At 30.5% G+C, this 72,089-nt stretch overlaps 5 protein-coding genes across 5 annotated transcripts; 2 read left to right on the top strand and 3 right to left on the bottom strand.

The window, feature by feature from the left end:
- The first annotated feature begins 5,459 nt into the window (after positions 1-5,459).
- On the top strand, positions 5,460-18,178 carry LOC123213465 (MADS-box protein SVP-like). The gene is made up of 9 exons (XM_044632901.1): positions 5,460-5,651; positions 6,340-6,543; positions 14,416-14,497; positions 16,689-16,750; positions 16,851-16,950; positions 17,057-17,098; positions 17,537-17,578; positions 17,710-17,798; positions 17,988-18,178. Exons 2-9 carry the CDS (start codon positions 6,362-6,364, stop codon positions 18,004-18,006), a joined length of 618 nt encoding a protein of 205 aa, XP_044488836.1. The 5' UTR covers positions 5,460-5,651; positions 6,340-6,361; the 3' UTR covers positions 18,007-18,178.
- Positions 18,179-27,168: 8,990 nt separating this feature from the next.
- LOC123214255 lies at positions 27,169-27,621 on the bottom strand. The gene has a single exon (XM_044634031.1). The coding sequence runs from the start codon at positions 27,619-27,621 to the stop codon at positions 27,169-27,171; it is 453 nt and encodes a 150-aa protein (XP_044489966.1).
- Positions 27,622-38,674: 11,053 nt separating this feature from the next.
- LOC123214256 (protein PELPK1) lies at positions 38,675-39,037 on the bottom strand. Its single transcript, XM_044634032.1, has one exon. The coding sequence runs from the start codon at positions 39,035-39,037 to the stop codon at positions 38,675-38,677; it is 363 nt and encodes a 120-aa protein (XP_044489967.1).
- A 19,714-nt stretch (positions 39,038-58,751) lies between these two features.
- Positions 58,752-59,926, bottom strand: LOC123212889 (protein PELPK1). Its single transcript, XM_044632115.1, has one exon. The coding sequence runs from the start codon at positions 59,836-59,838 to the stop codon at positions 59,008-59,010; it is 831 nt and encodes a 276-aa protein (XP_044488050.1). The 5' UTR covers positions 59,839-59,926; the 3' UTR covers positions 58,752-59,007.
- Positions 59,927-71,314: 11,388 nt separating this feature from the next.
- On the top strand, positions 71,315-71,665 carry LOC123214258 (RNA-binding protein 12-like). The gene has a single exon (XM_044634033.1). The coding sequence runs from the start codon at positions 71,315-71,317 to the stop codon at positions 71,663-71,665; it is 351 nt and encodes a 116-aa protein (XP_044489968.1).
- Positions 71,666-72,089: the final 424 nt, after the last annotated feature.

Consider the following 72,089-nt stretch of genomic DNA (forward strand, 5'->3'; position numbering starts at 1 on the left):
TTACAATGCTCTATGGGCAAAAACCCTGGTCTTTATCAGAGATCCCCTCAATAGGATCTATGAGAAGTTTGGGCCATTGAAAGTTTGATCCAAATGCGAGAGCCTCTCCGACCTTTAGTGGTAGATATCCCTTCTATGGTTAGTAGACGTCAAAATTATACATAATGCAAAAAAGCATCGTTATTAAAATTGAAATGTGAGAGCATGCCATTCAAGGCAAAAAATGGGTGGGACATATTGATTCTCCAAAAAATAAATAATTAATAAAAGCTTTTCTCTTAATAATAATCTAAAACATTATTAATTTGCACTAATGACAAATAATCCTTTTATTTTACATTTTATCTTTATTTTATTTTATATGAATTTTGATTGGAAATAAATACATCTACCAAGTTAACATTATTTATTTTAGCATAGAATTTGATATAATTTAGAAATTAGTAAAATTTTCTAAGAAGAATATTGTTCAATAAATGTACATACACTCGTATTATAAATTTTTCTGTTTTTATTGGTGGGCTAGATCAACACAGCAAGTTGATACTAATTATGTATTGCCACAACAATGGCGTTAAGTAGCTTAGTTATTTGTCCTAAAAAAAAACATTTCGTATACTCCGGAGAATTCCATGTCACTCCTAAAGAATAGATCCATTCCTATGAAGGACACCTGTTTCAAAAATAGAATAGTGGTCCTTTAACTTAATAAGACTATTAGTTAATTTGAAATTTTACATAAAATGATGAAAATAAGCATACCGCCTAGAGGCCAAACAAGTCATTGATTAAAATTAATTAAAACATATACATTATACTTACTAATTGCAATAAATGAATAATTTACACATTAGTGAATCAAAATTAGATAAATATGGTGAATTTGTGGTTTATGAGGTATGTATTTATTTCAAATTTGTAGTGTGTAATGTGTTTTTTATTTTATTTTACCGTTCTTTAACTAAAATTTTTTATTTTTGCAAGGTTGTTTTTGTCATTTTAATTTAAATTTGCAGTCAATTAATTTTTTATTAATTCAAGATAAACAGTAAAAATTAAAAAAAAATCAACATTATAATATTTGAAACAATCAGACTATAAATAGTAAACTAAGTCAATTATAATATATTTTACTCAAAAAGAAAAAACCCAATAAACCCTAACGAAATTGTAACCAATTAGAGGTATATATAATTTGATTCAAATTATAAAATCATAATAAATTACTTAAAAATTACAGTTTTATTTGATTTAGTTTGTAAAATAATTTAATTTAGGTTGATAAATTTTGGACAAACAATTTTTAGTTTTGGTTACAGTTTAAACAAATTTCAAACTGAATCAAACCATAAAATATATTTTAATATATATAGATTTATATCAAATTATTTTTGACTAAATTTTTCAATAAACAACTAAGTATACAATGTGTTTTTTATATTTATTTTGTGATTTTCCTTACATATATATTTTATATATATTTCATATTTATTTTATATGTTTATATTATATTCTAAAAAATTATAATTTTATTAATTTTATTAAACAATATGTATTTAGAAATAAATGATAATAAGTTTAAATTTTAATTAAAACTAAATCAAATTATATTTTTTTTAGTTTTGTTTAATTTGAAAATTAAAATAGTTTAGTTTACTTTTAAATAATTTTTTTTATTTTGATATAAAAAAGGCCAAAGGACTTATTCCACCTAAAGTATCCTTTAATATCAAGTTTTCACATTTTAACTATAAAAATTTCAAACACCTACCTATAGAGGGTTAAGTCTGTTAGTTTCAAAAATAAAATTGTCATTTTATTTATAATATTAAAAATAAATTAAAATGCAATCTCTTTTTTTCCCAAAAATCTTAAAAATTAACAATTTTTTCTATATACTAAGTTTTAAAAAATCACATTTCTCCCTGCAGTTTAGTTTTTCAAACTCTAACGCTATTGCCTGCGACCTCTCCTTCCCTAAAGCTTTCTCTCCCTTTAGCGATATCTCTCCTCTCAGTTAGACTCTTGACCAATATTGAATCAAGTCGTCTTCATCTCGTCTTCCCAGACATCTTCTTTTGAGAAGATAATCATCTTCCTAGATATTCGTCTTCGTCTCTCTAACTTGATTTGATATCGATTGGGTATCCAACTGAGAAAAGAGAGATTGTTAAAGGGAAAAAAAAGCTTCGGGAGGGGAAGACCACCATCAATAGTTTTGGTTAATTTTAACGGTTTATAAATAAATAAATGAAATTTTTAAAATTATGAGGTGAAAATTTGAGAATAAAAGATACTTTGGACGGAAAATAGTCTTTTGGCCTATAAAAAAAAGTCCATTGTGCACGCTCGTGTCCAATGTGCTTAACAGTATTGCTAGCTAGATGCCCCACTGAATTGGGCAGGTGACCCGTTTCCTTTTCCTTTTTATAGTTTCCTTAATTAATCAAAGTAACACTAATTCTAATATTTATTTACGTATTCAATATTTTATACCGTTCTTTATGTTTGAAATCCATTAATAGTATATTATTTTTTCAAATTACTTCATCAAGCACTTTTCCAAAGTATAAAATTTGCGAAACCAAAGCTCACCTGTTGTTTATATTATTATTTTCATTTTCTATCATAATATTTATAGTAACAAGACAGAAAGGTTTCAAAATCGCCAGCTATAAATTTGCCCATCTGATCAGTACTTACTTAGGTATTTATTTAGACGTTGAATTTAATAATAATTACCGTTGCACTTAGAAAATAGGGAAAGGGTGCATACATATATTAATAAAAAGTGTGGTGAGTTGTATTACGACAGCAATGATCTTCGCAGCTTACGTAAGAAACAACAAAAATAATTATTTCTACCATGTTAAAAGCACCTTTTTTAATATATAAATATATTATTATATAATAAATATTATTTTATTATTAATTTAAAACTATTTAACATATAATAATATATTTATATTCATATATCTAAACTATAATTTTATTATTTTAAATACTATAATTTTAATAACATAATCAACTGTTAATTTAGTTGAATAAAATTGTATTAACTTAAAAAAAAAATGTCTATAAAAATAGTAAAAATGCATTGCACAAATAATAATAATAACGTAAATTCAAACTATTTTCTTTCAATTTAACAATTACACATTGGTTCATGTATTTTTCATTATTTTTTAAGGATATTTTATTTTTTCCAATAGAATTTATAGAAAGCATATTAAATAACCCATTTTTTAAGTGAGTTGACAAATATCTTATTTGTAAAAGTTTCTTAGAAATTAGTCTTAATTAAGAATTTCAATAACGGTTAGGCCAAATAATCGTTTTTTAATTAAAATTTCATCCACCTGTGGCCTCTGTTAGTTTTTAATTATATAAAAATGGAATGAGTAACTTTAATGAAATGACAATTTTTCATTTTTTAAATTAAAATTTTTTTTTTCACCTACCATTTATTTTATTAATAGAAACCGATATATGAAATGATAAAAAGGTTCATTTTACATGAATATTTCTATTTTCTCTTTTCTCTTACTATTTTTTCTTATGCTTTCTATTTTTCCTTTTCCTGTTACACTTTTTATTTTCTCTATTCCTTTCTCTTTTTGTCCCTTCTTACCACCAGTAATAAAGTTAATCTGTTTCTCATATATAGCACGATTCAACTTTAACTGGTTATCTAAATGTTAGATATAACTTACAACAACATTGGTACGATCTATATAAGCTTTGAGAGATTATATCTACTCTCTACAACACTCTAATGATAAATCTCACATTTTTGTTGACAATGATTATATCGATATCTCTGTTATTATTTCTGGTTTCCCTCTTCTCACCATGATTGTGCCTTGTCTCTCTCATTTTGTCTTTTTTTTTTTTCTGTCATCTTAACCGTGCTTTCCCTTTCTATCACAACTCCTTTGTCTCTACCAACATTGCCTCTAACGTTGCCACTCTCTCTCGGAAGTTGCAATGGATGATGAAGATTAAAAGTATGTTTATAATTTAATAAAAAAATTAAATAGATTTGTAACTGATATTTGTATTAAAACTTCAAGATAATTTTGTAATTTTGCTTAAAAAAGGGTAATTCATACTAAACTAAAAAAAATTTATTAATTAAAGTGAATGATAAAAAAATAAATAAAAGTTTCAAAAAAAAAGGGAAAACTGTTGTTTAATCAAAGTTTGGATGGAAAATAGTTAGTTGGCCATAGTTGAAGTCGCAAATAAAAAATAATCCCTACGGTAGAAGTTCTATATCATAGTTGAGTTTTTAACCCAAAAAAAAAAAATGTAAGTGCTGGGAATTTTGAAATAAAGCTATTTATATTTATATTTTTAGAAACTATATAATATATATATATATATATATATATATATATATATATATATTATCCAATTGAATCTTAAAAAGAAAATTGGTTAATTAATATAATTTTCCAGAAATAATCAAATCGGGCGACAAAAACGTTTCTCTCATTCTACACGCAACTATTTAATTGGTACAGCAGTATGACCATGCCATGGCTATCATCACGTTTTAATATCACGAGAAATTGAATAGTGGGGACACGTTTGGTACGAGGGTACGAAGGTCTCATCATTTCTCACCAGTTGTGGAGCCTGCCGTTTGTACGGAAACCATGTCTAACCATATATAAATAGAAAACTATTTTATCGTTTCGAAGACGGAAGATTCCATTTCTATACTGACAAAACTTCGTATTCCCTCCTCCTTTCTCTAATTTACATGAAATATAAATTAACTTAAAAAAAAAAATTCATAATCAATTTGTATAATAAATACCATTTTATCTTAATTTTATTTATCATAGGATTTGATTAGTTAATTTATTTATTACATCATTTTATAATTAAAAAGATATAATATAAATATTTATATTAATATTATAATTCTTAATAATGATATATAATTTATAATATAATATAATATAATACGATATAAATAAAAAATAATACATATGATAAGATATATTTGATTAATATGATAAAGTAAATATATTATAAAATATGATATAATATATATTATTAAAATGAATTAATATGATTTTTTAAAGAAAATGATAATATAATAAAAATGTATATAAAAGAATTAAAATTTTAAAGATATTTGTGATATTTTTTAAAATAATAAAATATTTATTATAATTTTTTATTATTTCTTTTAAAAAATAAATTATATAATATATAATACAAAAAATTAAATTTTTAACATACACAATTATATATTAATAAATTACTATAATTAATACTAATACTTTTTCTTATCTTTTATTGTTGATGGGAAATGATGCTGTTTTATTTTTTTTTAATGGATGAATTTTGTAGAATAAAGTTTAGATGTGATTTTTTGACCTTTTTGAACTTCGTTAACCCTATGCATAAATGTGAGCATATAAATAAATTTTGGAAAATTTTGAAGAGACAAATGCAGTAAAGACTTGCAGAGACAGGCGAGAGAGAGAGCTTACCGTTTCCTTTCCTTTCCCTAAATAACTTCATCTCTCACTTTCTCCAGTCCGTCGCTTCTCTCTTCCACATCCATTGGTAGCTTTTACCTCTGGTGCTGTGTCAGGTATCAACTCCTCCATCACCGAACAGCACTAAACAAGGTAAGATATTACATGATATGAGAACCGAAATCAAATCAAAATATCTCTCACTCTGCCTGGCTCAACCCTTTCCGAATTTAAGATCTTGATGTTTTCTTTTCGTCGTACTTCCTTTCCTTCTCTTCACTCTCTTAGGGTTTGTTTCAGATTCTTTCTTGAATTATTCTTGCTTCCTCTTGGCTTATGGTAAATCTTTTTTTTCTCTTTTGCAGACACCCATTTCATATTTTCACATAACAGATTTTTCTATACTTTCCTTTTAAAGTACACACTCTCCAACTGCTTTACCTTACTCTCGTTTATGCCATTCCTCGATTGATTCGAGTGGTGAACAGTTAGGATTTCCTTTTTCCTTTAAATGGGTTTATTTATTGTTAAATTTCTCTACTCAATAATGAAAAGGAAAAAAGCCATCTTTTTTCGGTTTTGCTATTCTTACGGTTATACCCACTTGGATTTAAAATTTGTCTAGGATTAATTGTTCTAAATTTTACAGTTTAATGTCTCGAACTGTCTAGCTATCTGACCCATCTCTTTGCTTTTCGATTTATATGTATCTACTCATGTTGCAAACTCAAATCATTGATTTCTATGCAAATTTAGCATCTTTTCTCTTTAATTTTCCATGCACAAGACCTCATAATAACGTTTGGCTTTTTCCTAATTTGGCTGATATTATTGTCTGAAGGGGAGGTTAATTTTCCTGGAAAATGACGCGGCAGAAAATTGAGATCAAGAAGATTGTTAATCCATCGGCAAGGCAGGTCACTTTCTCAAAGAGAAGAAGAGGGCTGTTCAAGAAGGCCCAGGAACTCTCCACTCTCTGTGATGCTGAAATAGCAGTCATAGTCTTTTCAACAACAGGAAAGCTCTTTGAATACTGTAACTCCAGGTTCCTCTCTCATTTGTCTCATCTTATTGATTTATGATTCGTACGTCAAGTGTTCATTAATTCATAGTTATGCTAGTATTCTTCATCTTTTCTTATTTTGATTGCCCACTTCAGTCAAAGAAATACATTTTTTCCCCTCCATTGGATGTTTCTCAAGGATTCATACATACGTACATAACATTAAATTAATAGATTTAGCGATGCTACTTTCACTTGCTCTACTAACTAGCATAGTGCAGGGTGAGTCATTATTTTATAGCCTTGATAAATACCATTAGAGAGTTTGAATTGTGCTTGTTACTACCTAATTTTAAAACATAAAATATGTTACAGCTATCTATATAGTTGAATTTGGGAGTTCTTTAAAGGTCTTCTTTAGGCTGTTGTACCAACTCACGGTGTTTTTATATAATATTTTCATGTTTTCAATCCGATTATCCATTCCACGAAAAGGTATTTGTATATTTTGTTCGTCAAAATGAAATCCCATGCTTGGAATTTGTTTTGAATCAACCTAGCAACCAAGAATTACATGTTTCTGACCATTTCTTCATAAAATAATATATTAGGTTTGGAAATGAAGGTGGCAACTTAAATATTTATGAAAACCTTTGGTCAAAACATAATTAAGCTTATATATACAAATGAATCTAGAGAGAAAAAATGATAAGGTAGTATATCTGTATACGTTAGGATAGGAGCATTGCAGGAGTGTTAAATTTCTGCAATTTATCAAATTTAACTTAGAAATTAGAAGCTTGACTTTCTTACAAGATAAAGAAAGAATCGATTTGCTCTAATATAATATGAGATTGTTATTTCATATTGTATAATATATAAGAAAACACAACCAGAAAAGTAATAAACTGAAATTCACTGAAAAATTTACAATAAATTTTTTTTTTTTGGAAATAAAAGTATCTGGAGGTCTAAGATTATGTAATTAATCTCATGGGTATGCAGGATGATATGTCTCAGGAAAAAGTGTCAATCTCTAAGGAAAAATTTTCCTTGATGGACTTGTGTTAAAATTATGATATTATTTTGAAAGCTAATATTTTGGAATATAACAGCATATAGACCCTAAGTTTTGCATGCATTTGTGGAAAGAATAATTAAAATATTTCACGTGGGAAGTAAATATAGTTGGTAGCGTTTATTCTTTCTTTCTCTGGTGCAAGTCAGTATCATATCAGAAGTTACCTTGCATAATTGAACTCAAGTAATAGCTCTAGAAATACCCAAGATTGAGAGGATGAAAGTAAAGAGAATCAAATCTGGGAAGAAACTAGCTGCTTATAGATTCACCATGAAATGGGTTTGGGTAAATTAGTGTATGTAAGTAATTTGATTGATGGATGAGGATCTTCAAGTTTTCTGATAGGAGTTTCAAACAAAGTTGACCAGTTAATTTATTGCTGGCAAACTAAATCTTATTTTGTCTTAGGATCTTTAATCCTCGTAGGATTTTATTATCGAAATCTTCATAAATTTATTGATTGAACCTCGCTCCACGTCAGATAGTTGAACCTTCACAAAACTGTTGGTCCAACCAACAAAAAGCTTCCTGCCCATATTTTCACCTTTAGGCCACCGACTGCGAGATTGCCATATTCTCATATTTCAAGCTTTGAGTGAGGCTCTTGCAATTTAGATTTCCAAATATTCCTAAGGATTCACAAGATTAAAAAAAATAAAAGGGATTCAGTCATGTTAATGATTTTCATACTTAGCTAAGTACCATGACAGAATGCCTGGTCTCACAAAGTATGCTGCTGCATGAGATCAACGTCCACAAGGATCAGCGATGAATTATGGAGTGTAACTAATGAAAATTGGGAATTAAAGTTTAAACAAATATCTATATATCTATATGCATATGGCTAAAAACGTTTGACAGCTTATCGTTATCTTCTTTGCCACCTTCCTTTAGGCCTGGATATAATCATTTAAACAGAAGGCAAGAAGCCGAAAGGCTCCTTTCACAGCAAAAAGAAAAAATGATTCTGTTTTAGCCCCTTAAAATATTTACATAGAATAAATTTCTAGATTCTAACAATCATAGGTTTTAGAATATATCTCTTTAGAATAAATTCTTGCCCTTATTTACTTTCATAATCCTTTCAGTGATGATAGTTGATACTGACGTTTTGTAATAAATACTCACGTGAATGATAATTGACACTTAGGGTTTGTGATAATTAAATACCGCAAATGATTTCTGGTGTTTAATAAAAAATGTTAAGAGCAACAAAAATAAATTGTCAAATTTATAACATTATTCTAAAAGAATTATCCTACGAAATATACTTCGATATCTCACCATTATTAATTACTAATCTCACAAATTATTGCAAAGAATAGTCTATCAAAATAGGTCTCTAAAGAAATCTCAACCAAAACGTCTTTGTGCATGCTTTGCATGTAAAATATGAGAACATACACATATCATATAGGGTTATCTCGGTTGGTTCATTGATTACTAATGTATAGAGTTAGAAAAAAAGGGGTAACAATGAATTATTTGACACATCTCTTTACGAACACATGTTTAGAGAACATCAAAAAATTGAAAATGAATTATGTATAGTGAAACAGCTAAATCTCATTGTAGTTTTTGACAGCTAAATGTCAAAAACTCCAGGGAAGCTATGCTATCTCAAATTCTAGAAATTTTTTGAGATGTCAGGAACCACCTTTCTTTTAGTGGCAAAAAGGTTTTTGACAATTCTCTCTAGTGAGAGGCCTTATTTTGTGATACAATTGTTGAACTAAGTTTAATATGATAAGTAAGTTTCTCATTCTTACAAAGCTATTTTAATTCTGACTAGGAGAAATAAAGGTAGAATATCTTAAAGCTTTTCAAATTTTCTTTAATTTAATACTTTATATCTCAAAAAATGTTTTCATATTTTGAATAATTTACAGCTTCTTTTTCTGTCAGTTTTCATGTATGGTAATTGTTTTTCATCTAGTTAAAATTATAAAACATTAATGTTTGATATATAAATAAAAAAGAAGATGAGCAATGAGGAGGATCTTTGTCATTTGTTAGAAATTAGGATTTCTAAGAAAATACAAGTGGTATAATTTGTTCTAGTGGGATTCCTTGTGCAAATTCTATGTTTAGTCAAAGATAATAATTTCAGGTTCGTTAAGATATAAATAATAATCAAGAAAAGAAAAGAAAAGAAATTTAAAAATTTGAATTATGATTGGGAACAAATTCATGAAGTTAAGTTTATTGAATAAATTTATATCAAATAAAAAAATTAATAAAATTAATAAAATTATAAATGAACAAAAGAATAGATAAACCCACATTAATATATAATACTTAAAAGGCTGAAATTAAAAGAAAGACTATCTAATGAACTTAATTTTGTTGAAGGGGCACATTTGTGTTTAGATATGAATACTTAGGGTTCCAAATCTTAAATCCGCCAGTTCAGTATGCTGACTTGGATAAGAAAAGTGAATAGGACAAGTATATTTCCTTCATTTGATTTAAGGTATTGTTACTTAGAGAGCATTTGTTTTATAAATTAACACAAAAACATCACAAGTTCTAAAACCAGGAAAAAATGGTCGATTAAAAGACCAAAACTAATATTTTTCAATTATCATAGAGTATTTAGATAAATCAAATATATTTAAGAAAGGATGTTGGAAAATTTTACAATAGATATCCGCAAAGTTCGGTCTTTGCTCTGAATTTCTTTAAATTTTCTTCGCCATCCCAATTTTTTAATCTTTCCGTGACATTGTCTTGATATTTTAGTGATAACTTTCCATCAAAATTATGTTATTTTTGAGGCATCTAAGCTAATATAAAGTCGCATAGTTTTTTGAACCCAGAATCCCAATATAAGATTTATTTAAAAAATAATTCTTCAAAAACCTAAAGTCTTTCATCCTACTTACATGATTTGCGTCTCAAAGTGTGTTGGCCCCTTAATCTCCATAAGCTTTAGAGAAACTGTGAAAGACTGATATTAGATGGCAAAAATCTTGCCGCCATCGCATCTCTCTCACTTTCTCTTTTATTCACGGCTATTTATTTTTCTTTTGGAACCGTGAAGAAAAATCTCATGTGTCTTCATGGAGGTTTTTTATAGATTTTTTATCGAGACTTTATGACGAATTCAAATTCTAATTCCATTAGGAACCCAAAGTTCTAATTATATCATAACATACCTTGATCTTCTATTATATAATTGTTGGAAATATTTAAACCTACCATAAATCATATTTTGTAAACATAAATTTAGGATACCCAATTTGAGTTTGTGACAAAACCCATTTAAGTACACCATAAAATATTGATATGAGTTATTTTCATGACTCTATTTACTCAAGTATTGTAATTTTTGGGAGACATTTTTGTGTGCATAGGTTTTTGAGAAAAGAAGAAAAAAAAAATCTTTTTTTGTAAAATTATGTTCATTTATTGAAGGAAGACAATTTTGGACTTTAAATAAGAGTCTAACTACCAATAACTTTCATACTAACTATCCTTTGGTAGTTAAACAAATTAGATCTGATCGACTCACATGGGTAGAACTAAACCTAATATCTCTCACTCACACGATAGAAGACTTGAATCAAAAACTTATCCACAAAAATCTTATATGACAGTACGTTTCATATTTGTAAATATGTCGTACGATCTTACGAACAACCTGTACTTGAGAGCTTTTATTATTATGCATCTATTAAGAATAACATAGTTGCTTCAACCCAAATAAAATATAATAACACGTTAGACTTGTAGTATCCCAGATTTACTTGATAACATTAACTCTCTCTAATCTCTCATTTGTTATTGTGTTTTTTTTTATATATCCATGATCAAGTTCATTCTCTCATATGAGTAACATGATCGGTCGACCAATCGATACACGTAATATATTTTTTCTCTTCTACTTGAAAATTTTAATTTAAACTTAGTTGTTTTTCTAGTTATGTTCCATAGATCGAATTATGTGTGGTCATAGGTGTTACGGTAATATAATAATATTAAAAGTAAACATTGAATTATATTAAAAAGTCAAAGAGCACTAATATGAGTTAAATCTCATAAAGTCTCACACAGTGAGGGAGTCGGGACTCATCCTTTCATTACTTCAACTGGTTGTCTTATTTATATATACATAATATAAATTATGTGCTACAGTGTATATTTTCTCAAATGTTATTACCAACACTGTATAGATCTTACCTCAGTTGCTATACCTAATGTCTAACATGAATTCTTAATTATCTTCACACTTGTGGATATTTATTCATATTAAGAACTCACATCCAGTATTCACAAGTTATTTGGATGGGAAAATCCAAATCAGTCATTTTCAAATGTATCTATTTATTATCTCACCTTATTCGATCATTAAAGTAACATTTTAACTCCGATATATATTTTTTCGAGAAATTTGTCTCCCATTGTCACGCTTTCTCAACGTCACATTTCTCAAGAATAATGTCTCATCTTTACTTGCTCTCTCAGCGTCAAATCTAATTGCTTGTGTGAGTGAACTAATTTCTAACTTTTGTGACATTGTAATTTCGTTGCGCTAAAAACGATGTATATGCAATGAAAACTTAAGAATTTTGGGATGCAAGTTATTCGTGGAACTACTCAAGATATCGCATGAAGTGAGTCTTGCTTCTTACACACGTGATATGCGTCCACATTATGTTTGTGTGAGGCATCATTTGGGATTCTATTCCTTAGGCAATTGTAACTCTATAATAACCTAATTTATGACCTCCAAGCCTCTTGTTCATCTAAGATATTGTGCATTTTTAACTGTCACACATTGTAGTTATCTCTATTCAGTATCGTACTTATTCAAATCAGTCATCATGTCCTAGGATGTTATGATTAATTAAATCACAAAGATATATATCAGACATAATTCAAACAATACAACCAAATACACATCAATTGTCACAATTATATTAAAATTTAAAATATCTCACATAAGACACAAAATTACAAATTCACTATGTTCCCAATTATCTTCCATGACTCAAATGTTTAACATTTTAAAATTTAATATAATTATGTCAATATTAATTTTAAATGAGAATTTCACTAAATTTTATTAATTTTAGAATTCCCACATTTAACATATATAATATATACGTGATGCAATAAATGCATAACTTATTATGACTATACCTATTTCATAAACCTGTATCATTTTTAGAGTTATTTTATCTACGATAAAGTCTATGAAATTTCTGGTAGGTCAAATATCTCGCATTTTGTTAATTTTGAAAATAAAGTCAAAGCGGTGGATTATTTCACGTACATTACTATGTGTCGCTCTTTAAGAAGCTATAATATATCCACTCAGTCCCAAAAAATTTTGAATTTTTGCCCTGAACAATATCATTAATTGTAGCGCTAATGGTCATGCATGAATGAGATTAGACTCTATACCATCTTTTTTTCAATTAAGATAGTACGACTTGTCTTTTAAGCATAAATCTTTATTGAATATATATAATCCCACTATGCTCCATTAAATCATTAGATGATCACATCATATACTATGAAAAAAACACAACCTCAAGAGCCGCTCTTCATATGAAAATAGAGATTTTAAGGTCAAAATTTAATGGTATGAATGGTCTCTCTCTCTCTCTCTCTATATATATATATATATATATATAAAAGTAATATTATGTACTCATATAATGAGTAACAATTGGGTATTAATGATAATGTATCATATCATGATTAATTGATTTTAAATTAAGGATAAAGTAACATCTAATCACATAGTGACTCATCATCATTTGTATTTAAATTAATACTCATTTTAAGGTCAAAATTTAATGGTATGAATGGTCTCTCTCTCTCTCTATATATATAAAAGTAATATTATGTACTCATATAATGAGTAACAAATAGATACTAATAATAATGTATCACTTCATGATTAGTTGATTTTAAATTAAGAATAAAGTAACATCTAATTATATGGTGACACATTATCATTGGTATTTAAATTAGTATTCATTATAAATGCACATATTGCACATATCATGAATCTCTTTCTTTCTTTATTTATGTATATATATGAGAAAACAATTTATGAGCTACGTCAATGACTTTACCTTTATTGCACAAAGCCTAATAGATTGATTTGCGAGTGTTAGCCAAACTTTATAGCCAAGTAGCTTCGCCAGTGCCAATTTAACATAACATATTAATCGACTTTACTCGTTATTAGAATGCATTTATAATACTTCTTATCTAATAAAAATAATAGCATGATATGAATGTCGTTTTACTAATTCTTGATAGATAGGAAATCATTTTTCATTTGTCTAATTACATCATATCAATTTAACTTAACTGTATGTGATTCAATTAAATTATAACAAATTTGTTACCTGGGAGAGATTAGATATCGAGTTGGAATTCTCCATTTATTTGATTTGCAATGATGAAATTCTACAAAAGTTAATTTTAAAGGCTTAATTAATTTTTTTTAATTGCCAACTAACATGAAGGTGTTACCACACGTCTGCTAGGTGATTTGACATATTATGCTTCTATATTTTCTATCAGCGAAAATTTTATTTTTACATGTTTTAGCAATGGTAAGCTTAATAAATTCATTTACAAGTTTAGACAAAGATATAATGGGATCCAAATATCAATAGTAAAATCCAATAAATCCTGTTTATTCCAATGGGTCATCGTGGATATAGGTAAACCTAAATGTCTCTTATAGTGAAATTTAAAATTATTGTATTTTTTTAAATCGGTTTCCAAGTAACTGTTATATAAATGTTATCTTTTAAGATTATGTAGTTCAACAAGTGACAATGCTTTCTTTTTATTGCGAGATGAAGCGTGAAACATATTATTGAAAGGTATCACAGTGTACAGTCACAGCGTGCCTACAAATTAAGTCATCCATCTCTTGAGTTGAAGGTACAATGCAATATTTACAGATTTTTTCAATATGTTATCTATAGTATGTTATCATTACCAAACGAGAATGACTGATATCGTGTTTTTCAAAAGATGTAACATTGAATTGATTTGATCTTTCTATCAACTTGGTTATAGCAAGTCTTACTTTAATTAGTTAATGAAAAGATGATGCTCAAGCGAGTGAGTGTAGTATCACACAGAAGAAATCAAGCAATCTTATGCAAACAGTAGACATGCAGTCAAAGTTTTGATTATAGAAATCATATTGCCTGAATAGGGTGGGGTAGATTAGGTTGGTTAAAAACAAAATGTATCAAAATATGCACAAGGATGTTCTTATATATCCATAATCCTGAACCATGAATTTTAAATCAAACCTCATCAAAACTTAGTAAAAAGACCTGAGATAGATTGATCATTGAAAGGCATGTAAAATGGTTTCTACAAGTTAAAAGATGTTGATAGATAGAGCATGAAAGTATTTAGAAGGCCCCAAAGAAACGCTGTTGCAAAAATCATTTACTTTAAAGATCACTTTTCTTGTTCATTTATTTTATAATGAGAAGGGTAAAACTTGAATATATTACAACAGAAAATTAAAAATTTGAAATAATTATTATCTACTTAATTGTTTTTCTTACCATATCTAAAAGTATTGAGTGTGAAGAGTTTAGCAATCATACACTTCGACATAGGATCTTAACTTCATATTTCAAGTGAGGGATGTGCATATGAGTTACAAAAACTGAATTTTTAAGGTTTTTCTTTCTAGAAAACTACTGGTAGTGACTATAGACTTAATAGAGATGAATCTTTCTGCAAACAAGAAAAGCGACACTATTGCCTAAATTAGTGGTACCTTTAGTTACAGTAATAAGAGACTAAACTAGGAGAAAATAGGAAACGTTACCTGTCTCTTCTCATGTATTAATGTGCCACGTACAGTAGAATTTATGTACAAAGACTTGAGTCCAAGAAAAGAAAGAATCAAATTTACTACATATAAGGAGAAATTAGAATAAGAAAATGAGGATAAACAAGCATAATTTGTTAACTAGATTGCTTCTTAAATTTTGCTCCATATATACAATTCCATGTTAATTTCAGTAGTTGGCTTATTTTGATTGATGAAATCATATTGCAAACATAGTTATGATAATTTTGTATATTAATTATGTTTTATGAGTGAACTTCTTAACAGTAAGTATTTTATGAAATTTCATGTTAATTTCAGTTGTAGGCTTATTTTGATTTATGAAATTATATTTAAAAAATAGTTAATGATAATTTTGCATATTAATTATGTTTTATAAGTGAACTTCTTAAAAGTGAGTAAATATTTTATAAAATTTTATTAGTCAAAACAAGTTAATTATAAAAATAAATAAATTATGTAAAATGCAATTTCTATGAATATGAATCCAAACTTCATTTACCTTTCATTTGATGAATTAGAATCATGATGCATTTTAGGTTGTTAGGAGGTTTTTGCTTTCAGTATGGTCAGAACTGTTTGGAAATGTGCCCTTTATCTCTCTTTCTTATTTAACTAGAAATAAATGATAATATTTTTTTTGTGAGAAATGTTTTTACCCCCCTGGTATTACAGTTGCTTTTGATTTGGGAAATGAAAGATTGTTATTCGGAGATTATGTTTTACTCTATTATAAAGATTTTTACCCTGCAATCTTTAATTTGCAACCTCTCTGTAATAATCTAGCTTGCTGTGTATCTTTAATATGGTTTAACAATTTTTTTAGCTGTGAAATTTAAATATTAATGTTGAAGCCTAACACTCTGTTAGGACCAAGTATACCGAGCTTTGTATAACTTCATCTTTCAATCTATCATATATTATGTGCCATCTATATTGTTTAATGTTGGGGTTTCTAATTTGGGCTATATATTCTTATTGGAGGGCTTAATATATAAACGTGAGTCTTTATATGGTATATGGGGTTGTTGCATATTATTATCAAAAGACTTAAAACCAGTCAGTTTGTATATGGTATTTGGGATTTGTGCAGATTCATATTAGAAGGTTTAATACTAGTGAATTTGTAAGACAACATGAAAGTTAAGTTTTTACATAATAATTTATATAAGCCTTTTGATATACTTATTTCTTAAGAAAAAAATTTGATAGAAAGGTGAATCACTTGCTATTAATCCTTCACTGTTTGCATAGCTTGAAAGCAGTACCTACGCCATGTTGAGCACGGAAATGGCAGAAAAGACCCATGAACTGAGGTAATTAATAATGCCAAGTTTCTATTGGTTTGTTGCTGCAATATATATATATATATATATATAAAACAGTTAGTCTAAGACATGATTTAACCTATATCAGGCAGATGAAGGGGGAGGATCTTCAAGGGTTAGACATTGAACAACTTAAGCAACTAGAGAACGCACTTCAGGGAGGCCTGAGCCGAGTTCTAGAAATAAAAGTCTGATAGTCATTTCTTCTTCTTGATTTTGCTTGATTAATTATTTACAATTTTCAAATAGTCATGTTTTATTGACATGTGCACATATGTATTGGGTTAATTTCAGGGTGATAGGCTTGTCAAAGAAATTGAAGCTCTCAGGAATAAGGTAGGACGTAACTCTTAGTTGTTTGTAGGGTTCATATTGTTAGTTTCATAAATTTACAGGCCTTTATTTGTTTTTCGATTTTATAAGAATGTGTACTAAAAGAAAGACGACTGGGATTGGATTTCTTTTATTAAGTACAAATAGATTTTCTTCTGTTTAATTTTTCTCCTCACCCATGCTTTTGTTTGGTAGGTCTACGCTTTAGAATTTAGGGTTTATAATTTTGGATTTCAAACATGCACCTGTATCTCATAGATTATAATCCAGAGACTCACATTGATAGAGGCTAAAGCCCTTATAGTTCCGATTGTTGTTTTGTCAGCCTAGCAAGAGAAACAGCCAGCTAGCATAAATGTTCAGCCAAATTCTCAGCATATATAAGCCTAAATCTTGTATCATATATATGTTTAACTAATCCTATTGAATAAATATATGCAGGGAGCTGAACTGATGAAGGAGAATTTGAGATTGAGAAAGCAAGTGAGATATTCTAAATTTCTGGTGCTTTTTGCTTCCAGTTTTCTAATTAGTAAACAGTTAATATCTTTTCTTTCCTGGAGATATATATTGATTGGCCTGCTATTATATTATCACTGTTATTTGAAATGCAGACAGAGAATAAACAATTACAGGACTCTTCATCGATTCGGCCACAAACCAATGTCTGCAATGAGACTTCTGACACTTCCTTAAAGTTGGGGTTAGTTTGCTAAACCTCCTGAAATTAGTGATCACTCTACTAGAAAATTGCTTTATTCTGATGTTTCAGAATTATGAACCTCCAAAGTGACAAACAGTTGCATTTGACAAGTGTTTCAGTTTTGGCTTCCTGCATGATAGAAAGAAAATATATTCCATTAATTTCATCAGTAATTTGAATGTCTTGCAGGTTACCCTTTCCTCGCTAGAACTGGAAGCTAATGAAGAATAATGGGAATAAATGGTCATTTACTCCGAAGGAAAGATCTGCTTTGCTTTAGTATTTATTTATACCCGCAAATAAGTTTTCATTTGTTTTTAAATTAATGTACTAATCTCATTAGTGACGGAATCAAATAAAATTTAAGAGGGTTAAAACTAGAATAATATAAATAAATTTTTAATTAAAATAAATATAAATATTTACATTAATAAAATATTTATTAATTAATATATTTATGATTGTTTTATATAGAATTTTATCTTTTACAAGTATTATATAATGATCTAAGTATCAATATTATCAGATGTATTATTTTTTTATAAATACAATTAAATTATTATTTAATTGTTGTTCATTTATTCTATTTTTTAAAAGATTTTTTATAAAATTAATGGTTGAAAATATTTTTTTTAACCCTAGTATTGACAATCATTGACAATCGGTAAAATTAATAATTAATTTTATTAACAAATAAATTAATAAAGAAATTTTATTTTTCTTTATTTTAACCGTCATTTTTATAAAAATTATAATTTTGTTTAATTTTATAAATTTGACATTAAAGTTTATATCTAAAATGTAAATATTAAAGTTGAGAATTAATGTCAAGAGTTTTAAGCCAAAAAAATATTACGGAGAAAGTTCAATAAGAATAATCCATTTTTATACATGAAAAGCAATAAAATTTTCTTTTAAACATAGCTATATCAAATAAATAAATAAATTTATGTTTATCTTATTGAAAGGATTATTTAACTCCTGAAATTACATATTTAAAATATTAAAAAATACTTTAAAATGATGACGGTGAACACGACCTTTAGTCTTATGTTATGATTGCTATTGAATAAAAAATTTATCTATATTTTGAACATCAACAAAAATTAAATTAAACGCCTCAAACAAAGATGGTTTAAGTGAAATTACTCAAAATAATTAGGGTTAAATGAAAATGTCTTATTTTTTGAAATGATTAAATTACCCTTATATATAAACCAAAAATTTTATATAATTCACTTGACATTTTTCTACGGATTTATTGTATAAATTCAAAGAATTTTGGGTTTTTCACAGGTGTTTCATAGACAAAGCGATTTTTATCGATTTTCGTGTTTTCTAACGATTAAAAATGGCAAAGAAAATTAATATATTATCTCTACTCTTGTTTGAATCAATTTATTGTTAAGATTATTGAAATTTGAGGGAGATTTTGAGGTTTCAATTTTAAATAATGTATAAAATATTTTGATTCTTGATTATTTTAGTTGAAATTTTTGAGGAGTTTTGTGTTATAGGATGTGTAAATTTGATTTGTGTTAAAATTGGAAGTTAAAATGACAATTTTTGGCCAAAAATGGGTTAGAACTGTTGGCGATGGGGTCCATGGGAACAATGTATCCCACGGACTGAATGAAATCTCCTATAGGCAAGAATGATTGCCTATGGGATAGGGGCAAATTTAGTTTTTTTCAAAATATCAGGGGTCAAGGAAATAATGGGGAAATCTACGACGGTTCGTGTGAAATTTTACAGAAAACAGTAGATTGGGGGGGAATTCGCTTTTTTAAATTGAAGGGTCTGTGGGAGATTAGAAAATTGATAAAGGGTAAAGAAAAAATATTGGACTTGTTTGAGAGTAGAAATTTTGTAAGCTGGTAAATTGATATTTTTCACATTTAGGATTTTTTGATACGTAGTTTTTGAATTTCATATCCTTTTTTCTTATTTTAAGGCTTTTTGATATACAATTTTCAAATTTAATATCTGTTTTTTTATTTTTTATGTTTTTCTAGACACATTTTATGATGTAATTATGATATAATTTTTGAAATTTAAATCTGTTTTTTTTTAATTTTAAACAATTTTTTGATGGTTAATACTCTAAAGAATTTCATTAGGACGAAGAAGTGCGTGTACACAGTGGAGAGGGATAGGTTTACGTAGCCAAATTCCGTCACCCCACAACCAGTAAGATCATTCCAGCTCCCAAGATTCACTGCCCACTTCTTCTCTCCATTAAACGTATTGCCACCAAAGTTTCCAACTTGCTTTTCACGTTGTAGAAAAATCCATCACACACATACACACGCACACATGTACGCGTGCATACACACAGATATATACGTGTATCTGTGTTACTATTACGAAATTTAAAATTTATTTTTCAATATTACTATTACAAAAACATATAAAAGAATAAAAAATAAAGTGTATTTTCTTTTTCATATTATTTTATTTAAGAAAAAATTTTGAATATTGTAAAAATTATTAAAAGTATTATTGAACATGATATTTAAATTTATCTATCAAATTTCCCTACGAATCTTGTGAATTTATCATTATATCCACAAATTTGGTTTGCAATCTTTCAATGACTTGATTCCGGTAAAACAATAGCTTTGGATTTGCCCTTCTAAGAGATTATATTTAATCACTTTTTCAAGATTTATAAATTTTAGATGGAGAATTATATAAAAAATTCATTTAATATTATCCATCCAATTTTAAAAATTTCAGATTTAAATATTATCTCATATTCATAAAACTTTTAGTTTTGTAGAGAATATATTGAGATTAGTTTTTGAAACTTTAGGTTTAAAAATTATCTCATATTTACAAAACTTCTAATTTTGTAATTAGTATTCATAATATTATAGTATTTAAAACTTTATTTCTGATTATATTTTGGACTTCAAGTTTATATTTTTTATAATTTGTGCAAATTTTAGGTTATAAATATGATATAGTTAATATAAAATAAATAAATATTTTATTGAAATTTGAGACTTCAAGCCCATATATATAAATATATATTTTCACGATTTTATAAACTTTAGGTTATAAATTAGATACAATTATTATAATATAAATATATATATTTAAATGATATTCAGGACTTCAGGTCTAAATTCATGATTTTGTAAATTTTAGGTTTTAAATGATATTCAACACTTTAAATCTAAATTCATGATTTTATAAACATTGGATTGCAAATTAAATTCAATTATAAATGAAAAATTAAATAAAAAAATAGTAAAAATTAAAATATTTATACTTTATATTTTAAAAATATAATAATCTCATAACTGCAGAGTTTTATATTTATAATATATAAATAAAATAATAATATAATTAAAAAATAACTAATATTAAAATAAACGCGGACTGATGACGTTGGAAAGCCACCAGGTTATGTAACAAAAACATAGTTATCCTTCAATTTATGTGATTTATTATTTTGCAGTAAACAAATACCCATTCCTAAACAAAAAAATGTTGCTTCAGCATCTAGGATAAGATTTAAACTTGTAGCATAAATGAATAACTTAAGCTTTAGGGGTCATTTGGTTTAAAGGATATGAAAGATTATTTTAATAATTTATTTTTTATTATTTATATTATTTTATTTGATTTATAAATAATAGAAAATTTTGATAATATTCTATTATTAATATTAATATAAGAAATAATATAAGAGGTAATTTCATTATAATTTCTATTTTAGGTATTAAAAGATTTTCAAGGTAATTTTAATTTTATTATAACTATATTTTTATTTATTAATTTTTTTAAGTTAAAAATAATCTCATTTTCAGTTAATATAACAAATAATATAAAAAATATTTTAGAATAATCATACCCAATAATATTTAAGTAAAATAATATATTAATATTCTTTTATTACTCTAACCAAATATAATAATTATTTAAACCTATTAATTTTTATCAAATTTTAACAAATATAGTAATAATTTATACCTAATAATCTTCAAAATAATCTATCTTTAAAATAATATTTTAATTTTGATAATAAAATATTATTCAAACCAAATTTGCTTGGGTTAAGTGATTTCCTATTACTAGGCATAATATAAAAAAAGGCTAATAAATTAATGAGTCTTGAATAATTGTGGGAGTCGGTGTTGGGATATATGATTAATCTGGGCAACTAAAGTACTCCGGATCTGTAACCCCAAACATCCAAAAAAAAAAAAAAAAAGGAAGTATCCTTAATAAAATATTTGATTCAATTATACTATAATTTCCAATTTCAAATCTTGAAAGTTATATTAAAGTTTTATTTATGTACTTAATTATTTTGAAATCTAATCATGAACAAATTAAGAATTTCTAACATGAAGTTATATAATTATCTAAATACCACAGAACTCTTCACAAGTACAAGTTGTTAACATAATCTTAACATTAAGAATTTTTATTACTAGATAAATCATGAATCAAAGCATAACCAACCAATATTGAATTTTCAAAGCATCTTCCTCGACTTTGGAATGAAATAATCTAACTATGGTAGAAATAACAAAAGAAAATTCTAATTATAAAGAGACTTGTCCAATACGAAAAAATCACACAAATGAAAGTTATACTGAATTGTGAGCTGCAATTTAATGTAAGAAAATAATAATGAATAATAACAATTCAAGATGGTTCCATAAGTTACTCAGAAGTCTATGTTCATTGTTATGTTATTAATATTATGATATGAATTATCAAGTGTCTTTCATGTCTTTATATAGTCATGTATTTATAGGACAAGAAGAAAGAGTAATTAAATAATTATATAGGTGGGTATATATGTCTAGATCCTTATACAATGAATCTAGACATTTAAAAGATAATAATTGATCAGAGTATTCTACTTAAATAAAAATAATTATACAATCTCAAAATGATAAGAGACAAAAAAAGAAAAAGTAATAATGTGATAATAAGATATCAAAATGACATGTTGAAGAGATTATGAATAATTGTTGCAATCGTCAAATTTCTCTTTCTAGCTGATTTAAGGGTTAACTTACGTGTAAATAATTTGTCTAATTGCTAATCAAAAGGTTGGTCTTTTCACCACTCTTATTATAATACATTTGACTAAAATAAAGCTTAACTTAGACTTGGTATTTTGTGTCTTCAAGTTATATTTATATTGTGTTATTTCAGATTTTGGGTAAAAAGATCTCAATATTAACCTAACTCAAAATATAATTGTATCAAGTCTCTCAATTTAAACTTGAATCAAAATATTTTCAAATTGACCCAACTTGATATGAATTAATTAACAGTTGACTTGAGACAAATTGCAATAATAAAGTCAGCAAGGTTTGAGAAAATGATATCTACTCAACCTTTTTTGTCACCTAAGAAGATCCAATGGCTAACTGGAGATAAATAAATGCTTCAAATTACAAAATGCATACTCAGTACATATATATAATATGTTCAATTCTATATAGGGAGGAGCTAGATGCATACTTTGTCTCAAGTTTGTAAGCACTTGGTAAACTTCTAAGTTTTGCTTTATTATTAGCATAAACTCTATTGATTTTGTCATCTAAGAAGTAATTCAAAATTTTCCAATAAAAAAAGCAAGCTTTTAACTTCTTGTCATCTTGTTGCTGACGCTTAAGGGTGTTGCGGAAAAAAGAATAAGGAGAGACTAAAATTGAAGATTTATTGCATACTTATTCATGAATCAAGAGCCTTTATATATAGGCATTATAGCAACTAAATTCCAGAAAAAATGCAACTAAAGTGATGAACTAAAGCCTACATAAATGCAACGTAAACTATCCCTAAAGAATAGGACAAACTAACTTTGTCAACAAGACTTATTCTTCAACAATCCCTCTCTTAAACTGAATGTTAGCAAACAATCAGTTTAATATGCATTATCCTGTGTGCAAACACCAAGTAACTTCCTTAGCTTCTGAAATGCAGCTAACTTGAGGGGCTTTGTGAAAATATCAGCAACCTGGTCTTCACTTTTGCAATAAACAAGATCAATCACTTTTTCTTTTGTGAGATCCCTTAAAAAATGATATTTTACATCTATGTGCTTGCTTCTTCCATGCAGAACAGGATTCCTGGAAAGTTTAATTGCTGAACTACTGTCACAATAAATTAAAGTAGCCTTCTGCTGTTTGAATTGTAGTTCTTCAAGAATCTTCCTTAGCCAAATGGCTTGACATGCACTTGACGCTGCTGCAACAAATTCAGCTTCTATTGTTGATAGAGTGACAATTGGTTGTTTCTTTGAAGACCATGAGACAACCCCTGATCCTAGTATAAAAGCATATCCTGAAATGCTTCTTCTGTCATCTTGATTGCCAGCATAATCGCTATCTGTAAAGCCAAATAATTCTATTTTTCTTTCCTTCTTGTAAAACAGCCCATAATCAACAGTACCTTGTAAGTATCGTAGAATTCATTTTGCAGCAGAAAAATGCATCTCCTTTAGGCATTCCATATACCTGCTAATTAAACTCATAGTATGCATTATATCAGGTCGTGTTGCAGTCAAATACATCAAGCTTCCCACAATTTGCTTATAAAAAGTGCTATCCACCTTTCGTCCTTTAGGATCCTTTAAAAGCTTTAATCCAAACTCAGTTGGTGTACTCACAAAGTTGTAATTCTTCATCTAAAACCTTTCTAAGATTTCTTGAACATACTTCTTTTGGGAAATAAAAATCCCAGCTGCAGATTGCACCACTTCAATACCCAAAAAATAATGCAATTCTCCAAGATTAGACATATCAAATTCAACCATCATGGACTTCTTAAATTTGTCAAACATAGCATCATCATTTCCAGTGAAAATAAGGTCATCAACATATAAGCACACAATAAGCATTTTTCCTCTATCATCAATTTTAATGAAAAGAGTATGCTCATATGGACATTTTTTAAAACCTTCCTTCAAGAAATAAGCATCAATTCGACTATACCATGCCCGTGGAGCTTGTTTTAGTCCATATAATGCCTTTTAAAGTTTATATACCTTATTTTCATTTCCAAGCTTCACATAGCCAGGTGGTTGATCGATAAATACTTGTTCGTGTAGATCACCATGCAAGAATGCAGATTTCACATCTAATTGATAGATAGGCTACGAATTTTGGGCTGCCAATGCAATCATTAATCTGATCGTGTCATGTTGTGCGACAGGAGGGAAGACTTCTTTATAGTCTACACCAAACTCTTGTTTGTAGCCTTTAGCTACCAAACGTGTCTTATACCTGTCAACTTCACCATTTTTATTCAATTTTGTCTTGTACACCCACTTGACACCTATTGTTTTGTGTCCATTTGGAAGGTTAGTCAGCTCCCAAGTGTTGTTTCTTTCAATAGCCGCAATTTCTTCATCCATCGCCTTTCGCCATTTTGATTGTTTAACTGCCTCTTCGAACACTGTAGGATTGTAATCGGAAAACAAAGCAAAATGTGTAAGTGGGTCTTCAGATTGATCAATTCCAATTACCTCATAATCAGTCATCCATTGGGGCCTTCTTCGAACACGTTGTGGCCATCTTTGTTCATCTTCTGCATTTATAGGTGGATCATTTTGAGTGACTGTTGGCTATTGCACATTCTCCACAGGTTGTTGTATTATCTCATCATGATCAAAATCTACTGGAATATGGTCTACAGGTTGCTGCATTATCTCATCATGATCAAAATTTGCTGGAATATGGTCTTTAGCATTATTTTCACTCTTTGGCCAAGTTTCGTCTTCATTAAAGATAACATCGCGACTGATTACTATTTTCTTGGTGTTTGGATTATAAAGTTTATAGGCCTTTGATTGATCGCTAACACCAAGAAAAATGCATTTTTCACCTTTATCATCCAATTTTTTTCTTTTCTGATCTGGAATATGGGCATAAACAATACACCCAAAAATTCTGAAATGATCTACTGTCGGTTTTTGTCCACTCCATGCTTCCTGTGGTGTCATATTTTGAATAGCAAATGTAGGACTTCTATTCAAAATATGGATGCTCCAATTGACTGCTTCAGGCCAGAAACTTTTTGGAATTTTGCTCCATGTTAAAAGGCTTCGCACCATATTAAGAATAGTGCGATTCTTTCTCTCACAAACACCGTTTTGTTGGGGAGAATAAGCTGTTGTGAGTTGTCTCTTGATTCCGTGAGAATCACAAAAATCTGCAAATTCATGTGAGTTGTATTCTCCACCACGATTTGTGCGAAGAACTTTTATTGGACTGCCAATTTCTTTCTCAACAAGCACTTTAAAGCTTTTAAAGGCTGCAAATGCTTCAGATTTTGCTTGCAAAAAATAGACCCAAATTTTTCGGCTGTAATCATCAATAAAAGTAATTATATATCGTTTACCTCCATTTGATGATGGATTTATTGGCCCGCAAATGTCAGAATGAACCAGCTCCAATACTTTCTTTGCTCTCCAAGATTTGCCTTGTGGAAATGGATTGCGATGTTGTTTGCTAATAGCACATACTTCGCAAATTAGAGAGGGGGCTGTAATTTTAGGAAGACTTGTCACCATGTTCTTGTGTTGTAGTGTTCTCAATCCTCCAAAATTGAGATGTCCATAGCGAAAATGCCATAACAATGTCTCATCTTCTAATCTTGTAGAAAAGCTTGAATGGGTGTTGTTATGGAGATACAACGGAAATATTCGATTTTCTGTCATGTTGATTTGGGCAATTAAACTTGATCTTCGATCTTGAATTCTGCAAATTCCTCCTTTAATAGAGATTTCATATCCTTTTTCTTGTAGTTGGCCAGCACTCAACAAATTAGTCTTTAACTCAGGGACATAAAGAACATTTGAAATTGTCTGTAAAGAATTTTCCTTCGTCTGAATTTCTACCTTTCCTTTTCCCATGACTGAAACAATAGAATTATCTCCGAATTTCACAGTGTTGCGATACGATTCATCCAACTCAGAAAAAATCTTCTTATCACCACACATGTGATTACTGCAACCAGTGTCTAAATACCACATATTTTGTTGAGTTTTTTCCTTATCGTGACACACCATCAAAAGAGACACTTCTTCTTTTTTTTCTGTAAAGTTAGTTTTTTCTCTATTTTGTCTTTTCAAACTAGTTAGACATTCTGATTTGTAATGGCCATACCTGTGACATCTGAAGCACTCTATATGGGATTTGTCTGCCAACTTTGATTTGTAACCAGTTGAATGATGACCACTGCGACCTCTTTCTCTCCCCTGAGAATCGTGGAACAGATTATTTTCAAATTGTTTGTTTGAGTTTCTGTTATTATTATTCCCTCTGCCTCTACCTCGTCCTCTATTTGGTTTGAATGACTGTAGAGAGTGTTTGCCTATTGAAACCTTCAGTGCTTACTCCTTCATCTCTTGTTGAGTTAATTTTTGCTCATGAACCAATAAGCTACTTTGCAATTCATCAAGTGAGAGTTCATCAATATCCTTTGACTCCTCTATAGAACAAACAACGAAATTGAATTTCGGTGTCATGGATCGGAGTATCTTCTCAACAATGGTGACATCTTCTGACTTGTCACCATGGATTCGCATCTTATTAGCAATCGACATAACTCGTGAGAAGTAATCTGTAACTGATTCACTAGACTTCATTCGAAGCGTTTCAAACTCCGTACAAAGTGCTTGAAGTTGTTGCCTCTTAGCTCTTACCGAACCTTGATATTTTTTCTTCATGGAGTCCCAAATTTGCTTAGAGGTGTCTTTGCAGAGAACTATCTCCAAGATTGAGCGATCGATTGCTTGAAAAATATAGTTTTTTGCCCTGAGGTCTTTTAGTTTTAATGTCTCCATTTCAACTCTCTATGTCGCTGTCAACACTGCTCCCTCTCCTTGTTCTGTGACTCTAGTTTCAACCACCTGCCAATACTCCTTGGATCTTAAGAAATTCTCTATCAACATGCTCCAGTGATCATAATGACCATCAAAACGTGGTATTGCTGGCTGCACAAAGTTGTCTGTTGCCATTATTCACTTAGAACTTAAATCACTAATTCTGGTTAAACTGCTTTGTTTCTAAAATCTACTGCAATTATAAATTCTGGCTAAACTGCTCTGTTTCTGAAATCTAGTACAACTGTGAATGTTTACTGCTGCCACAAAAAAAATATTAATTTAAATGAAGTTGCTGCTACTGACTCTCTGTTTTTGTAGGAAAATACTAAAGTTGCTGCTTTATTTCCTTTCTGTGCTTTAACTCACAGATTTTTTTTTTATTTTTAAAGGCTCTCAAGAACTCTCACTTGTGGCTCTAATACCACTGTTGCGGAAAAAAGAATAAGGAGAGACTAAAATTGAAGATTTACTGCATACTTATTCATGAATCAAGAGCCTTTATATATAGGCATTACAACAACTAAATTCCAGAAAAAATGCAACTAAAGTGATCAACTAAAGCCTACATAAATGCAACGTAAACTATCCCTAAAGAATAGGACAAACTGACTTTGTCAACAAGACTTATTCTTCAACAAAGGGTATTAGTTCCAAGCTGCAATTGTCGTTTGTGCTGAAGTAGAAGCCCACAAAATTAGGTCAACGTTCTCCTTGCTGGTGAGAGAATGCATAAATTCATTATCTCCAAGAGGCTTATTGACGTTGTACCTCGTTTAAATTCAACGTACAAGCTATCTCAAGCTTCAACTTTTTTTGGTCTCAACATTTCCCCTTAATTCAAGATCTCTTGTCAGCTCGAGTTTCTTCTTTTATTATTCTCAACATTTTCCCTTGTTTCTAGCTCTCTTGTCATCTCAAATTTATCCTTTTATGCTTATCAACACTTCCTCTTGATTAAAGCTCTGTTGTCATCTTAAATTTCTCCTTTTATACTTCTAAACATTTCTCCTTGATTCAAGCTCTTGTGACATTTCAAGCTTCTTCAACATTCCTTCTTCACCTGAAGTCTTTTAATCAGCTAACATCATTTTTCCCCAAAACCTTTCACCATCAATGCATTCACAACTTATAAGTTTGTAAATCAGTTGGAACAATTGAATTGTGAACTATGAGTCCTTATGGTGTACTCTTCAAGATTGCACACTTGCAAATCAGTTATTAAACTGGTGAATCTTCAGGCATCCTAGGCTTTAGGAAGTATATCTTCCTTTGGAAATTCAATTGGTACATACTGAATGACCAACTTCTTTCTAGTAACTTGATTGCTCACCTAGTGAGCATATATATATATATGAGTGTATGTGTGTGTGTTGGTTCTAACATGAAAAACTAGATTTAATGTAAAAGAACTGATAGATTGGTTGTCACACCAAATAATAGGTAGTGAAGTAAAAGATTAACCAAGTTTAAAAAGAAACTAGAAATCAAACAACAATTTTTATTGCTGTTTGATTAAAAGATCTATATGCTACCTTAGTAGATGACGAAGTAACCATCTTTTACATTTTGGAATATCATTCGATTAGATTTTCTCTAATAAATAAATAATAGTCTATAGTTGATCTTTCGCCTTGTAAACTACTAGGGCTACTAGCCTAATCAATATAGAAAATAACACTCAAGCAACAAATGTGAGTTGGCTGCAAAAAATAGACCATAATTCATAGCACCTTTAACATATCGAAGAGCCCTTTTGTAGGCTTATCATTGGAGAAGGGTTGACTCTTGTAGCAACCGACTTAGCTTGTTAATTGAGAAGGTTATGTCAACTCTTGTAACACTTTTGTATACTAAAGGCTAATTGCACAGTTTACTATCTTCATAACAAAAGTTTTGTACAAGTAGTAAAAGGTGTAGGAGAAGGCTTGATCAAACATCCATGTTGGTTGTATTAAGTATGTCTTTAGCATACTTGGTTTGACATGAGTGAAGTTCAATAGAGTTTTTGACCACGTCAAAGCCCAAAAATACTTAAGAGCTCCAAGCCTCTTGAGTGAAAAATCAACATTGAGATTAGTATCTAATTTCTCAATTTCACAACTATCATTGCTAGTGATAAAAATATCATCCACATACACGAGAAAATGACTTTAGTTTTATTGTTTACGATGAAAATTGGAAAGGACTTGGGGTGTTGACCACAATATGAAAGGACGAGAATTCAAATTATGTGCGTTATGAATTTAATTTGGGACTCATTTTAGTTATTTTAGTAGCTTGGTTTAGTCATTGGTTACCTGCTGCTAGTTGAATTGTGGTTTTGCACTATTCATATTAATTCAACTTTTGATCTATTTAGTCCTATAGTTAAAATGAGTTTTATTCATTCAATTAATTGGATTTGAGACCAAAGTTTGGTCGAATCAGTCAATTCAATTTCAAAACATGCTCTTGGGTTGGTACATAGAAAGAATAAACAATAAGTGAAATGAATTAGAGAAAAACTTGTAATTGTTAGTTCAATTTTTTACATAATACATAGATAAATAGATAGAACTACAAATAATAATAGAGGTTATCAAGTCAATTTTGGTAAGACCCATCATGCCTAGGGTTTGGGCTGGCCCACTAGGATTGAAGGGCTCGTGACATGGCGAGCCCCTTGAGTCATGTCTTCTCGAGTCTTTAATGGTTCGATTTGCATGTTTTTCCAAACCAATTCATCAAATTATAATTTTTTAATTTTTAATTATTTATAAAGTTTTAATTTTTTTATGGGTTATGTTGGATCAGCCTATGGGTCTTACCCCAAGGGCCATCGCATGACTCTTGAGTTTGGCACGGTTCACAAAATTGTGAGTTGTATCCCCATAAACCGAGAATAAAAATGGGGGTATAGGTCATGTAACAATCTAACTCAGCTCCTTGACATGTCTAGATAGAACAAACAAATATATTAATAGATGTTTTCAAATAAGACGTTTAGTATAAGATTACAAATAACATGGCAATTAATGTTTTTTAATCCAGGCCCACCACAATTGCATAAGTATTCCAATGGCTGTTCTGGGTCAAAAAAGATAAACTCACAGTTACCAATGAACATGGTGAAACCTCAAATAATAAGCAAATTACAATTGAAGAACAATGGATGATATTAAAAAGGTCCACGGAAAATAAGATTTGTGTTATAAAATAATGAAATTTATTGAATTAATAGAAGGAAAGCTTCTGAAATTATGACAAGAAGCAAAGGAAGAAACAAGAAGAAAACTTTGTGTGAAGAAAGTGTGTCAATTACATGAAGAGAGGGGGGGTATTTATAGGAGAATTGCCGCCCCTCCAGTCATCAAAAGTGGCTTCCTTCTAAGCCAAGTTTCCAATGCAATTAATGTTTTCATACTCCTTTAGTCAAATTTTTCTTCTCCTGTGTCAGCCTCTCCAATTTCTTCTTGTAATAATAAATGCTTTCCCACCCATTTTCTTGACTTTATTAGTGGAAAGCCACTGCATCTGTAACACTCCCCCTTGGATTTTCACCACTTACAAATAATTATAGTAACCTTGTTATGAAAAAACTCAGTGGGATAAAAACTAAAGCCAAAGAACATAATTATTAAATGTCCTGTAAGTTGGCATTGGACGTGCTTAAACTGCTTCATTAAAAACTTTACTATGAAAACCCAGTGAGATAAAACCTAGTGAAGGAAAAAAGAGTACAGTGTACCTTTTGTCCAAAATTTGATAAACTTCAAAATTTTGCCTGATGAATGCTCCCTCTGATGAACGCTCCCCCTCTTTGTAGTAGGATTAACTTGGTTGCTTGTTGAGCCGCCGCATACCGATATTATACACTAACTTTTCAAATGTTGATGTCGATAGTGTCTTAGTGAACAAATCTGCAAGGTTTTTAGTGGATCTGATTTGCTTGACATAAATCTTTTTACTCTGTTTGAGTAATAAGTGTAAAAGTACTTCAGTGAGATATGTTTGGTTCTGTCTCCTTTGATATACCCACCTCTAATTTGGGCTATACATGTTGTATTGTCTTCATATAATATGAAATGAGTGTTTGTTGTAGAAGGAAGACTGCATGCATTCTGGATATGATGGATAACAGACCGTAACTATATATATTCTCGGCTGGCTTCATGGAGAGCTAAAATTTCTAAATAATTTGAAGAAGTTGCAACTAAGGTCTGTTTGGTGGAGTGTCATGATATAGCTATGTCATTATAAGTAAAAACATATCTTGTTTGTGAACGGGCCTTATGGGGGTCAAAAAGATAACCAGTATCTACATATCCAACCAAACTAGGATTTTTAGGGGATTTGACAGAATAGAATAATCTCAAATCTCTAGTTCCACATAGGTAACAGAGTATATATTTGATTCCGTTCTAGTGGCGATGAGTTGGTGCAGAGCTAAATCAGGCCAATAAATTAACTGCGAAGGATATATCCGGTCTCGTGCATTGGGCCAAATATAATAAAGCTCCAATAACATTAAGATATAGTACTTTAGGACTAAGTATCTTTTCATCTTCTTCTTTAGGACGAAATGTGTCATTTTTTGGATCAAGAGACCGAACAGCCATTGGGTTGCTCAAAGGATAAGCTTTATCCATATTAAAGCGTTTTAATAATTTTTCAATATACGCTGATTGATGGATAAGTATTCCATTTGAATTGTATTCGATCTACAGGCTGAGACAATATTTTGTTTTCTCCAAATCCTTCATTTCAAATTCTTTTTTCAGATATTCAGCAGTTTTTTAGAGCTCTTCAGAAGTCCCAATTAAATTCATATCATCAACATAAATTGCTACAATAGCAAATCCCGATTCTGACCTTTTGATAAAGACACATGGGCATATAAGGTCATTGACATAGCCCTCTTTTTTCAAATATTCACTGAGGCGATTGTACCCATAGGTCCGGATTGTTTTAATCTGTACAATGATCATTGTAATTTAATTGAGTACAAGCCTCTTGAATGGACCCTTTTTGCTTCAGGCAATTTGTATCCTTCAGGGCGTTTCATGTAAATTTCAGTGTCCAAATTTTCATACAAATAAGCAGTAACTACGTCCATTAAACATATATATAGTCCTTCAGAGACTGTTAAACTGATTAAATATTTGAATGTGATTATATCCATCACAGGTGCATATGTTTTATCAAAGTCTATACTGGACCTTTGGGAAAAGCCTTTGGGAAAAGCCTTGGGCTACAAGCCTGACTTTATATCTAGCAATTTTATTTTTCTCATTTATTTTTCTCACAAATACCCATTTATATCCAACGGGTTGTACGTCTTGAGGTGTTGGAACTACAGGCCCAAACACTTGATGTTTTACTAGAGAAGCTAATTCTACTTGAATTGCTTCTTCCCATTTAGGCCAATCATGTCTTTGTTTACACTCAGCCATAGTACGTGGCTCAAAATCATCATTATTCAAAATTTTAGTAGCTACTACAAATGAGAATATATCATCAATTATAATTGTTTCACAATTCCACATTTCTTGTGTATGAACATAGTTTAAAGATATTTTAATGTTCTCATTTTCTTGTTCTTTAGGATTTTGTACCACTTTAGGGGTTTGTGCCACTTCAGGGGCTTATGCCACTTTAGGGACTTGAGTCTCTTCAGGGACCATAACCTCTTCTGGAGGAATATTTGTTTGATTATTTGCCTTTCTTTTTTGAGAAACAGTGTCTTTTGATCTAACAGGTCTACCACGCTTTTGGCGTAAGGTAGATGGATCAGTCACAACTCGAATGGACTGTTCAACAGTCATATTGATTCTTGCTAGTGCATTAGCAGCTGAAACATGTGATCTTGTCACTTTTGCCGTATCTACAAATGCATCAGACATTTGGTTGACAATAATTTGTAATCGCATTATCCTTTGCACTTTAGTTTCACTTTGGGATGTGTGAGGATCTAAATGAGACATGGTAGGTACAAACCAAGTAAGTTCATGCCTAACTTCAGGAGGCATTTTCTTTTGCCCTAAAGACGGGAAAGTTGTCTCATCAAAGTGACAATCTATAAATCGTGCAGTAAAAAGATCATCTGTTAATGGTTCCAGGTACCTGATAATAGATGGTGAATTATATCCAATATATATTCCTAAATGATGTTGGGGTCCCATTTTTGTGCATTAAGGAGACGCAATAGGGACATATACTATACAACCAAATATTCTCAAATGAGATACATTAGGTTGGTTACTAAGGACCAATTGTAAGGGGGAATATTAATGATAAGAAGAAGGTCACAAGCGAATTAATGCTACAGCATGTAATATAACATGTCCCCACATAGAAGTAGGTAATTGACTTTTTAATAATAAAGTGCGTGCAATTACCTAGAGTCGTTTGATAAGAGACTCAGCTAATCTATTTTGTGTGTGGACATGCGGGATTGGATGCTCAACCTCAATCCCTATAGACATGCAATAATCATCAAATGTTTTGGATGTAAATTTACCAGCATTATCTAGCCGTATTGACTTGATCGAATAATCTGCGAAATGTGCTTTTAATTTAATAATTTATGCTAATAGTTTAGCAAATACAACATTTTGGGTAGGCAATAAATAAACATGAGATCATCGTGCAGATGCATCAATTAAGACCATAAAATATCGAAATTGCCCACTTGGTGGATGAATGGGTCCTCATATATCCCCTTTAATCCTTTGTTGGAATAATGGGGATTCACCTCTAATTTTGGAAGGGGATGGTCTTATTACTAATTTGTCTTGAGAACAGGCGGTACAGAATTGTTCACTGGACAATAAAATTTTATGATTCTATAATATATGTTTATGTGAATTTTCAATAATCCTACGCATCATTGTAGATCCTGGGTGGCCTAAACGATCATGTCAAAGCATAAATACTTTTAGATTAACGAACTTCTGGTTCGATATTGCGTAGGTTTCAATTGCCTTTATAATTGTATAATACAATCCAGATGATAAAACAGACAATTTTTCTAGTATAAACCTTCTTTCAGAGGCATTACTAGTTAGATAGATGAATTTTGTACCATTTTCACTCATGGTTTTAAGATGATAACCATTTTTTCTTATATGTTTAAAACTCAGTAGATTTCTTCTAGATCTACTTGAATATAATGTATCATTGATGATTAATTTGATCCCATTATTTAATATAATTATGGCTCTTCCGGAGCCTTCTATCAGATCAATTGATCCTGATATGGTATTTACTTTAGCTTCAATTAATGCTAAAGTTAAGAAAAATTTCTTTTCCTTAAGTATTGTGTGCGTTGTTGCACTGTCCATCAAACATATGTCTCCCACATCAGCTTTTGAAGTCAACGCTTTAATTTTGGAGTCTATTTCCTTTCATTCAAAAATTACTTTAATTATAACGTACACAAAATATTGAAAGAAAGAGAATATTATACTGAAAGAGAAAATAATATTTATGACTCCAAAATATATATGATGGACTTATAAAAATCTTGGGCATCTTTATCACTATACTATTATTCTTTTAAAAGAAGATTTGAAACATCAAGAATCATTAGATCGACAGGATCTAACTTATCAAAAATTTAATTCTTATGGGTGCTTAATATAGATCCACCCAATGTTTATGTATACTACAGGTACACCACCAATGACATTTATAACTACACTTATTATTTTGTGGTTTACTCTACATTATAATTCACTTCGTCTCAGTCTTGGTCCACTTCTGGTGGTATGACTGAGATTTCTATTATTTCTCACATCCATGATAACTACTTCTGGTAGTTGCGTTTATTTCAAGGAACGATGTAATACTTATGGGTTGAGTTACTCATACTCATGATAACTACTTCTGATTGTTATGTTCACTTCAGAGAACGGTATTGCTACTACAGGAGCATAAAATAAAATATGGAAAATATTTTATCTTCCACATTCAGGAAAAGATTATGAATATTGCAGAGTTATATTAAATATAAAGTCATTGGGAGTATTATTGAATCTGATGTTCAAATCTATCTTTCAAATTTCTCCACAAATTTAATGGATTTATCATTATATTCATATTTCGGCTTGCAATGCTTAAGAGATATGATGCCGAAAAATAATAGTCTTGTATTTGTCCTTCTAGGACGTTTTATTTAGTTAGTTTTCAAGGCTCATAAATTTTAGGTGGAGACTCATGCAAAAAGCCCATTTAATATTATCCATTCAATTTTGGGAACTTCAGGTTCAATTATTGTCATATTTACAAAACTTCCGGTTTTGTAAACAATATATATGAGTTAATATTTGAAACTTCAGGTTCAAATATTATCTCATAATTATAAATTAGTTGATTTTGTAGGAGAAATATTGGGATTAATTTTTGGAAGCTTCAAGTCCATATATTATCCCAGATTTACAAAACTTCTGATTTTGTAATTAGTATTCAGAATATTATAATACGTATTCTGATTATGTTTTGGACTTCAAGTCCATATTTTTCACACTTTATGCAAACTTCGGGTTGCAAAGGTGATATCATTATTCTAAAATAAAAACTTTGATAAAACTTGGGACTTCCGGCCCATATATATGTATTCTCATGATTTTACAAACTTCAAATTGTAAATTGTAAAACTTGAGACTTCAGGCCCATATATATATTCTCACGATTTTACAAGCTTCAGGTTGTAAATCGGATATAAATAAAAATATTCAAATAAAGAAAGATGCGAATAAATAAATATTCAAATAAATGGAATACAATAAAAATAAACATTTAAATAATATCAGGACTTCTGGTCCAGATTTTTGGTTTTTGTAAACTTCAGGTTACAAATAATATTTATGACTTCAGGTCACAAATTTATAATTTCGTAAACTTTGGGTTACGAATGATATTCAAGATTTCAGATCCAAATTCATGATATTCAGGACTACAGGTCCAGATTCATAATTTTGTAAACTTCAAGTTCCAAATAAGATTTAGAACTTCGGGTCCAGATTTATGATATTCTAGAATTCAGGTCTAGATTCAAGAGTTTCAGGACTTCAGGTCCAGATTTACAATTTTGTAAACTTCGGGTTGCAAATAGAGTACAATTATAATGAAAAATTAAATATAAGCATAACATAAATTAAAAGATAATTGAGATATCACAATTGGGATATCCATATTTATAATATTTAAGCAGTATAACGACATAATGGAAAGATATTATATACTTGAGTTGATCGTGCTGAAAACGTGTTATAAAATAATGAAATTTATTGAATTAATAGAAGGAAAGCTTCCGAAATTATGACAAGAAGCAAAGGAAGAAACAAGAAGAAAACTTTGTGTGAAGAAAGTGTGTCAATTACATGAAGAGAGAGGCGGTATTTATAGGAGAATCGCCGCCCCTCCAGTCAGCAAAAGTGGCTTCCTTCTAAGCCAAGTTTCCAATGCAATTAATGTTTTCATACTCCTTTAGCCAAATTTTTCTTCTCCTACATCAGCCTCTCCAGTTTCTTCTTGCAATAATAAATGTTTCCCCACCCATTTTCTTGACTTTATTAGTGGAAAGCCACTGCATCTGTAACAATTTGTTGTTTAAATATATTTTAGTTAGTGTTATTTTGTCTCAAACTGACAAGGGCATTCTAGTAATTAGATGTGTAAGGGCTGTGATGTCTTTAGTTTAGAATGCAGGGGTATTTAAGTAAAACCATGGGTCAGCAACCTTATCAAAGAGTTTCATAAGGGGAATTAAAACAGATTTTTATCTCCTTTTAGTTTTAAAGCATTGGTGAAAAGGTTGTGTCTTTCTTTGCTCTTCTCTATTTCAGTTATTTGCTATAAATTTGCATTATTAATCTTGGGAATTCTTGTTGTATTGTTGCAATTGAATTATTATTAGTGGATTGAATTAGAGGAAACACCTCTGATTTAGAGGTAGGATTTTGTTTACGAAATCTGAACTAAATATTTATTTATGTTACTTATTTATTCTTTTTGCTTTTGTTAATCTGTAATAATCGACAAATCTTTGACAAATACTATAACAGTTAGCAACCGGTGGACAAATAGCATTATTGAGTTAAGTGCAGGTAAAAAGTACATCCAACACAATTTAACATATGCAGAAAAAAGGTTTCACAGCAATCAATGGGGACGTATAAGTTAAGATTAGGTGAATGGCTACAGTCATAAGACTCTAAAGGCAAAATACCTATCCATATCTCATCATTCAACCCAACCACAACAACACGTGAAATTTTTCTTGTGCATGTTGAACGAGAGGGTAAACTAATCAAGGGTTTTGCCCACCATGCACGATGCCTTAATCATCAGCAATCTGATTGAGCCAATCCCACAGATGTCTAGTATAAAGATGCAACACCAGTCCTTTTCTGTCACTGCTGAAATCTTAAGAAACACTTTGTTTGATTGCTTAAGATCTTATTCTTCTTAATTATTTAGAATGGCATACGGGAATTTGTTAATCTTACCTATTTTTGTTGTTTTGACAACATTTTCTTCCATGGATGTTGGGTTAGCAGCTCGTCATCAATTGCAATTGCCACCTTTGTCTACATTGCCAAATTTACCCAAATTTCCTCCGTGAATGGAAATTCAAAAAATGTTTTGTTCGTTTAAACTTATTTAATTAACAACAAAATCATTGGACATTTGGCAATCAAAATTAATGGGGTTTGCAAGCTTTTTTCCAACCATAAATCACAGACAAATAATATATGAGAAACTTAAACAAGAATCATAAATTAATAATAAACATATATATATATAGATATAGAGAGAGAGAAACCACAATGAATATCCCTCCCGATACAATCATAAATTAATAATAAACATATATATATAGAGAGAGAGAAAGAGGGAGAAACCACAATGAATTTCCCTCCCGAGACTGAAACGTCGAATAAGCTCAAGCAAGCACACTTAAACGATATAAATAAAGTACATAAATCATCCGCAACAAGTTTATTAGATATTATTTATACGGACTAATTCAAGGATGGATCACAGGGAAGTCCTTGGGCAATGTGAGCTTGTCAAGGTCAGGCAAGTGAGGAACTGCTGGCAACTCTGGCACTTTGGGAAGCTCAGGCTTTGGGAGCTCTGGAATTTTGGGCAACTCAGGCACTTTGGGGAGCTCAGGAATTTCGGGCAGGTGAAGCTTTGGAAGCTCGGGTTTTGCTGGAAAATCAACCTTAGGCAATGGTGGTAGCTCTGGCAATACAGGCTTGGGTATCTCCGGCACTGGTGTCTCCAAAAGTTGACGAGCATCCACCAGATTAGCATTGTAGCTTAATGAAGACAAAGCGAAGAGGAAAATTGGTAAGATAAATGATGGGATACGGAGATTGGCCATTGTTGAAATTGATTATGGAAAAACTGTAGATTAAGGCTTGAGTTGAAGAGGCAGATGTGGTTGTGAAGTGATAATACATCTGAAATAGAGGAAGCCTTTTATAGATGTGAGAAGTGGAGAGTAGGCAGGGTTGGTAGACCAAAATGCAAATTCCTCATTTGCCTTCTATGGAGAGAAACTTGTGTTTTCGGTGGTAGTTCAACCTCTCACCTAAGTATTACAAGAAGTATGGTGTGCGTGTAAAAATGAAATGCAATTAAATCTTTGCGCACTTGGGAATATTAACAAATTAAACCTAGAGATTTAATGAACTAATCTTGATCATTTAGGATAACTTAGCTTATCTAATTGGATATCTCTTCTATTGTCAGCTTACACTTAGATGAAAGGACCTCCATAATCCATATGATATAGAGACCAATATTTATTTTTCAGAAAAAAAAAAGCATTAATGTTCATACACTAATATTGTGAGATTTCACACTGGCAGCGAAAGAGAAACCAAAGCCTACAGAGCCTCAAGAGAATAACGTATTCTCCGGAAAATTTTATTAAATGCAATTCACAACTAAAGAACCACATAGCATCTTTTATACATGAAAATGAGGAGAAAATTTAGGCAGTTGTCACTAGCTGTAGTGGATGATCCAAGCCGTTAACCGGAAAATTAATCCAACCGTCACTGGAGATCCACTGTCTCTGCTATTGATCTTCTGTCCTTCATCAACAAAAATGCCTTAGCTTTTATACTTCTACTCCCTTTTGATGAAAAGCACAATTATTCCCTGTTCATTTCTATGTTAGTGATATGGAGCATATTTGCACAAAACGCACTGTATCACTAGACTTCCTTCACCATCCGTTACTTCATTTTTCATTCAGCCATCCTTCCGTTTCAAGTAGATTCTTTGCATTCTAAATTTTACTCTTAGCATCCTCCCCCAATTCTAACATGTAGTGTTGGAATTGCTTTGGGAGAAAAATTCAACTCTCTACAACATAACGTATTTGCAAACCAAATACAAACATGCTTCCTAGTTGCACACAAGTCCTCCCGAGATTTAATCCTCCCTCAACGGCAGCATCTTTTAGAACTCTGCAAAAAATTTACTGATTCCTTGGTATCTACTTCAACAGCTTCTCTAGCACCCCTTTTCTAATTTTTATCACTTGCAACCTCTCTTTAAGTTGTTCAAAACAAGCTGCTAACAAAGCCTTGGTTAGTATGTTTGCCACCTAAGTAGCACGGAAATGAAAACGCCGAAATATTGAAATGCCAAAACGGAAATGTTGAAACACATTTTCTCAAAAAAGTAGGAAATAGAAACGTGAGGAAACATGTAAATATGAAATATATAAGGTTTTTTATAAAAAATACAATAACTTATGTTTTAATTAAAAAAATGCAACATTTAATTTTTTCCGACCAATTTAAACTAACATATAACAAAATAATTTTATACCAAAAATAAATTACAAACTCAAGTTCTTGAAACATGTATGTATAAATAAAATTAATATTTATATATTCATCTTTTAAAATGGAAAATAAACATGTATATAAATTAATATATTTTCCAAAATGTAAATAAACCAATCTACAAACTCAATATTATTTCATCAAAATAATAATTTCTAAGGTTCAATATCAAAGTTATCAAATAAAATATAATAAAAATTAAAAAAAAAAGTAAAATATTTATTATATTTTCTGTATTTAAGCATTCTTCTTATCCATTATATCATTAGCATTTTCATCAAAAAAGACAGACTCCAATTCAGTTCATCTAATGAGAGGTTGGCTAATTGAAGAACTCTTACATCTTCCACACTCCCAAAGTCATCTCCACCAACATCCCACATCTTCTCCTTACCATCATAATACATAGAGTTAACTCTTAACAATAAACGAAGATTGTTATGAACAAAAACCAAATCCTCTATATGTTTTGGAATTAATTTATTCATTCTAATTGAATGAATAAAGGAATAAGTATTCCAATTTCTTTTACAATAAGAGGAGGAACTAGGTTGTCTAAGTACTTTGAATGCCAACTTTTGAAGCAATGGAGCGTTTGACCAAAACATGCCTACCACTTCATCAGTTTTGTATTAAATCTAGCACCAATTGAGTTAAAATCCTCAAATGGCCCATTTTTGAGAGAGAAGTTAACACACTCATTTTCATAAAAGATTCTTTTAAAACATTTGTTCCTCGCAATGAATATTTATCTATCTATATGAAGAGACACTCTATCTTCACCTCTTTGAAGCCATTATTCACTATAAAACATTCATAAATAATAGATATATTGAATAGTTGACAAATTAATACCAAATCTAATAAATAAATATAAAAAATAAGTATGAAAGAAATATATAATTCGATTAGATATTTTTCGTAGATTCAATGAATGAGCTAGACAATAGAGTGGAGTATTACTCTTTGCCCAACGATCATAAAAAATATTATAGACCACCAAATAAAAGGGAGAATCTCCACATAACCTCTCCACATTTGTTTTCTCTTGCTAAAGTAGTATAGTTAGTAATTTATTGTACCAAGAAGGCACATAACCACCCAATGAATGATTAGCTACACATGAAAAGACACTAATATAGTTTGGATTCCTAGCAAAATTAAAAAGAAGACCAATAGTGTAAAATATTCTAGCAATTTTCGTATCAAATTCAGCTTTAGTTTGTATGTTGAAAGATATAACAATAAGAGAATCATCAACTTTTCTCTTCTTTGAAAAATGATTTGACCTACTTAGTGATGATAAGGATAAAGACAATGATTGATTTACATTAGTAATACTACTAGGCAATGACACTTGCTTAGGTTAAGAATTATAAATCTTATTGGTAGTTTCATCATCTAATTTTCTCATTTTTGCTAAATCTTCAAATTTCACTTTAGAATAAGCACCAATTCCTTTCCCAGTAATTTTTAATAGATGAGTTTTAACTCTAGTATAAGTCTCTTGTCTTTCTTGATGACAAAAATTATAAACCCATTTGCATGTATCCCTTGATTCCCTAAGTTTCTCAATTTTTGTGATATATTTCCACAATAGATTTTGGTCTTCATCATTATTTTTTTTCGTAGAACCCACACTACTACTACTACTTTTAGAATTATGACTTTTCCTACCAATAGCAGAATCTACTAATGATTAACCCAAATTTAGTCAAATAAAATCATGACCAATTTGCCAAAATTCTCCAAAGAGACCAACTAAATCACATAAATCACTAACTATTCTTCTTGATAGCTTACTATATAACTGAAATAAAATCACAAATTGAAAATATAAATAAATTAATTTAATTAAAAAGAAACTTTTATCTATAAATAATATTCAAATCAAACAAGAATAACTAAATTATATACTATAAAATTATTTGATTAAATTATGTAAAATTAAATATTTAATAATTATTAATAAAATAAATTATAATTATAAATTATATCCACGAATAACTTTTGTGTGTGTGTGTGTGTGTGTGTGTGTATATATATATATATATATATATATATATATATATATATATTTTCCACGAGAATAGAGCATGCATTGGCAGAATAATTTAATAATTTAATATATACTTTATAGTAAATTAAAATATTGGGAATGGAGTATGCATATGAGATGAGAGTATATATATAATAATTTAATATATATTTTATAATAAATTAGAAATCTTGGGAAATCTGGAGAATACAAATGCATCTGGAATAGAGCATGCATTAGCAGAATAATTCAATAATTAATATTTGGGAATGGATTATATATAATAATTTAATAGATATTTTACAATAAATTATAAATCTTGATAATAGAGATGTATAGAGATGCGTTGGATTCCATATAAAATAATTTGCATCACAAAAGACAAGAAAAACAACACTTTCTTTACAGTTTATATGAACTTCCTACCTTCCAGTTTCTACAAATTAACAAGGGGGAGAAAGAAGAGTTAATACATACCTAATCAACCACTGTTCAGAGAAGAAGAGAATGCTCAATAGATTGAAAGCGAGGAAAAGGAGATAATAGGTTTAGGGTTATTCACTTTCAGAATAAAAAGGGAATGAATTTGTTTCCCTTTTATGCATAGGAAATCGTTTCTGTTAAAGAAACATGTTTCTTTTTTATTTAAAATGACTGAACGAACCCTAAAATGTTTTGTATCAATTTCAGACCATTTCAAAAATCAAAACATTTCAGATTCATGAAAACGTGCACTATTATGAGATTTTGTGCTTCTTAATTTGCCACCTAATGTTGTGATGGAGCATATTAAATTGTTACTGCTTTTGATGCCACTTGCTCTCAAACATAATGCATATCTATTTCAATGTGCTTAGTCTTGGCATGGAAGATTGAATTTGTCGCTAGTGAAGTAACACTCATAATATTACACCATATAATTACACTACCAAACCAATGCATTTTCAATTCACCAAATAGAGTTCATGTTATTTTTGTTGCAACTTGACTTGATGTTATGTACTTTGATTCTATGAAGGACAATGCTACCACTTTCTATCTTTTTGAGTCGTACTAGATTAAGTTACCCTCTGGATAGATGCAGTAACCATTTGTGGATCTCTTATCTCTTAGATTTCTAGCCCAATCAACATTTGAGAATGCTTCTAGTTTAAACAGAGAAACAAGTCTAAACATTATACTATACTACAGACTACTTTGCACATACCTCAAGACTCTCTTCATTACTTGCCACTGCAACTAAATTGGTTCTTTAAGAAATTAACTCAACCTATTTACTACAAATGCAAGATCTAGTCTTGTCAATGTGAGATATTATAAAGCTCCCACCATACATCTATACAAAGTTGGACTATCAAACGAAGGACTATCACCAACAAACAACCTATTTCCTAGGTCATCAGAGTTGACGCATTTTTGCATTCCTGTATACCTATTTTCTTTAACAAATCAATAGCATATTTACCTTGAGTTAACAAAAACCTATCTTCGTTTCTCTTAGCTTCTATTCCCAAGAAAAAAAAACTTAGCTCTCCCAAATTCTTTAAACCAAATGGGTTATTTAAATTAATAAACAACTCATCAATAAACTTCGAATCAACAAACATGAATTAGCCATTGAATTATCAAAACCCATATTGAGTAAATCTTGTTTCAACTTATCATATCAGGCCTTTAAGGCTTGCTTCAAGCCATATAATGCCTTTGTAGTTTGTAAATAAAATTAGGATGTTCATCATCTATAAAGCCTTGAAGTTGTGCCATAAAAATATCTTCTTGAAGATTTCCATTAAGAAATGTGTTATTTACATCAATTTGATGTAACCTCTAACCATAAGACACAACAAAAGTTAGAATTACCCTTATTATAGTTGTTTTCACCACTAGATTAAGTGTCTCTAGAAAATCAACTCTTGGAGTTATTAGAAGCTTTTAACTACCAATCTGGCCTTTAACTTATGCAAAGACTCCACAATATTCAACTTCTTCTCAAACACCCATTTATGATCAACAACATAAGTTACACAAGATGCTATAACTAGTGTCCAAGTTTGATTTCTCCTCAGTGCATCAAACTCTACCTGTATGGCCTAAAACCACTAGGGATCAGCAATGGCCGCTACTACACTTTTAGTATCTATAACCTTAAACTCAACCACATAACTTTTAGGTTTTGGAAAACTACTAGTCTTCAACTTAGTAATGATAAGATAAATAGAATAGCTTAGTGCTCGATCAGGAGCTGGTCCACCCTAACTCTTAGTAGTATATCACCTATGTTTCTAAACTCTGTTAATACCTTGTCTTTCACACTAGAAACTCTAATTTCAAGGCCTAGAGTACTGAAAGTGTCATTTGAATCAATAGTTTTAGATGCTTGTAAGCTTTTGGAGTATTCTAGCATGAAGCTTTAGAATAAATTTTGGTTGTGTTAGGGTTGCACATGGTTATAATATCTGGGTAACGTGTTTTAGGACATTTCTTAGAATTATTAGACTTAGTATCCATAACTAAGGGGGTCTAACTATTTGAAGGATTGTTTGCAGGCTTCTAAACTTTGTTCAAGGAATCAGAATTCTTGTCAATGTCTTTAGAACTTACTACAAAAGGTATAAATTCATATTGTGGACAAAAAAGACTGAGAGTTGAATTAAGTTCATGAATAAAAGCAAATTTTTCTTTCACATGATTTTTGTCAAAATCTGGATTACTTTTTAAAGGAAAATCTAACTCATCAAACTTTACACTTACAGATACATAAATCCTACCACTTACACTCAAACATTTGTATCCTTTGTAAGGAAAGTTGTAGGCCATGAAAACACATTTTTGGGTATGAAATTCTAGCTTATGTTGGTTGTAAGGCTTGAAAAATGGGTAGCAAGCACAACTAAAAGTTTTCATCATTTTATGGTTAGGTAATTGTTTGAATAACACTTGATAAGAGAATTGGTATTGAAAAACAGAGGAAGACTATCTATTGCTAAAGAAAATAGCAATTTGGAAGACTAAGTTTGTTTTAACAAAATGCCTATGCTTCCTTTCTATCCTCCCATTTTGTTGGTGAGTGTATGGGCATGAATGCCTAAATTCGATGCCATATGATTCTAAATATTTGGCTAAAAGTTTGAACTCCCCTCCTTAATCACTTTGAACTATTTTTATCTTGTTATCAAAATGTTTTTCCACTATTTTATGAAAATGTGTAGACACTTGAGAGACTTGAGCTTTAGACTCTAAGGGTTGCACCCATATGAACATAGAAAAATGATCCAAAACATATATATATATAATTGAAAACCTTCTTCAGATAAAATGGGAGCACTCTAGATAACACTTGCTTACATGGGTGGTTAAGTCTCTTATGCCAAAAGACAAAATCTACTTTATTCAATTGAACACCATATTTCTCATACTCTGAAAATTAGAACACAAGTTGTTTGAGACTAAAAAATGATGATTGAACTGACTAAGATGTTGAGCAGAATATGGAACAACAATCTGATACAATCTTTCATTGAACAGTCCATGAAATAGCACTAGCTTGGTTTTTTAATCCTTGACAGAACAAAATTCATTAGAGAACTCTTATGATTTTATTAGCATAAGCAATAGACAAAGTAAGGCAACCAATATGTGAGATGGGTAGACATTTACCATTGCTAACTTGAAACTGTTATTTTCTAGTGTAAGTAAATGTGACATGCAGTTTGTTGAAATCAGAAATGATGTGGTCTATCACTCTAGAATCAAGGTACTAGTCAGGATAATTTACCACCTCTAGCATTGTAAATATAAAACTTGATTGAAATTCTAGCATAACTTCTTATTGTATTGTTTTCCTTCCTTTTATTCTCTGTCTCTTGTTAAGTAGCATTTACTCCAACAAAGATAGATGAGCTTCTTGAACTATTGTTGATACTCCTTATGTCTTATTAATGCACTAAGTGGAGTTGATGACATGAAAAGTGTAGTATTGTTCTTATGATATTCACCAATATCAGTTTGGGGAACATTTGTACCAAGGTCAGAAGGTAGTTTGGTTCTCTCGATATTGATAACATCAAAATGATCGTAATAGTGTAAAGCAATATGCCCCATCTTCCCACACACTGGGTAAGTCACTTTCATTCTTGGATTGCCTTTTCCTTTAGACTTATCATTATTGCCTAATGTTGAATCCATATTAGACTGATTATAATTTCTAGACTTTTCTACACTTTGGTCATGCTAACTTTTCCATGACTCCATGTTACTGCTAGACTTAATCTGACTAGCATAACTAGCAATTCCTTTGTACAGTTCAAGATTAACTACATTGTTTCTATTAATTCTTTGTTCAAACTTATGCAAAAATAAACTTCACCTCTGCTAAGGTAATACTTACATTTGATAAGTCTAACCTTGAATACACATGTACCACTATAGGATCAAACTTAACTCTTAAACCATTAATGATAAAAGCTATCAATTCTCCTTTTTATATATTTTGTCCATTAGCATTCAGTGTATCTATGATATCTTTCATCTTCTTGATATAACTACTATCATCTACCATTCCAGTCTTTTAAGTTTTGTCAAATGTTCTTTAAGTAAACAACTACAACTTTAGACTCAAAAATGAAATAGGACTCTAAAGCCTTCCACACATCACATGCAGTCACATACTTAATTATATGATCAAACATTTACTCAAAGATTAAAGCTAATAACTAACTCAATAGCAACTTATCACACTGCTTCCACACATGATAATCAATTTCGGTTACTCAGTAGTTTCAAAATCATTATCTTTCTATGTGAAAATAAAAGGAGAATGAAACAGAAAGAGACTTGTTAGATGACTTTCCAGGTCATATGCTCTAACAGTGAAAAGCGCTTGAGCATGCCGATTTTGATAATTCTCTTATGTAAGTCAAGGACTTACAACCTGAAGACTTGTTAAAGCATTGACCGACTTGATAAGGTATTGGTACTATTGTGTTGACTTCCAAATCCAGAACTAAAGGTATCAGATACAAACTTTGCCATGGACATTATGTTAGAGTAAAACTTTAAAGATAGTAGAAGATATGAAAAAGTAACACAATGCAAGAACAAAGCGATCCTTTTATTTGATGATTCAAAAACACACACTACATGAAATATTACAGAGGAACAAGCTAATAAATAGCTAAACTTAAATAACTGAACTCCTAGAAACCAGAACACTACATGATAACATGGGATCATGATCCCACTAAATAAGGATCACTAATGACAGTTTCTACAGTCAAGGAACTTACTAAAAAATCAACAAGACCACTTCCTACTAGTTGTTAGTGGTTTGAATCACATTCGTAACACCCCCTCTTGATTCAAACTCCCCCATTCCAAGCTTACTTCTTAGATAACTAAATCTGGAATATGACAACGCTTTTGTGAAGATATCAACAGCCTGATCATCTGCCCTGCAGAATTTCAAGCTGATTTCCTTTTTAGCTACTAGCTCCCTTATAAAATGATGTTTTATTTCTATATGCTTAGCTCGACCATGAAAGACGGGGTTTTTTGTCATAGCTATAGCAGAGCTACTATCACTGTGAATTTCAGTTACCCCCTCTTGCTTCATACCCAGGTCAAGCAGGAGTTTTCTCATCCAAATGGCTTCACACGTTGCTACTCCCCCAGTTACATATTCTGCCTCGCACGATGATAAGGCAACCGTAGATTGCTTTTTTGATCTCCATGTGACTACACCTGATCCAAGAGTAAAGCAAAACCCTGTTGTACTCCTTCTATCAACTGATGAACCTGCCCAATCACTGTCACAATAACCCTTCAGTTTCAGAGATTTAGTTTGGCAATACCAAATCCCCATTGCTAGAGTTCCTACGACATACTTTAACACTCTCGTAGCTACTCCATAATGGTGTTTTGTTGGTTTGTGCATAAACCTTGATATCAAACTTACTGCAAACATGATATCCGGCCTTGTATACGTGAGATAAATTAAACCTCCAACTAAACTTATGAATTTTTGCGCATCAACAGCTCCGAACCCATCATCCTCCTAAAGTTTCTCATTCACATTCATGGGTGTTTCTACTGCATTGCACCCGTTCAGGCTGAATTTCTTCAGAAGATCCATTGTATACTTCCTTTGAGCAATGAAGACCCCCTCCTTACATTGTATTACTTCCATTCCCAAGAAGTAGTGAAACTGGCCCAGATCTGTCATGTTAAATTTTTGCATAATTTGGCTTTTAAATTCTGCAATTAAAGAGCTGTTAGACCCCACATATATCATATCATCAACATACAAACATACTAATAAAAAATCATACTCCCCACAGCTATTAATGTACATTGTTGGCTCATTTTCACTTCTTTTAAAGCCAAATTGTAGAAAATATGTATCTATTTTCATGTACCATGCCCTGAGAGCTTGCTTAAGCCCGTATAAGGCTTTCTTAAGTTTGTAGACCTTATCTGAACTCTCTTGATTAACAAACCCATCAGGCTGAGCTACATAAACTTCCTCACTTAGTTCTCCATTAAGAAAAGTAGACTTGACATCAAATTGATAAACACAAAGCTTGAGAAATGCTGTTATTGATAGTACCACCTGAATTGTTTCAAACCTTACCACAGGAGAAAAAGTTTCTTCAAAATCTATCCCTTTTCTTTGTGAGTAGCCCTTCACCACTAGCCTTGCCTTATGCTTAAGTAGAGTTCCATCTGGATTATATTTGGTTTTGAATACCCATTTCAAACCTATGGCTTTCTTATCCTTTGGTAAATCAACCAAACTCCAGGTTTCATTCTTCTCAATTGCTGACATTTCCTCCTTCATTGCTAGTCTCCACTCTGACCTCTCTGCTGCTTCTTTATATGAGGAGGGTTCAGATACGTAGAGAGCAAGTGTGCAAGACTCATAGATCTCACTAAGTGACCTGAACTTCCTAGGTGGTGTCTCACTATCACCGTCATTGTCTGTATCTTCATCTACAGAACATGCACCACTATTAAATGAATTTGAGCTGCTGCCCTGGTGTGTTGAGGTCGTGCGAATTGATCTGCCCACTGAGTTTGAGCCATCTGGACTCATGACAGAATTTGATTCTGACGTGGTCATGCTTCTCGTTTCCCTGCTATGTACTTCTTTATCTTTGATCTGAAATGTAGGAGCTTTTCCTTTGTCTTCCCATTGCCAACTGTCTTCCTCATTGAACACTGTGTTCCTGCTTACAATCACTTTACCAGTTGCTGACCAGGCCTCGTAGGGAGTTTTGTTAAGAACAGCTTTTGTTGGTGAGAGATTAATCAAATAAATGGCAGTAGTCACTGCCTCCGCCCAAAATTTATAAGGCAGCCCCTTACTCTTTAGCATACTTCTTGCCATTTCAACAATTGTTCTGTTCTTCCTCTCTGCCACTCCGTTTTGCTCTGGAGTGTAGGGTGCAGTCAGCTTTTTGTGTATTCCATGCTTCTCACAGTATTGATTGAATTCTCCAAAAGTGAACTCTCCTCCTCTGTCAGTGCGTAATATTTTCAGGTTGCTGCCCTTCTGCTTTTCCACAAAAGCCTTGAACTTGACAAATTGCTCAAAGGCTTCTGACTTAAATTTGAGGAAATACACCTAGCTCATTCTACTGTAATCATCGACAAACAGTAAAAAATATTTGCTGCCACCTAGTGACTCAGTCCTCATCGGGCCATACAAGTCAGCATGTACAAGCTCTAACGACTCAATTGCTCTCCAAAATTGACCAACAGGGAACCGCCTTTTGCTTTGCTTCCCATACATGCATCCCTCACATACTGACCCAACAGCTTCAATTTGTGGAAGACCACACACCATCTCCTTTTGATTCAGCAACCTCAAACCAGCTGTGTGTAGGAGACCATATCGAAGATGCCATAGTTGAGAGGCATTCTTAGACATAGTGACCATTGCGTGACTTTCCAATTTGCTGAAAACTAAGGGAAACATGTGGTTTTCAGCCATATTTACTTTGGCCAAAACATGACCTGTTGCTTTCTCAGTAATAGTGCAGCATGCTTCATCAAATAAAATAGTAAAACCACTAAGTAAAAGTTGTCCCACACTCAAGAGATTATGGGCCAACTCTAGAGCATATAGAACATTAGAAATGAGTTTACTTTTCCCAGAAATAGATTTTACCTCAATTATACCCTTTCCCTCTACTTGGATTTGTTTGTTGTTTCCCAAACGAATCATCCTTCTTTGAGTTTCATCAAGCTCTCTAAACATCTCCTTTACCCCTGTCATGTGGTTAGAGCAACCACTATCTATAAACCATACAGTTTGTTCTTCCTTTCCGTGCTCCATTAGCATCATGAGCAAAAAGTCTTCTTCTGTTGCTTCAGTTTCCTCAGCAAACTCAGCTTGACTACTTCTGCAGTCTTTTGCAAGATGACCTTGTTTACCGCACGTGTAACATTTTCTTTGCTCCACCCAACCTCTGCCTCTGCCTCTGCCTCTTCCTCTTGAACCTCCACGTCCTTTTCCTCTTGAACCTTCACGTCTTCTTCCTCTGCTGCTGTTGTTGTTTCTCCCTTCATCTTGAGTAGAGTCTCTCATGGCAAAGGCTTTTTCTTCACTCTTCTCTTGTGATCTGTTCAATCGATCCTCATGTGCCTGCAGTGACCCTATGAGTTCATCCACAGTGAAGACTGACAAATCCTTTGACTCCTCAATTGCTGCAACCACGTGATCAAACCTTGGAGTGAGACTTCTTAAGATCTTTGCAACAACAGTCCTATCATTGATATTCTCTCCATAAGACTTCATGTGATTAACAACTGCTCTTGTTCTTGATAGAAAATCCTGAACAGATTCATTGGATTGCATTGACAATGTCTCAAACTCCCTTCTCAATGATTGGAGCTTGACCATAATAACTTTGGATGATCCCTGGAATTCAGTTTTCAGAATCTCCCACGTCTCCTTTACACTTTCTGCTGCTGAAATTCTAGAGAAAACACTTTCATGAAGTCCTTGCTGAATGAAAAAAAGTGCTTTTGCATCTTTCTTTCGATTCTCCCTTAACTTTGCTTCATCATCAATCTCGCTATACCCATCTTCTACCACCTCCCAAAGCTCCTGAGACTTGAAAAGTGTCATCATCTTAATCCTCCAAAAATCGAAATTCTCACCCTTGAAGACTGGAATCATTGACTGCATTGAGTTGGATCCTGATGAGGCCATTGTTGTTCAAGTCAGAACCTGGCTCTGATACCACAATGTTAGAGTAAAACTTTAAAGATAGTAGAAGATATGAAAAAGTAACACAATGCAAGAACAAAGCGATCCTTTTATTTGATGATTCAAAAACACACACTACATGAAATATTACAGAGGAACAAGCTAATAAATAGCTAAACTTAAATAACTGAACTCCTAGAAACCAGAACACTACATGATAACATGGGATCATGATCCCACTAAATAAGGATCACTAATGACAGTTCCTACAGTCAAGGAACTTACTAAAAAATCAACAAGACCACTTCCTACTAGTTGTTAGTGGTTTGAATCACATTCGTAACACATTAGTTGATAGCTCTAATATCATGTAAAATTTCACACTAGTAACAAAACATAGTCTTAAAGAGAATAATGAATTCTCCAAAGGATTTTATTAGTTGCAATTCACAATTAACAAACTACAAAGCATTTTTTATACGTGAAAAAGAGCAGGGAAATTTAGACAATTGTCACCAGTTGTGGTGGATGATCTGAGCCATTAACCAAAAAATTAATCCAACCATCACCTGAGATCCTCTGTCTTTGTCATTGATCTTATATCCTTCATCAGCAAAAACACCTCAGCTTCTATACTTCTAGTCCCTTTTGATGAAAAGCACAAATATTTCTTGTTCATTTCTATGTTAGTAATATGGTGCATATTGACACAAAACGCATTGTATCACTAAACTTCTTGCACCATCCATTTATTTCATTTTTCATTTAGCCATCCTTTCGTTCTTAGTTCCATTTCAACTAGATTATTTGCATTATAAATTTTACTTCTAACAAATATTTATAACGAAATAATTTTTCCAATAATAAAATATAGAAAATAAAAACAAAACTAAGAAAGTGAATGTTAAATTTAGCAATTTGTAATATCATTTTGTCTTTCTCTCATTAAAATTATTGCATGACTATCAAATAATAATTAAAATATAAAGATCTATATCATTTTAGCCAACACTTTAAGGATTAAACAAATATAGCTAAGAAAATGCATTAAGGATTAAACAAATATAGCTAAGAAAATGCATTTGTCCCAATAAATAAAGAAGGTACGACCGTTTGTCCCAATAAACCAAGAAAAACTTTGCTATTGATGATATCTTTTGATTCTTGACAGAAAGTCATTCAACCTCATCCTTAAATTTTCCTTAGAAAGGTTTCCAAGGTTAGTATGAAAGGTTTTGATGGGTATTTTAAAGTTTATCATTGTGTTTTGTATTTTGGTTTAAGTTTTTAATTTGAAATTTGTTATTAATTAATAGAAAATTGTTTTGGATAGTTTATGGTGTGATTTATGGCCTGAAATTATTATTTTGGCCTGGAAATGGTGCATTTCTTGTCGGTGGGCAAAAAAATTGCACTCACTAGACAAATCATACTTAGTCTCATTGTTCACCAAAAGTGTTTTTAGTATGCATTGTGGCTAGTGAGGGGCAAATTGGTAGGTTCACGCCTAATAAAGGTTATGTGATATTTTCCACAAAGGGTCTAAATTGATTTGTTTTTTTTAATGGAGGTAAATTGATCATTTATATTTTACAATTTTTTTGTTTTTATTTTAATATAGTAAGGTTGCTAACTTTTTTAGATAAGTATTTTTACCCTTTTGTTTGTTTTATCATTTTAATTGATCAAAATTTGAATTATTTTTAAAGATCAATAGGAGGAGCTAAAAAAAGAAGTCAAATAGCCATGATGTGAGCTTTGAGCTAGGTTTAGAGAGATTTCACTCACCGTACCATTTCACGAATTAAGGCCATAAAAACACCATTGAGAATATTCACATAACTCACTGACAATAAATTGAAATATTTTTCGCAATAACTTCTTTAAAAGAATCCTATATCTAAAGGAACTAAGATTCAATATGGTCCTCGTATATTTAATATCCTACATCAAATAAATTGTGCAAACCCAACTTAGGGGTTCTTTTGTTTAGGCTAGATGTTTGTTTTAACCTATTAAAGTTCACCCTAATGATACAATTAAGGTTTAGTCACTAATCTAGCATACAATCATATTTGTCCATGAAATGGGTAAATTATCTTAAGGAGATGCACTTTTAGGTTGCAATTCTATGAGTTTTAGGGATTTGCATTCAATTTATTAGACAAATATATGGGGGACAATGATGACACTACAAAATAAATTGACATTAGCGAGAAACAAAGTAATTCATCTAATAGTTTTAAGTATTATTTTTATCATTTTAGCGATTAATTATTTATACTCTCATTAAAACTAGATAAATTTACAACTTTGACAAAGAGAAAATAGTTGTTAAAAATTTAATTTTCATCATTAAAAAGTTTTAATAATAAAAAAAATCTTGTCGTTAAATTTTTTTAACAACGAGAAATTAACTTTTTAAAAGTCATTTTCTTCTTATTAAAATCATAAATTTATTTAGCTTTAACAAGAGTATAAAATAGTTGGTCACTAAAACATGAAAATAATACTCATAACAATCAAATATTTATCCATTTGTTATTTTCCTCTTACTAATGCTAGTGTTTTTTGTAGTGCAAGAATGTTGTCAAAATCACAATATTGTATTTTCTATACCATCACCTACTGGGTGTAAACAATAAAAATGCAATTCCTAATCATCTCTCATAATGGTTAATGAATTTTGGTTATTACCTATAAGACATGTTAGTGTGGAACTTGAATGTAAAATATACAAGGCTAATCGTACATGCAAAGAAAGTATGAGGAGGTCGCTTTCAAGTATCCACCACATGTAGAGGTCCCCTTATTAATCATTATGCACTCATGGGATTCTCTTTAGCATTCAAGGTAAACATATATTGTTACATCATATTTTTAGTTCTAGGTTTGGATATTCGGGACCTTGGATAACCTAAATGGTTCAAAATTGGTTACTAAATTGGGAAAAGCCACATATGTTAGAATGGAGGACCAAAAACATCCTTAGTTGTAAAGATGTCACTACTCTATTCAGTGACAAGGGAGTAAGTAACTATCAATTGTTTACTATGTTTGTCAGTTTTTTTTTTGGATGTAATGTTACTGATTAATGGTTCTAACAATTCTAGGAGGATGTTTATGGGTTTCTACTTTCAACAATTAAGGAGATGTAGGCAAATTGGTATTGACCAGTGAAATATTTCCAAGGAAGTTAAATACTACACTTCGTCAGTCGCTAACCATTGTTTAAGATGTCAGTTTGGCTATCACTGACATATCTTTTGATGACACTCAAGATACGCCCACTCCTAAGCCAAATTCATGCCCTCTTGCTCAAGCTTTTGAGAGAAGATCTGACAACATCTTTGTACAAGTTTGTGATATGATGAATGAAATGGTATTCAGTTATAAACAGACTATTAGGTTCCTCATTGCAATCATTTAGAGTGTGATTGTCAGATCAAGGCAATTGAGTGTACTATCGTCAAACTTCAATAATGATTTGTGACTTTCATCCATGATCGATTTTCTATAAAGATAAATAACAAATGTCTTTTATGGTCATTATGTTTGTGAATTTACAATTCCATTTATATATTTTTTTTGTGTTCTTTGCAAACTTAACTACTCATTTATAGGATTCTAGTATTAATATTATTATCTATATACCTTCAAAGAATAAGCCTCTACAACATGAGGTCATCCCAATCAATGTTTATGATGATGCTCTATTAGGCAGTGGCTGTTCTCGCACCATGTATGGTCGGCTTTTGGAGAAGGCAATTTCAGGTAAGCCCTTCCACAAATCAAATCAAGCTACAGAGGCATTAAGACCTAGTGGCGACTGAGTTGGTTTAGTGTCGTGCCACTAATATGCTAACATCATTTATTGGTGGGCATAACGATGTTGCGAATGATGACACACATGACATCTTCTTGGTTGGGAAATAGAGTAGACGAGTGTTTTGGATGTCGTTAGTTATGCTAGGGCAATAACTACGAAATGACGTAATTGCCTATCTATTTTAAGATATCAATTATAGGTGTTTATATGTCATATGCTTATGTTATTCTTATTCTTATCTCCACAACATTTGGACGGTTACTTTGGGCTCTTGTACCATCATCAGTAATTGCCCACTAACGGAGTGTATATGGACTGGACTAATACTAATACCTTATTTGTTGCGTATTTGTTCTGTATGGCCACCCTTGAGTTCCACACCTATATACCAAACTACAATTGGCCTTGTGTACTTATGGCTACCATCAATGGGACTGCGGAGGGTAAATACTTCAGGTCACAAAGTTCTGTGGACAAGCTAACATTTAAAATTTTTGATATATAAAAAAGATGCAGTAGTTTGATATATCAATAACTAATTACGTACATATATTTTATGCAAGTATAAATTCTGATCAACTTCAAGAACGAAAATTAGGCTTGCAATAAAGTTATCTAAACGATTAGACCATCAACGTAATGACTCCTCAGATGCTTACAAGTCTGCTTTGATCAGTTCATTGACATGATGGGATTATACATGAAATACATATGGATGATCATAGATCAGTCTAATTACTGTTTAGATTCTGAATGTACATGTCACACAAATGTATTTATTTTCCTTAGGTTGACGATTTACCGCACCAACAGTAACTTTAAGAGTGTGAGGTCCACGTTGGTCATCTGTTTGTTCAGCAGTCATGTACATATAACATTGTTTACTTTTTGTTTACTTATTTGATTTAGTATGTTTACATAGTGCACATTTTTTGCATACTACATTCATATAGTAATTTACCATGGCTCATGTTTCTCTACATGTCATTTGTTTTCTCTACATTTTTATTTATTAGTTCATTTTTATGTCAGTTCTCTCTTCACATTGTTTCTTATATGGTTCTTGTAAAACTAAGAAGACTAAATCAAGTTTAACAAGTATATAAACAATTAAACATAATTTAAAGTGTCCTAAACAAAATAAAGAAATAAGAGAAAGAAAATATACAAGCAATTTATAGTGGTTTAGAACTTCTATTATAAGTCTTTTATGTCTATTTCTTTACAACAGCTCCCTTGAAGTTTCACTAGATATGAATTGCACAAATACAATAGTTTTTTTCACAATTTTACCCTTGTTTCTTACATGGAACATGAAACCAACATCTTAACACACCATTTTATAGGTTTAATAGTAAAAGAAAATGCAGTTTTACTATACATAATATCAACAATAGTAAAAAAAATATAACTTTATCATCCATGCAAATTGGCAGGAGCTCCCCCTAAAATGAAAGATGATAACATATGTACGTTGTATTTTAAAGGTGAGATCATCTTTTCTTTTATCAAAGGGACAAAAAGGGCCAAAAGATTTATTCCCACCCAAGGTTTAGTGTATTCCCAAACTTCCACCCATAAAGTTTTAAAAACTTAAATACCCACCTGTCTATTAAATTTTGTAGTTAGTATTTGGGGTAAAAATGTAATTTATTAATTGTATCTAAAAATTTTTATCCTTTTTTCCTATTTTAGTTTTGAAAATTAGCAATTTTCCCAAACTTTGTTTTAAAAATTACTTTTTCAGCTTTACCATATAGGGTTTTTATATTTTAAGGTTAACACCACCCCCCTCAAAGTTTAAAACATTATACTTATAATCCCAAAAAATACATTTTCTCTTTCCAACAACCATTCTTCCTATCAAATTATTCTAGCACGTCGTCAACCTCACCACCGGTAACCTCTTTCCCTCACGGTGGTCTCCTAGCGTGGAAGTCATCCATCATCTAGTTGAAATGGTCAAACAACGTTGCACAAATCTGTGCAATTTAACACACGGATTTGTGCATCATCTAGTTGATCTATGCATTGGTCGTTGCATAACTCTGTCCAACAAATCACACTGATTTGTGTGATATCATCTAACCATTTTGACTAGATGATGGGTAGTTTTTGCATCAAGAAACCATCGAAGAGGGCTCAGTGGTAGAGTTGATGATGCATTGGTGGCCAAGCGTTATCTAAACTATCACGAATCGGTGACTCTCAACCACAAATGCAAGATCAATCACTCAAACAGAAGAAGGAAGGGTGATGAATCGAAGAACCACAAGATCTGTCGACTTTCCTTTTTTTATTTTTTGCACATCCGGCACCAACAGTGTCTCCAGAGTGGCCAAATCTGGAAGATGAGTGGACATGGCTGGTTGTCGAGAGTAACAATGGTGGTCAAAGAATGGAAAAAACCCTTAAGGGTAAAATGTTAACTTTTCAAACTTTGGGGAGATTGTTATTTTTGAAACCTGAGTACAAAATGAGATAAAATTATATTTTTTAATATTATTATTAAAATAACTATTTTACCCTTATATTTAACAATGAAATAAAAGTTTAGGAATGAATGAACATTTGAGCTTTTAAAATCTCACATATTTATCTTTGTAGCAAACCTTGAGTGGGAATAAGTCTTTTGGCTTAGATTTTATTAATGGAAATACTTCGTGAGTGAGTATTTAATTTTTTTTATACTTAATAGATAAAAATTTATCATTTAACAAACCCCGGGTGAGAAATAATCTTTTGGCCATAAATCATAATCCAAAGGTTTACAAAGTGATAGAGTAATGATTGAAGCAAATCAATAATTGAAAATATAAAAGTTGATGTTGCCTATGGTAGATGCAAAGTCATTTTCAATTGGAAAGGAATGAATGAACACCATAATTTCCTCCATGAATGGAAATTTAAATAATTTTTTATTGCAAATCAATAATTGAAAATATAAAAGTTGATGTTGCCTATGGTAGATGCAAAGACATTTTCAATTGGAAAGGAATGAATGAACACCATAATTTCCTCCATGAATGGAAACTTAAATAATTTTTTATTCGTTTAAACGTATTTAAGTAACCCCAAAATCATTTGACATTTCCTCAATCAAAATTAGAAGGGTTTGCATGCTTTTTTTCAACCATAAATCACAGAAAAATAATATATGAGAAACTTAAACAAGAATCATAAATTAATAATAAATATATACATAGAGAAACCACAATGAATCACCCTCCCGATACTGAAACGTCAAATAAGCTCAAGCAAGCACACTTAGACGATATAAATAAAGTACATAAATTAGATATTATTTATACAGACTAATTCAAGGATGGATCACAGGAAAGTCCTTGGGCAATGTGGGCCTGTCAAGGTCAGGCAAGTGAGGAACTGCTGGCAACTCCGGCACCTTGGGGAGCTAAGGCATTTTGGGAAGCTCAGGCTCTCTGGGAAGCTCGGGTTTTGGGAGCTCAGGCTCTCTGGGAAGCTCGGGCTTTGGGAGCTCGGGCTCTCTGGGAAGCTCGGGCTTTGGGAGCTCAGGCTCTCTGGGAAGCTCCGGTTTTGGGAGCTCAGGCTCTCTGGGAAGCTCGGGCTTTGGGAGCTCAGGCTCTCTGGGAAGCTCGGGCTTTGGGAGCTCAGGCTCTCTGGGAAGCTCCGGTTTTGGGAGCTCAGGCTCTCTGGGAAGCTCCGGCTTTGGGAGCTCAGGCTCTCTGGGAAGCTCGGGCTTTGGGAGCTCAGGCTCTCTGGGAAGCTCCGGCTTTGGGAGCTCAGGCTCTCTGGGAAGCTCGGGCTTTGGGAGCTCAGGCTCTCTGGGAAGCTCCGGCTTTGGGAGCTCCGGCTCTCTGGGAAGCTCGGGCTTTGGGAGCTCAGGCTCTCTGGGAAGCTCGGGCTTTGGGAGCTCAGGCTCTCTGGGAAGCTCCGGCTTTGGGAGCTCAGGCTCTCTGGGAAGCTCGGGCTTTGGGAGCTCAGGCTCTTTGGGAATCTCCGGCTTTGGGAGCTCAGGCTCTCTGGGAAGCTCCGGCTTTGGGAGCTCAGGTTCTCTGGGAAGCTTAGGCTTTGGAAGCTTAGGTTTTGGCCGCAAATCAACCTTAGGCAATGGTGGTAGCTCTGGCAATACAGGCTTGGGTATCTCCGGCAATGGTGTCTCCAAAAGTTGGCGAGCATCCACCAGATTAGCATTGTAGCTTAATGAAGACAAAGCGAAAAGGAAAATTGGTAAGATAAATGATGGGATACGGAGATTGGCCATTGTTGAAATTGATTATGGAATATTGTAGATTAAGGCCTGAGTTGAAGAGGCAGATGTGGTTGTGAAGTGATAATACATGTGAAATACAGGAAGCCTTTTATAGATGTGAAAAGTGGAGAACAGGCACGTTGGTAGACCCAAATGTAAATTCCTCATTTACCTTCTATGGAGGGAAACTTGTGCTTTCGGTGGTAGTTCAACTTCTTACAAAAGCATCACAAGAAGTATGGTGTGCGGTAAAAAATGAAATGTAATTAAACCTCGAGATTTAATGAACTAATCTTGATCATTCAGGATAACTTAGCTTATCTAATTGGATATCTCTTCTATTGTCAGCTTACACGTGGATGAAAGGACCTCCATAATCCATATGATATAGAGACCAATATTTATTTTTCAAAAAAAAAAAAAGCATTAATGTTCATAAACTAAGGGAAATTGAAATTTTTAGCACTTTTTTATTTCGTGTCTACAAAATTATCACCTATCCTAAAGCTTTCACAAATATACCACAACAGTACTCACCTTCCCCAAAATACCCCTCTTCAATCTTTCATGCATAGATTTTCTCTCCTCTTCTCTGCAACTTTTTTTTCTCTTCTTCCTCTTCTTCCAAAGTTATAAAGAAATCACTTTCTCTTCTCTCTCATCTTCAAAAACAAAAACAGGAAGGAAACAACCAAATTCTTCAAATTAAGAATTCTTCAAAGTAAGGATTTTAAAAAAAAAAGGGGGAAAAAAAGAGCAACCTACAAGATAAAAGATGAACATCGAAGAAATGACCATGTAACAGTATTTAACTGGAAAAAGGAAAAAAATTGATATTTAAGGATTTAAGTGAAACAAAAAAAACTGGGCATTTAACTTAAAAAAAAAAAAAGATTGGCGTGAAAGTTGCTGTGTAACGCCAACCCTTAATATATGTATATAATATTAAATAATATTATTATATTAATATAATATATTATATATTATAATATTATAATTTATATAATTAAATTATAATATTTTATAATATAATATTACATATATAATATAAAATATATTATATATAATATATATAATAATAATATTATATTAAAATATTATAATTATATATTAATATGATATTATTATATTAATATAATATATAAAATATTATAATTTATATAATTAATTTTTAATATTATTATAATATTTTATAATATAATATTATATATTCTATAATTATATATTATTATAATATATTACATATTTTATATAATAAAATTTATATAATTATAATATTATATTATAATATAATTTTATATTTTACAAAATATATGTAAAAGCAGTCTGGGTTGGCGATAAGGGAAATTGGCCTGTAACATTAATGTAGGGTGGGCCCACCTTTTATAAAGCAAAACATGATTTATATATATATATATATAATTATTTAATTTTATATATATATATATATATATATATATATATATATATATATAATTATATTATATATTAATATATGATATATTATATTATATTTTAATTAGAATATTATAATTATATTATATAATTATATATATATATATATATATATATATATATATATATATATATATATATATATATATATATATATATATATAATATTATAATATATAACATATTATAATATAAAATATTATAATATATAACATATTATATTATATATAATAAAATAATATATTATATATTATATTATATATTAATATATAAGATATTATATTTAATATTTGTAATTATATTATATAAATTATATATTATATAATTATATTATATAATTGTAAATATTAAATATAATATATTATATATTAATATATAATATAATTATAATTATATTATAATATTATCTAATTAATATAATATTATATATTATATATAATATTATAATAAATAATATATTACATTATTAACATATATATATTATAATATAGTAAATATTATATTATAATTAAAATATAATTATGTAATATAATATAATTATAATATAATATAATATAATTATATTATAATAAAATATAATTATATTAGTGCCTGGTGACGCCAACCTTTTGCCTGTAAAAAAGTATTATGGGTTGGCGTCCTATTTTAATTTATAATTATGGGTTGGCGTTTCCGCCAACCTCCAAAAATTATAAAACGCCAATCCATGCCAACCATTTTTAGTTTTTTTTTTTTCAGTTTTCTTTTTAATTAAATACCCAATCTACCGATAAGATTTTCAGTTTTCTTTTTCCAGTTTTCTGAAATCTGAAATTTACCGAATAAGATTTGCCAATCAGTTTTATTCTTCAGTTTTTTTTTTCTGACAACCATTTTAATTTTTTTTTCAGAAAACCTTTTTAATAATATATATAATATAATATTTTATATTATAATATGTTATATATTATAATATTATAATATATATATATATATATATATATATATATATATTATATAATATTATATATATAATATTAATATATATATATATATTAATAATATAATATATAAAAATAATAATATTATATATAATATAATATTATTTATTATAATATATAATTATTAATACTGGAAAAAAAATATTAATATAATATTATATATATTATATTAATATATATAATATTATATATTATAATATATAATTATTAATACTAGAATATCTTTAATATTATAATAATATATTTTAATATTAATATACTATTATAATAATATAAATAATATATAATTATAATATTCTAATTAAAATATAATATAATATATCATATATTAATATAAATATATAATATAATTATATATATATATATATATAGAATTAAATAATTATACATATATAAAAATCATGTTTTGCTTTATAAAGGGTGGGCCCATCCTACATTAATGCTACAGGCCAATTTCCCCTTATCGCCAACCCAAACTCCTTTTACATATATTTTATAAAATATAAAATTATATATATATAATATATAATATATATAACCAGGGGTTGGCGACATCGCCAACCCTTGGCGACGCCAAGGGTTGGCGATGCCGCCAACCCCTGGTAATAATTATATATAATATATTTTATATATATTATATTATATATGTAATATTATATTATAATAATATTATTTAAATTATAATATATTATATATTATATTAATATATTATTATATGATAATATTATAGTATATAATATATTATAATATATAATTATATAATATAATTATAATATTCTAATTAAAATATAATATAATATATCATATATTAATATATAATATAATTATATATATATATATATAAAATTAAATAATTATATATATAAAAATCATGTTTTGCTTTATAAAAGGTGGATCCACCCTACATTAATGCTACAGGCCAATTTCCCTTATCGCCAACCCAGACTGCTTTTACATATATTTTGTAAAATATAAAATTATATTATAATATAATATTATAATTATATAAATTTTATTATATAAAATATGTAATATATTATAATAATATATAATTATAGAATATATAATATTATATATAATATAATATATTTTATATATTATATAATATTATATTATAAAATATTATAATAATATTAAAAATTAATTATATAAATTATAATATTTTATATATTATATTAATATAATAATATTATATTAATATATAATTATAATATTTTAATATAATATTATTATTATATATAATATATTTTATATTATATATGTAATATTATATTATAAAATATTATAATTTAATTATATAAATTATAATATATTATAATATTATAGTATATAATATATTATATTAATATAATAATATTATTTAATATTATATACATATATAAAGGGTTGGCGTTACACAGCAACTTTCACGCCAACCTTTTTTTTTTTTTAAAGTTAAATGTCCAGTTTTTTTTGTATCACTTAAATCCTTAAATATCAATTTTTTTCCTTTTTCTAGTTAAATACTGTTATATGGTCATTTCTTCGATGGTCATTTTTTATCTTGTAGGTTACTCTTTTTTTTCCCTTTTTTTTTTAAAAATCCTTACTTTGATGAATTCTTAATTTGAAGAATTTGGTTGTTTCCTTCCTGTTTTTGTTTTTGAAGATGAGAGAGAAGAGAGAGTGATTTCTTTATAACTTTGGAAGAAGAGGAAGAAGAGAAAAAAAAGTTGCAGAGAAGAGGAGAGAGAATCTATGCATGAAAGATTGAAGAGGGGTATTTTGGGGAAGGTGAGTACTGTTGTGGTATATTTGTGAAAGATTTAGGATAGGTGGCAATTTTGTATACACGGAATAAAAAAGTGCTAAAAATTTCAATTTCCCATAAACTAATATGTAGAAAGAAATAATTTTTGTAATTAAACATTATAGAAAAAAAAAAAAAACCAAGAACGTAAATGTTAAATATAGCAATTTGTTACAGCATTTTGTCTTTGTCTCTTTAAAATTACTGCATGCATGACTATTAAATAATAATTAAAAGATAGAGATTTATATTATTTTAGCCAACACTCTATAGATTCTATCAAGGGTGAGCCAATTTAAATATCCAATAAAAATTTGCTGAATCAGAGCTAAATAAGAATCACAACCTAGAACCTATAAGGTCGATTTCTATTCGAAATTGACTTTGTAAGTTTTGGACATGTTCTGATTGCTATTCAAACCTATATTATATTTCAAATTTCATTCTGCATAATTCTATCAAATGGCTGGCTTTCTAGGATTTCAGCTTAGCACTATCCATAATTACATCTAGGTTAGAATTTTTTCCATAGCAGAATTTTTTCTCTTATCATATAGAACTCGTGTGGTATATAGAATACACATAGAAATGAGCACTTTGGAGCAAGGAATCTCCATGTGAATGATTCACAATCCATCTCATTGCTCATACTGAAACTTACAAAGTCTTCTTTTTTGAATATTCAAGAAATGCAATTTCCCATCCAAGACTTTTAATACTGAATTGCGTCTTTTTTAATTGACGTCGACCCAACCCATCTAGTAAAATGAAAATGATGCATCGGTAATGGTCGGGATAGCTCAGCTGGTAGAGAAGAGGACTGAAAATCCTCGTGTCACCAATTCAAATCTGGTTCCTAGCATATAATTAATTTGTATGAGTATCTATTCTCCAAATTAAGTTCTTATATTACCTTAAAATAACATGACCAAAAAGTTGAAAGGTTGTTCACCCTCTAATAGCTAACATTAAGATCAGTTCCGACGCCAATAATCATCAATTCAATTACTTTATTTGATAGAAAATATATAAAATAAATTGAGTGTATTTGTTAGCCTCTCCGTTCTCCTTGATAACAAGTTTGGCAACTTCTCTATCAGCTTTAGTAGGAGTAAAATTTTGATGAGAACCCTCTCTTATTAGCATCATTAATGCATTAACAGTACAGCCCATTTTATTTTTAAATCTCGATTCCGATTTTGGTTCTTTATAAGATAGAATTGGAATTAGTCAATTTTATAAAATTGGAACCAGACCCTACCTGTGGTAGGCTGGTTTCAAATAGAAACCAAAACCGAAATTCGGGTATTGACAATTCTAGTTCACTTGTTTCGCTCACCGCTGTACTATACAAATATAGTGAAGAAAATGCATTTGCCCTAATAAATAAAGAAGGTTTGACCATTGTTGACTATGTTCAAACTACACCTACCAAAGAAAAACCTAGTTATAGATGATATCTGTTGATTCTTGACCGAAATCATTCAACCTCTCCCCAAAATTTTGCTTAGAAAGGGCTCAAAGATTAGTATGAAGGGTTTTAATGGGCATTTTAATGATTATCACTATGTTTTGTATTTTGCTTTATGTTTTGGGAATTTTCCTTATGAAGATCCCATTTTTTAATTTGAAATTTCTTATTAGTTGATAGAATTGTTTTGGATAGTTTATAGTGTGATTTATGGTTTGAAATTGTTAATTTGGCCAAGAAATGGTGCATTTCGTCGGCAAGAAAATTGCACTCACTTGACAAATCATGCATACCCTCATTGTTCACCGAAGGTGTTTTTTGTAGGCATTGTGCCTAGTGAGAAGCAAAATGGTAGGTTCATGCCTAGCAAGAGTTATGTGATATTTTCCACAAATGGTTTGAATTGATCTTTTCTAGTAGAGGTAAATTACTATTTTATATTTTACGATTTTTTTGTTGCTTTTATTTTAATAAAGTAAGGTTGCTAATTTTTTTAGATAAGTACTTTTACCCTTTTACTTGTTTTTTCATTTAAATTGACAAAAATTTTGAATTACTTTCAAAGATCAACATTAGGAGCTAAAAACAGAAGTCTAACAACCATGATGTGAGCTTTTAGCCAGGAGTAAAGAGATTTCACTCACTGTACCATTTCAAGGTGTAGTTGACAATTTAAGGTCATGGAAACACCATCAAGAATATTCATAGAACGCGATGACAATCAAAAGAAGCTTTTTTCACAATACCTTCTTTAAAGGAAACCTAGATCTAAAAGAGCAAAGATTCAATATGGTCCTCGTACATTTTTTATCCTACGTCAAATAAACCATGGGAACCCAACTTTGCAGTTTTGGTTTAGGCTAGATAGAGTTGATGTTTGTTTTAGCTTATCAGAGTTTGCCCTGGTGATATAGTTGAGATTTAGTACCAAACTAATATACAATCATATGTGTCGATGAAAAGGGCAAATTATCTTAAGGAGATGCACTTTTTAGGTTGCAATTCTCTAAGTTACAGGGATTTGCATTTGATTTATTAGGCAAAACATGGTATTGTATTTTTTACACCATGGCCTATTAGGCATAGACAATAAGAGTGTGATTCCCAATCATCTGTTATAATGGTTAATGTTGCCATTAACCTATAGGGTGTGTTAGTGTGGAGCTTGACTATAAAATATATTAGGCAAATCATACATGCTAAGAAAGTATAAGGAGGTCGCTCTCAAATATCCACTATATGTAGAGGTCCTCAGGCTCGTTAATCATTATATGCTTATGAGATTCCCTCTAGTATTTTAGGTCAACATATATTGTTACTATATTTGTTTATTTTTTGATTTCATGTATATATTATTCTACTTTATAACATCATATTTTTAGTTTTAGGTTTGGATATGTGATACCTTGGATAAACTAGATGGTTTAGAATTGGTGATTGAATTGGGGAAAGCCCCATATAGTGGAACACTAAGAACATTACCAATTGGGAAATTGTTGCTACTATATTTAGTGACAAGAGAGTAAGTAATGATAAATTGTTTACATTATCTATGACTGTATGCCTATGTTATGGGTACCTTCTCACATTAACCTCTCATCACATATCAAAAGTCTTATGTCTCATGAGCATCATCTTATATCATATTCTACAGGATCTATATGTCTTTATCGATAGTCAGTCACCCAAAACTATAATTTTATTCATCTCGACTCTTCTAAACTTTCACTTGGTGTGTATGCTTCTAAATGTCATGCTTATTCAAATTCTTTCTCTCAGGTATTACTCAACACTTCAATGTATCTATATTAGTTTCTTATTTTGTTTAGAACAGTCCCATGAACAACGACCGAATAATTAATCATGGCATCCATTTTTCTTCTTATCCACAACTATGCATCCGACCATGAATGAGGTGTGTATTAATCCTTTGCAGGAACATTCACGACCATGCAACCATAACTATCCATGTTATCTTTTATGTACAAGTGTGCATTCATCATATGTATAACCTTGCATCCACTTTTCATGGATGGTTTTCTTCTCTTCATGACCATGTCTAATATAAGGAGTATTTATGTCTTTCTACAACAAGGTATGGTCATGCATCTCTTTCATGCATGAGCGTATATCACATATTTAAGTTTCATATTAGTTCATAGATTGACGTGCAAGTCCTTTGCATGCTCATCCATTGAAAGGTTCAAGCTTTTGGAAATTGGTGTACAAGCAAGCCTATATTGGTGCACGAGAATATACCAGTTCTAAAATCTATTATCTCACGTTGATACACAACCATGTCTGACCTTGCCATAGTTGTGCATCATGTTGTGGGTTTAGATTACAAGCCTTTCTGACCAAGTTGTTTCAATTCATTCAATATCATTCCACCTTCAAAATCATACTAGCATAAAATAAAAGAAAACAAGCATCCTAGACCAATAAAATCCAACTTGATCTACACCTCCATGATTCAATACACTTTTTATCAAATTATTAATATAATTGACTCTAGTTGGCTTATTATCAAGAGATCACAACTAACATTGTAATAGTAGTCTTTTACACAGTAAAGAATCGAATTGGCTAATAGGGAAGGTGAATTAGGCAATTTAATACCATTTTTACCAAATTAAAAAATTAAACTAATTTATGAAATTTAATGAATGTTGACTATTTTTAATGCAATTTATAAGAATGTTAAGAGATATTTCAAATAATCAACACAATCAAAATAACATAACACAAAATATAAGTTTGAGAGATGAGAAAATCAAACACGTGATGTATAATAGTTTGACACAACATGATCTACATCTACTTCTCTAAGCTATCTCCCTTGGAGCATTTCACTAATTCTTGATTGACAAAACCCTAACCAAGTTTTTCTTCACAACATAAATAGCTTTCAAGGTGCTATTAACCTTTAGAAGTGCTAAAATTCAATTTCTCTCACTAAAAATTTTCTCTAGGCTCAATAAGAGTGAAACCCATTCTTGTACAATACAAATTTGTATGAATTCAAAATATAATCTCTCTCAAAGAGTGTATGTGAAAATTTAAATTTGATACAACTCAATACAAATGAAAAAAAGAAAGTGTATAAGCAAAGGTTTTGACTAGAAAAAAAGATTTCCAAGTGAATAACTCAATAATAATTTACTCACAAATGTATGAAAGTTCTTGGTTGCAAAAAGTTGTTTCCAAGTGGATTTTATTAAATTCATATAGAGGAAAATGAAGAAAGTTATTGTTGTGCACAAAATGAGTTGTTTTTATTTTTCAAAAATTGTCGAACTTGGTCGATCAAATGTAATCCAATCAACCAATTATGACATGACACTTTCGTGATGTCCATGTGCCACTAGCAGTTAGAAAATTCATAGCATAAAGCTAGTCAAATTTGATCAACCAAATTTTATTATTTTAACCCCCTAAATTTTGAAAATTTTAATTTCCCCTGAAACTTTGAAATATGACAATTTAGCCCATTCTGGAAGACTCTTTTAAAACCAACTTTGAGATATGAAATTTTAGTCCACAAAAATTCATAATTTCAAATGATTTATTGAAATTTGATAAAAAATTTGACTTAATTCAATAAGTTTGAAAAATGACATTTTAACCCAAAATTTTGAAACTTATGGAAAGTGTCAATTTGGCTTGTTTTTTGAAAACTTATTCAAATTGTAAATTGAGATTTGATATTTTAGTTCACAAAACTTCATAATTTCAAATATGTTATTGGAATTTGTTAAAAGTCGGTTTAACTCATTAGGTTTGAAAAATGATACTTTAACTCCAAAGTGTGAAAAATATGAAAATAAATTTTTGAGAGAACTTTTACATGTAAATATATATTATAATCAAAGCCAATGAATGCTTCAACATTACAAACATATATACTTAAACTTGAATTTTTTTTCAAATCTTCAAGAATTCATCACTTGAGTTTTGTCTTTGATTTTCATTTTGATACTCCTTCAAATGCATTGGATGAATTCTTGTAATCTAAACTCAAACTCAAGTAAAGTCATTACTCATTATGATTAGGGATATATTAGTTTTTCATCATCAAAATTAAAACATAATAACTCGTTGAGTCAATACATAGTCAATTAAAAGATTCATATACCATTTCATCCACTACGATATATATGTATGTGTGTGTGTGTATACATACACAAGTATGATGCACTTAACCATTCAAATCAATCAAAAGCATGTAAGACTTCTCATAATTCGACTTTACTTGCATCAAACAAGAATCATATGAAAAATTTACCCTACTTATCTTGTTTCCTAGCAAGAAGGAATTTGAAGCAAGGTCTTCTCCTCACGTTCACCAGATAGCATCTAACTCTCATCAGAAATCACCACCACAATCAATGAAAGTTTCTCCTCTCTCAATAGATCCGTCTCCCCTCAATTATGATAAGCAAATATCACAAACTTATGTCTTTAAATAAAATTATGTTTCCAATGCACAATCATGCATCCGCCTATTTCACCCAATGTGGCATCTCTCTCATTTTACGTGGCAAGTTGATCAACAGGATTGCACCTATCATATACAACCATTCATCAAAGCAGTTATCACAATCTTAACTTAGTTATTTTTTTAAGCACATACAAATATCATTCAAAGGAAATGAATAAATTTTCCTTTAAATGAACCTATGAGTGTTACGAGAATAGTTTAGAGATAGGAAACTATCATGGGACTATAGACTAGGCTACCTAAGGTGGGTGTCCCCTCCTTACAAACAATTACTTCAACTCTTCCAATCTACAAACGAAAGTTGTCTAGCTTTTTAGTCTAGCTTTTGAAGCATACTCCTAATGCTCATACTTTACTAGTTAGGTAGTTGTGCAAAAATGAGCACCTGCTCAGGGACTTCTTGATCAACTTCAATGTAAGTAACACTAAAAACTACTCCTTATGGAATCCTAACTTTGAATACCAGCTTTCAAAAAACTGAAGGAATTATTGTTGTTGGTTAGCCCACGCTTGACATTCATTTTTTCGCTTCTTTTTCTATATTGTCAAAAAATACCGAGGAGCAGAGAGAAAGATCTAGGCTAGACGTGGAAGCCGGCAAATTAAGGCTCGTGTAGGTGGCAAGGCAACAACGATAAATATAGTTAGTCTTCGACCCCAAGCTCCATTTTGGTTGTGAAAAATGGCAAATATGGTTAGCAACAACATATTATGAAATAAATAAAAATGATGTTAAGGTGGGGTAGTGGTGGTTTACACGGAAAGGCATGGTGGTGGGGGTTTGAAATGGAGGGTTTTAGTGGTGGTGGAGTTTAATCATGGGGAGTTAATTTTATAAATATTTGGGGGCAACATGTCATCAACTTTAAAAAAGACAAAGGGTATTTTCTAAAGTCTTATTAATTTTATAAAAAAATAGTTAATATATTTTATTAATAAATGATAACATATTGGAACTATGAAAAATCGTTCTTTCATTTAGGTGGTAAATAAACATTTGGCCTAAAAAATTCCTAACCGGTTTACTAGAAGTAGATTTCATAATTCTTTAATGTAGCTAGGATGAATGAGACGCTGAACTAACAAAGAATTCAAATGAGCATGGAAACTTTTCTCAACCATACATATATGTTGATGGCCAATTCACCCACCTGATTGAGACCCTGCTTCATCGTATCTTCTCACATCTTTGCTATAAAAAGCCAGCATTATTTCTTCTTTTTACCACTCAAACCTTAATTACCAATTAATCAATTATTATCCAAGTTTATCACACTCTAGCTCTTCTAACAATGGCCTCTAGCAAGTGTTTGATCGCAGCTTTCTTTGTTTCTTTGACAATATTTTCGTCAATGGATGTTGGGCTTGCAGCTCGCCATCTATTGCAATTGCCACCTTTGCCACCGTTGCCAATTTTGCCTCAACCATCAGCACTGCCGCCTTTGCCCTCGGTGACGACGCTGCCACAGCCTACGCTTCCAACATTGCCGACCACACAACCATCTTTGCCGAACCCTGCATTGCCCACCATTCCTAATTCTATTCCAAAGCTCACTCTTCCACCTCTTCCAAGCTTTCCTTCCATCCCAACAAATATTCCTTCTATTCCATTGCCTTTCCTTTCTCCACCTCCCTCAAATTAATCACAATACACTCCCTCTCATAGGTGTCATTTCACAGTTTCTTATCGTACAGGAAAGCCTTCCTTTTGTATCTGTTCATGGTGAATCTCCGAGGCTTTCAGTGTCATTTGTTTGTATTTACTAGTTCTTATGTGATATTAAGTTTGTAGAAGAATTAGTTCATTTCTTCTACCATGTATGTTTATTTGTACACGAATTGGAGTTTTGGATTGTGTTAAATATTTTGCTTGTATACTTTGAGTTGTTGCTAAATAAAGGTTTACCTTCATAATAAATAATTCAGAATATTAATTGTGGCTATTGCCAAGTTATGAAAATTGATACAAAATTCTTACCTAGCTAGGAGTTTGATTATTGTCTTTTATTATTTACCCTGCAGGGCAATAATATTAAGCGTGAAGTCCATCTTCTATGATTTACTAAA

Source organism: Mangifera indica, chromosome 4, assembly GCF_011075055.1.
Source record: "Mangifera indica cultivar Alphonso chromosome 4, CATAS_Mindica_2.1, whole genome shotgun sequence".
Taxonomy (NCBI): domain Eukaryota; kingdom Viridiplantae; phylum Streptophyta; class Magnoliopsida; order Sapindales; family Anacardiaceae; genus Mangifera; species Mangifera indica.

Bases quoted from the DNA above. Each gene is read 5' to 3' on its own strand.
- LOC123212889 (XM_044632115.1), bottom strand. From the start codon at position 59,838: ATGGCCAATCTCCGTATCCCATCATTTATCTTACCAATTTTCCTTTTC.
- LOC123214258 (XM_044634033.1), top strand. From the start codon at position 71,315: ATGGCCTCTAGCAAGTGTTTGATCGCAGCTTTCTTTGTTTCTTTGACA.
- LOC123214255 (XM_044634031.1), bottom strand. From the start codon at position 27,621: ATGGAGACATTAAAACTAAAAGACCTCAGGGCAAAAAACTATATTTTT.
- LOC123213465 (XM_044632901.1), top strand. From the start codon at position 6,362: ATGACGCGGCAGAAAATTGAGATCAAGAAGATTGTTAATCCATCGGCA. The intron at 6,544-14,415 runs GTTCCTCTCTCA...TGCGAGATGAAG, and splicing joins TTTGAATACTGTAACTCCAG to CGTGAAACATATTATTGAAA. The intron at 16,951-17,056 runs GTCTGATAGTCA...GGTTAATTTCAG, and splicing joins GCCGAGTTCTAGAAATAAAA to GGTGATAGGCTTGTCAAAGA.
- LOC123214256 (XM_044634032.1), bottom strand. From the start codon at position 39,037: ATGGCCAATCTCCGTATCCCATCATTTATCTTACCAATTTTCCTCTTC.